The following is a 72,089-nucleotide window of genomic DNA, read 5'->3' on the forward strand; positions in this document are numbered from 1 at the left end:
GTCAAGTCCCGTGTTGTAAGGCTGATGGCATGAGTGTTATGCCATAGGTAATGGGTGCGGGTAACTGGAAGTTTCCTCCGAAAATCCTGGAAGCAAGACATGATCAGCTTTAACGTATGTAGAACAAAGGATAGGTAAAAGTAACTAAGATAATCCAGTGTCATAACTATCACATAAGTCGTGGAATTATTTACTATTTCCTCGACGTACCTTGAATGATGCGTCGGAGAGATTCAAGTATGATTCCTGTGTGTATATAAAAAACAAATAGCTTCATTCACTGTGTTAACATCTGGTTGGATTATATTAAGTAAACAACAGAAATGTTCCAACCTCAAGTAACCAATAATGCTCGGACTCCTAATGGCGAATGATGTTAGTTACCGAGAGTGAAGTGTCTTCAGGCTTCAGGCGGCTGAAAGAGAAGTAGTACCATTCTTATAATTTTAAACCTGCGAAGATATAAAAAAAAAACAGAAAGCAAATAGGGGTTCAAGCATATTGAAGGCAGCGCCATAAATATAGATCTTATGCCACATCAAAATAAGTCAATGACACAAAGATGCACGTTCCTAAAATGTAAGTAGCGTGAACACACAAATTACACTACCGGCTACAAAAGAAAAGAACTAAAAGAGGTGAAACAGCAAACATGGCCCACCCTTTCTTTCTCTCTTATATGGCAATCATGAGGTGAACTTGCAACTGTCATTTCTATTTACGCAACCCAACAAAGTAAAATCTGGTAAAGGAAATATGTCATTAGCCATTTCCTCAAATAAATAAACGTAGAGCTTAGCTTTGTGTTAGAACTATTTGCACCAATGTAGCATCTGCAACCACATGAATCTGTCCAACCCAAACCACCAAGCCAACATGGTAATGTCAAGATGATATTTCCAAGGTTCTGAATACACACGGATGAAGACCTGCTGATTTACATGTGCCGGAGAGTATTACCAAAGAATGGAACAAAGCCCGTACAAGCAAAGAATTAAAACAGTGATGCAACAGCCTTTAAATTTAAATTTGAGGTGATGACACACCAAGTTCTACAACGGAGCTTTAAATTTGAATATTGAGGGTGCGGAAAGGGCCAAGGTAGTAGTTTCTAGCCAACATATCTCTTATGAACAGAGGTTTCTCGAATTAATTGGGTGGAGGGGGCACGGCCCATGTTAGACTCTACGAATTTACGACGGAGAGCTTCAGAGCCTGGATAGGCCATGTTTAAGGTGATGACACACCAAGTTCTACAACAGAACTTTAAATTTGAATACTGAGGGTGCGGAAAGGGCCAAGGTAGTAGTTTCTAGCCAACATATATCTCTTATGAAACAGAGGTTTCTCGAATCAATTGGGTGGAGGGGGCACGGCCCATGTTAGATTCTACAAGTTTACGCCAGCACAAACAACATGTACTCTACTGCTATGAGATCAAAGAAACAAAGAAGACACTATGCAGGGTCAAAATTACCTCATGAGCAGAGTCATTGCGATCAATGTCCCATCTATGCATTCCCTCTTCAAAATAATGAGCACCTACCTAGTGACCATAGAAGTAGTTCTTACAATACGGATGTTAGTGTTATGGTGCTGCTAGAGGGATGGCGCGAGAGGGCCGGCCGGGGGCCTTGCCCACGGCCGGTGGCAAGAGGGAAGGGATTTCCTTCTTAATTCTTGCTTGATTAGATTGATACATCTCCTCTCCTTATATAGAGAGGTTTACTTGACCCCTAAGCAAGCTACCCTTATCTCTAATTAACCCTAATACTAATGGGCTATAGCGCCAGCCCAAGCCCATTACGTACTCTAACACTACACCCCACCTGGACACGCAGCTCGTCCTCGAGCTGCAACCTAAACAAACCATGACTCGACGCAATACAAACCTAACACCTAAAAACGAGCCTTTTACATCTCGGCTTGTTTTATTACTCTCAACCTGAAATGGACTAGGACGCTTTATTGTTGACCCCTGAACATAAAGTGGACACCATCCGCCCGTCGGACGTGCACCAGTACAGCCACCTGGATCCCATGGAAACCAGCGGGGCAAAAGGAGCCCGTGCGGCGGCCGGCGGCGGAATGCAGTGGTGCTACGCGGTGCGCTCCTGTCGGTGACACCATGCCTTCTCCCCGCCGGATGACTATCGATGGCGCAGACTTTGAGGTCGCTGCCCGCGGGAAAAACAGCATGTCCGCCGCCCGTGGGGGAAACCGCACGTCCAAGATCCCCGACGAAGCGGACGAGATCGAGGTCCGTTGCGCAACGAAGCGCAACTTGGAGGAGCTGCAGTTGCAGATCACGCATCTCCCGCACATGCCGACGCACTAGGAGGCCGCGCGCAGCAGCCTGCAGCCTCACCGCCGCCGACACGTGGCGGATAGCGATCCAAGCCGGAAGCGGTGACGGCGACGGATGGAAACGGACCTGGTGGAAGGGCATCCCGGGCGGTGTCGGTGTAGAGCCCGGGGCCAAGGTCGCTCCCACACCGCCGAAAGGCAGGGACGGCGTCGGTGGCGGCAGCAGCCGCTGCTGCGGTGTTGGTGGCGACGGCAGCTGCTGCTGCCGTTGCAGCTGCCCACCGAACAGCAGGGACCGCGTCGGTGAGGACAGTAGCTGCAGCGGCGGCGTTGGTGGCGGCGGCAGCTGCTGCTGTTGCTGCAGCGTCCCGGCGGGGAAGAAGGCGGCCGGCTCCGCGACGGGGCCCGCGAGGGGCTGGGACGGCCACGGGAACACGGGCGGCGGCAGCGCCGGCTGCTGCAGCGAGGCCACGGCCGCGACGGGGCCCGCGAGGGGCTGGGACGGCCACGGTAACCAGGGCGGAGTGGTGGCGGCGACCGCGGTGGAGATCGCCAGATGCGGTGGCTGCCACGGCAGGAGCATCGGCCCGGTGGTGGCGGCTGGTGGCGCGGCCGGCGGCGGCCCGTAGGGGCCGGCCAAGTAGAGGTGGATCTCCTGGACCGCGGTGGCGAGATCGCGGAGGGCTGCAGTGATCTCCGCCGAGGAGAGAACGGCGGGGACGTCGGAGTGCGGCGGCAGCGGGTGGGAAGAACTCGGTGGAGGGCTGGACATGATCGAACCCGGGAAAGCTGATACCAAGTGTTATGGTGCTGCTAGAGGGATGGCGCGAGAGGGCCGGCCGGGGGCCTTGCCCACGGCCGGTGGCAAGAGGGAAGGGATTTCCTTCTTAATTCTTGCTTGATTAGATTGATACATCTCCTCTCCTTATATAGAGAGGTTTACTTGACCCCTAAGCAAGCTACCCTTATCTCTAATTAACCCTAATACTAATGGGCTATAGCGCCAGCCCAAGCCCATTACGTACTCTAACAGTTAGTAACGTCCCTTACAGTAACATTAACTACCTGAACTTTCGGTACAAAAAAACACCTAAAACCCCAAAATTTACTCATCTTTCTTGCAGGCAAAAATGCAACAAATGCCTCAGAACTAAATCCATGAAAATTCGCTCTATAGTGAGATTTAAAAGAGTACCTTGCTAGTGGTTAAGATACATGTAGCATGTAGCAAAACCAGCTTCAGTATCTATATACTTATCATGTAGCAAAACTCGTGCTGGTGTAGCTGCCCAACAGAACTGTTGAACTTGTGCTGAACGCATGAACCTAACACTCGGTTCTATATAGCAGACGGACAGTGAAAGAATTCAAATGAAAGAATCCTATTGATGTACGTATATCATGATGTCGAAATGAACCTATCTAAAACTGAGTTATCTCATAAGCTATATCTGACACAACTAAACAGCAAAAAGACATTGCACAATCAAAGTGAAATGAAAACTTATCAGGATGTGCATGTTGAATCCCATTACTCAGTCCGGTATTTCTTTTCCACGGTGCGTGTGTATAAACTTTTGCTTTTCCACAGTCCATGAGCAGTGTGCCGGCAAACCAGGGGCAGGGATGACGGCAGTCCGGAGGTAGGTCTACCCACAGGCGTCCAGCCATCCACGGCAACATTAGCCAGCTCATCGATAGCATGTTTATGCCAGCATCCTCCTCTTGTACAACACCTGTCCTTCTTCACCTCCCTCAGGCGATCAGCCGCTCTGGTGTGCTCGCGTCTGGCCTTGCCCCTCTCGCTGCTGGTGGACATGCCAGCAGCAGCAAGGCAAACAAGGAGCACTGACCGGTGGTGGCACTAACAGACTGGGGCATCTGAGTTCGGATCCGCCCGTCCATGTGGTGGCGAGGAGGCTCGAGTGAGCCTGTGGCATCTTGCACAAATAATTATCGGAAACCAAGCTGGTTCTTCCAAGAAAATTCAGCAATGGGAATCATGTAACCAATGATTTGAATTGAAAAAAGAATCTAAACAATGAAAAAAATATAGGTTTGGACAGTAAAGGCAATATAGCTCTCAACAGCATGCCCACACGCGTATCTGGAGGCAGCGAGCTACCGGACGGGCCATGTGTGGCACCATTCTATCGCAAGACCATCAAATATTATGAACAAAACAACAAAAGTTAGATAAGAAAACAGTATTGATTATTTTCTTATGAGCAATAAGAGTAAGTGTAATATCTATTCTTGCATAGAAAATAAGCAGAAAATGCAAAATTTGCATTTTTTTTAAGGCGTGTCTTCATTATAATATCAATCATCATTGATCCACAATTAAAGCATCATTTGTCATGTACTTCAACTAAAGCTACAGTGGAAAAGTTTCATTCATTGCCAGAAAAGAGGATCAGATCTAATATGCTTTAAGGCAAAATCAAGAAAGGGGTGAGAAAGATTTCACCGGTGCATGTTGTAGACATGGAAGATGAAGTCAGGGGCTCCCAACTCCATGGGGGAAATCTCAGGATGAGAGCTCGGTCTGTACACATGGAAGATGAAGTGAGGGGCTCCCAAGTCCATGGGGCAAATCTCAGGATGAGAGCTCGGTTTGGAGGAGAAAGCGGTCGCTGGGCTCTGTACTCGACGACCAGCGAGTCAGCGACGACTTTGTCGGAAGCAAGAGCGCCTCCATCGTTGATTCGCTTGCGTAGGTAACAGCCCTCCGAGCAGGTCGACGAAGACGGGGCGGAGGTAGCAAGACCTGGAGAGGGCCGGTATGAGCAGGAGAGATCAGAGACAGAGAGGGACGGGGGGCTGAATTTACCTCCAAGGTGCAGGGACGGACGACTCCAGGGCGTCAGGATGGTCCGCCGTGGTGACAAAGGGGTTGCCGAAACCGCCACCGCCGAAGAAGACGAAGAGCGCCGCCGCCTTGCCATGAACACCTCCATTCTGCGGCGACCTCCACCGACCGGACCGCCAGCCACCACAGCTCGCGGGACCCCGACCTCCCTCTAAGCTCCGCCGCGAACCGTTCATCTCCGGTGGCAAAGAATCCTACAACCCCCATCCTAAGTATTTTTCTCGCTGGTGGCTCGTTGGCCGTCCTTTCTCCGCCACGGAGAGCCACGGCGTCGCCGGCTTCGGTGAGGTGGACGGCGATGCTCCGGCGACGGCCCTCTCTCTCTCTCTCAATTGTGGTGCGGGGCAAAGATGGATGGGATTAGGGTGAGATGACAGGGAACGCAAGGAGATGGTGGTCGGTGGCGGGCCCTACATGGCAATGCGCGCACCGTCCAAGCGCTAAGAATGCAGTGATTGCAACAGACGTACATGTTACTAGATGATATGGGCGCTTCGCCGCGCCGTTTGCTTGGCGTTGTCGGCATGTTTTGATTTGATAGTAAAATGTTGTTAGTTATTAGTTTTCCCGCGATTTGTGGTCTATTTTAACAGCTGCAAGATGGATGTTGAACCAATTTCATATGATCGGAGTTGCCAAAGTATAAAGCGCAGCTATGATATTTGCGTACTACACTATTGCCAAAGTATAAAGCGCAGCTATGATATTCACGTAATACACTATTCGAGGACAGCGATGATGCAAATACCTTCATCGCATTTAACCCAACTCAACCTAAAGAAACTTATTCAAGTTTTGGTCCCAAATCTTTGGTGCTTCTTTTTAATAATAAACGTTGGCCACATTTCTTTATGCTATTTGTATCCTTCACCGGATTATGAATGAGTGCTATTGACTTATAAATAAAGTTAATCATGACATTATTCAGAGCAATATACCACCTCAAACAGGATGAGCAAAATAGCGCAACAAAATCAGACCATAGTTTCTGCAAATTGTGCAAGAGAGATCGAGATCAAGCAACCAAGCTGCATTATGGACGAATTCGAATTATAAGTGACAATGTATGAGAATTTCCTAAGGATTCATGTACCAAACGTGCCTAATAACCGACGAAATTATGGCAGTGGCTAGCAATTTACATGCTAATTGGCACACATATGTTAAAGATACAACAGATAAATAGCAGGCTTGTTCTAAAGGGAGATATACATTTGGATATTAGAAATTCTTGCAGACCACTCTATGTTGACCTCAATGCCATATGGACTATATTTCCCGGAGCAGCGGTCACACTGCCCAACCTCCACGTGGGGCACCAATGTCTCCTCAGCCTCCTGCCTCTGAACGAAATTCCTAAGATAAATACCTATTTCCAATCCAAAAGATATTGGCTGATTCCATTACTTCAGCAAGACAACCAAAAGTCAGCGACAATGATTGCAATCCTTAACAGTTGTACCAGACTCCTAGTTAAATCAATCAAGTTACATTATGGCGTAAGAAAATTTGAACTCACAACACTCCAGGATAGAATATTCTACTATGATGTTTCCATAATTCCTAGACTTCTCCTGAATTGCTCAACCGAAGAAAGCCTTGTAGTTTGGGTCAGTTCTTGATTTCCCAATCCCTAAAGATATTGCAGGTAGTATACAATAAAAAAAAGCCTGGATGCAATTCTATTGCTCAACCGAAGAAAGCCTTAACCTCAAGGTATTTTCATACTGAAAATTTATTTTTGTTTTCTAACCTTTTCAATAACTGGCAATATTCTTATCATCCATATCGGTGATCATGGTAATGCCAATAACAGCTATGCAATATAAAAGGTAGTATAACACATATAAGGACATATGCACCAGTATCAAAGTTGGGGATGACAGTGCAGTAAGGAGATCGGTGTCATACGACAACCACCAAATGAGAGGATGAGGGCACACAAATTGATGTCTTCTAACAATACACAGGGAGCATCAAGTGTATTAGTAAACACAACATATGTTTTGTGAATGTTATGTCATTGTCAGCTGTAGGGATTCGTAGCATAGAAAACAAAAAAATTCCTACCGCGAGAACGCAATCCAAGCCAAGATGCAATCTAGAAGACGGTAGCAACGAGGGGATGAACAAGACTAACCCTTGAAGATTTCCAAAGCCTACAAGAGGAGGCTCTTGTTGCTGCGGTAGACGATCACTTGCCGCTTTCAAAAGCGCGTACAAGATCTTGACGGTGGCACAATCGGGCAGCACCTCCGTACTCGGTCACACGTTCGGTGTTGATGACGACGTCCTTCTCCCCGTTCCAGCGGGCAGCAAAAGTAGTAGATCCTCCTTGGAATCCCGACAGCACGACGGCGTGGTGGCGGTGTCGATGGAGATGTCCGGCGGAGCTTCGCTAAGCATATGCGGGAGAGGTGGTGGAGGAGAGGTAGCTAGGGTTTGGGGAGAGGGGGCTTGGACGCCGGCCCTCAAAGGGGTGCGGCCAAGGTTGAGCCAAGAGTGGCCGGCCAGCCCCTCCCCTCCCCTCTTTATATAGGTGGAAGCCCCAAGGATTAGGTCAAAAGTCTCCGAATAAGACCCCAACATAAACCTTCCATATGACCAAACCTAGGGGGAGTGGGACTCCCCCCTTTTCTTTGGTGGGGTGGCCGGCCACCATGGGGACGAGTCCACTTGGGACTCCTCCTCCCTTAGGCTGGCCGGCCAAGGTGACTGGAGTCCCACCTTCCATGCTGACTTCTTCCGGACTCTTCTAGAACCTTCCAGAAAAAATACCGGATCATTTTCAAACCTAGAAAATGACTTCCTATATATGAATCTTATTCTCCGGACCATTCCGGACCTCCTCGTGATGTCCTGGATCCCATCCGAGACTCTGAACAAAACTTCGAACTCCATTCCATATTCCATATCTACTTAAACGACATCAAACCTTAAGTGTGTCACCCTATGGTTCGCGAACTATGTAGACATGGTTGAGACCTCTCTCCGACCAATAACCAATAGCGGGATCTGGAGATCCATAATGGCTCCCACATATTCAACGATGACTTAGTGATCGAATGAACCATTCACATACGATACCGATTCCCTTTGTCACGCGATATTTTACTTGTCCGAGGTTTGATCATCGGTATCTCTATACCTCGTTCAACCTCGTCTCCTGACAAGTACTCTTTACTCGTACCGTGGTATGTGGTCTCTTATGAACCATTCATATGCTTGCAAGCTATTTAGATGACATTTCACCGAGAGGGCCCAGAGTATATCTATCCGTCATCGGGATGGACAAATCCCACTGTTGATCCATATGCCTCAACTCATACTTTCCGGATACTTAATCCCACCTTTATAACCATTTACGTAGTGGTGTTTGATGTAATCAAAGTACCTTTCCGGTATAAGTGATTTACATGATCTCATGGTCGAAAGGACTAGGTAACTATGTATCGAAAGCTTATAGCAAATGACTTAATGACGTGATCTTATGCTACGCTTAATTGGGTGTGTCCATTACATTATTCATTAATGACATAACCTTGTTATTAATAACATCCAATGTTCATGATCACGAAACCATGATCATCTATTAATCAACAAGTTAGTTATACAAGAGGCTTACTAGGGACTCCTTGTTGTTTACATAACACACATGTATCAATGTTTTGGTTAATACAATTATAGCATGGTATGTAAACATTATCATAAACACAAAGATATATAATAACCATTTATTATTGCCTCTTGGGCATATCTCCAACAGTCTCCCACTTGCACTAGAGTCAATAATCTAGTTTACATTTTTAAAGATATAACACCTTGGCCTTCCGGTGTTTTATCATGTTTTGCTCACGGGAGAGGTTTTAATCAACGGATCTGACACGCTCAGAAACGTATGTATTTTGTAATTCATTTGCGTCTCAACACATCACTCATTTCTAAATGAGTCGGCATTAAATATGTTTGGTCTTCTGGTGGAACCTTAATTCCGCGGTCTGAAATATGTCACTAATATTGTCACTCACAATATAGCTTCAAAGTTCTGACACTATCGGAACTACACCAAGTTCTCAAAGAAATTCTCGACTTAACATCCTTAATCATTGTCAAAACAATGACATACTCTACCTTCTTCTGTAGAATCCGTCACAATATTTAGAACACATCTAAATCTAGCATAGACTTATTCTAGCTCATTGTGCTACCTTTTAAACAACACTTAGCCTAATTGAGATTGAAATTTATATGCGACCAAACTAATATCGGTGCAACACATTACATCGATTTGTTTGTCATTATACCATACAAAATTATATATATATATCCTTGGTTCTTCTAAAGTACTCAAGGATATTCCTAATGTTTGTCCAATCATCACATGAATCATTCTGGTATATGCTCCTAACTCTTTAGAGCACAGGACATCTGATTTTGTACATATTCTTCGTGATCTAAAATCACTCATGTGTTTTTACTCATCGAGTGTCAAATACACTCAAGTCTTGTTAAACCTTCTCATGAAAAGAACACCTTCTTAATATTTCTATATTGAACTACTTCAATATCCATTCTATGTACTTTGACTTAAACTTATTATGTGTTTCAATCTATCTTCATAGATCTTGACACTAAATTTGTTTCAGTCCATATCCTTTCATTGAAGTTAATTTCTCAATGAAACCTTTTAATCAAGTATATAATTACATCATTTATAACCAACTATATGTCATCTACAAAAGTATTATAAATATGTCTTAGCGCTCCCACTTAATTTCTTGCAAATGCAAGTCTCTTTATCGTCTCTGATGAAATCAAAAAACTCTTTTGACTATTTCATCCGGTGAAGATTCCAACTCCGCGATACTCACTTCATCCAATTGAAGTTTGTATACCTATTTAGTATTCCACGGACCAGCAAAAACTCTTGGTTGTATCTTGTATACACTTTTAATACACACTTCTGATAAGTAATATATTTTGCCATCCTACTAACATATCTCATAAAAGAAATATGTATTGATTACTAGAATAATCCACATAGACTATAAGCATTGCTACGGAAGATCTAATCTTATCGTAGTCAACTCTTTGAACTTTGTCGTAAACAAATTTTCGACAAGTCAAGCTTCATCAATTTTATAGATCCATTTACTTTCAAAAAGTATTCATCTATCATGGATTTCTTGGCGTATAGCCATTTTAACGGAGTCAGGGCCCATCATAACTTCTTTGTATGTAGTTGATTTATCATTGTTCAAAAAATAATCCTTTGTCCACAAATCATTTATTTGATCACAAAGTAAATCATACCTACAAGGTTCAATAGGTACTTTGATCTCCATGGCTAAAATATTTTGTAGTCATGGGAGCCATGATCGTCGTGGCCGCTTCCAGAACCAATTCCGATGCTGCGCTACTCTGATCATTATGCTCATGTTCATAAACCTTATCAAATTCTATTGTCCTCCCACTCAAATACTTCGCTAGAAACAATTTCTCGGAAATAATAAACATTGACAAACACTTTTGTCTTTGTCTCGTGGGAAGAATTCCCAATCAAATCTCTAGGATAACCAACAAAGACATTCATCCGATTTGGTTGTAAACTTATTTACTTATGCTATGCATACCAAAATATAAGAAATGACTATCAGGGTTCATACCCATTCCATAATTCGTATGGTGTCATTTCAACGGATCATGATGATGCTCTATTCAGTGTAAAAGCGGTAGTCACTAAAGCATAATCCACAAAAATATAATAGCGTCGTAATATTTTATCTCATCATTAATCCAACAAGGTTTGGATACATCTCTCGGATACTATATCATCATTATGATACTCCAAGAAATGTGAGTTGTAGAACAATTTCATGACTCTCTTAGATGTTCGCTAAAATTCGTAATTCAAATATTTCCACCATGATCCAATCATAGATATTTGACTTTTCTATTACGATGATTTCCACTTCATGCTGAAATTTATTTGAATCTATTCAAATGTTTCAAACTTCTTCCTTATCGAATATATCCACATATATATACTCAATTCATTGTTGGAAGTTTTCATGAAGTAGAAGAATCTCCCGCACACAATTATGCCCAGTGAACCACATACATCATCATGTATATTTTCACTAAGTTAGTTGCCCGTTCAACTCTTGGCCTATGGACGGTATTTTACTCATTCTCTTTTAGAAAAGATTTGCAAGCGCCAAATGATTCAAAAATCAAATGACTCCAAAAATCCATTTTGCATGAAGTTCCTTCATGCGTCCTTCTCTAAAATGACCTAAATGGCGGTTCCACACATAAGTGGAATTCAAATCATTTGCATTATGGCATTTTAGCGTCAGTGTTATGTATGTGTGTTTCACCATTAAGATTTATAATAACTTATCCATAGTACATGGAGTAATGTCATAATATGAACAACTCATTGTTTTAATTTGACCAGAGCAAAATAACAATTATTAAGTTCTTTATTATAAATTCTAAGGGCTAGATAGAATGCCAACGACGAACGTAATAACACTTAACTTTTGTTCTAGACGTGCATTCCTATCATATTCCTTGTCAGTCACTTAGGCCATTGTATTCTTGTATTGCGTTGTTTTGTATGACACTTCATACCAACCAATATGGTACTAATACCCAAGAATTTCATTGTGTGACCTAACTAGGAATACAACCATAACATGTATATCATTTATATACACCTGAGCTAGACTTTCTAGTCTTTTATTTTCTTTCTGCCAAAATATCTTTTGTAGTTTCTCTTTTAGCTTTCCTCATTATTCAGAAAAACACTTCATCTTTAATAACTTCTAGGTTTGTTGGTCAAATACCAATAACCTTGAGGTTCTTACTTTGATGTTGATCATCATATGACAAGTGTTCTAGATTTCACTATTAGTAACTTTATAATATGATGAACAGTTTCACTCATAATTTTATCCATCAATTCATGACGACTTTCTGAGACCATGTCTGTACATGCTAGGCTCATAAATTTTAACCTTAGTATTCGCATGTGCAAATCTGGCTTGCACCCGTTGTATGCACACGTAGAATCTATAACACCCGATCATCATGAGATGCTTCGAAACGATGAGTCTTAGCAACGGTGCATACTAAAGACGATTACTTCATGGATATGCGAATATCGTTAGTGCCCCAATAGTTGGAGGATTGGGACGTCTTGCGTCTTCAACCTTCGTACATTCCCACAAAAGTTATGAGTTTATGTAGTCTCACCAAATTATATTCTATCATCTTGCAATAAGGTCTTAGATATCACATATATCTCATACCTTGATTATTTATGAAAACTAAATTTTCAGCTCCTTACTTTTCAAACAGATTTGAACTTCAAGTTTCACGGAGACAAGATGACTTTAGGTACTAATTAAAACCATAGCTCTTTGAATCAACAATGTGAGGTTTACTAAAAGTTTTGCAAATAGGACTTAATAATTTTTTGATTCTTTAACAATACGGTACTAGTCCGTAAAGTTTCTTGCCAGACTTAACAGTATTTCAATCTCAATTACAAGACTAGCGCATGGTAGAAAACGGATGCCAATACTACAAAATTAATTCAAAATACTACTCAGACTATGTTCATGATAATTAGTTCATGTTTTAATCTAATTACTAATGAACTCCCACTTAATACAACATCCCTCATAGTTGTTAAGTGGTACACGATCCATATCCACTACATCAAAACCGATCATCACGTGAGATGATGTAGCTTCAATGGTGAACATCAACATGTTGATCATATCATCCATATGACTCTTGTTCAACCTTTCGGTTTCCGTTGTCCCGAGGCCATGTCTGTACATGCTAGGCTCGTCAAGCAAACCCAAGTATTCCGTGTGTGCAACATGGCTTACACCCGTTGTATGTGAACGTTGAGTCTATCACATCCGATCATCACGAGATGCTTCGAAACGACGAACTATATCAACGGTGCATACGAGGGGAGAACACTTTATTATCTTGATATTAATGTGAGGGATCATCTTATAATGCTACCATCGCGATCTAAGCAAAATAAGATGCATAAAGGATTAACATCACATGCAATTCATATGTGATATCGTGACGCCCCAGAACCGGTACCATGAGGATCCCAGCGAATCCGCCGAAATCCGCACGATATCAATTCTAGGAGACGCACCACCAAGCGCCTCGTACACGCCGAAGCATGCACGCGATGCGGGTGGAATCAATCACGAGCGGTAACATTACAACAGGATTACAATAGAGCCCACAAGATACATATATATTACAACAATGACTCCAACGAGTCAAGATACAAATATACAATACAAAGATCTGAATCATACAGAAGATCAAATACGTCCGAGTACGGACAAAATACCAATTGGACTAAGAGTCCTGAAGATAACCAAATGGCGTCCATAACCCTGCCCAGGCCAAGCCGGAAGGGTAACCTTGCTAGCGTCGTTCTTCATCGTACCGATCTTCATACCTGCCCGGTTATATCCCGTAGAAGCAGCAATAAGTACGGGTTCGTACTTAACAAGACTTCAAGACGTATAAGCATTCGTCAACCAGTCATCCTTTGTACTTGAGGCATGCAGGGGACTTAGAGGACGCAAGAGAAACGTCATAGGCAGTATCTGTAGGATAACGTTGCATAGAAAACAAAAAATTTCCTACCGCGAACACGCAATCCAAGCCAAGATGCAATCTAGAAGATGGTAGCAACGAGGGGGTATCGAGTCTCACCCTTGAAGAGATTCCAAAGCCTACAAGAGGAGGCTCTTGTTGCTGCGGTAGACGTTCACTTGCCGCTTGCAAAAGCGCGTAGAAGATCTTGATCACGATCAGTTCCGGCGCCACGAACGGGCAGCACCTGCGTACTCGGTCACACGTTCGGTTGTTGATGAAGACGACGTCCACCTCCCATTCCAGTGGGCAGCGGAAGTAGTAGCTCCTCTTGAATCCGATAGCACGACGGCGTGGTGTCGGTGGCGGTGGAGAACTCCGGCGGAGCTTCGCTAAAGCTACGCGGAAGATATGGAGGAGAGGGGGGCGGCTAGGGTTTGGGAGGGGGTGGCCGGCCTCAAGGGGGTGCGGCCAACTTGTGGCTTTGGTGTGGCCGGCCCCCTCCCCTGTGCCCCTCATTATATAGGTGGAACCCCAAGTGTTGGTATCCAAGTCTTCGAATAAGACCCGAACCAAAATCCTTCCATATGGAGGGGAAACCTAGCCAAGCTAGGACTCCCACTTGAGGTGGGAGTTCCACCTCCCATATGGGGGGGTGGCCGGCCCCCTAAGGGGGAGTCCACTTGGGACTCCTCCCCCACTAGGGTTGGCCGGCCATGGAGGTGGAGTCCCATGTGGACTCCACCTTCCTTGGTGGTTTCTTCCGGACTTTTCTAGAACCTTCTAGAACCTTCCATAGAACCTTCCGCGACATTTTAATTCACATAAAATGACATCCTATATATGAATCTTATTCTCCGGACCATTCCGGAACTCACTTGTGATGTCCGGGATCTCATCCGGGACTCCGAACAAATATTCGAACTCCATTCCATATTCAAGTTCTACCATTTCAACATCCAACTTTAAGTGTGTCACCCTACGGTTCGTGAACTATGCGGACATGGTTGAGTACTCACTCCGACCAATAACCAATAGCGGGATCTGGAGATCCATAATGGCTCCCACATATTCAACGATGACTTTTAGTGATCGAATGAACTATTCACATACAATACCAATTCCCTTTGTCATGCGATATTTTACTTGTCCGAGGTTTGATCTTCGGTATCACTCTATACCTTGTTCAACCTCGTCTCCTGACAAGTACTCTTTACTCGTACCGTGGTATGTGGTCTCTTATGAACTCATTCATATGCTTGCAAGACATTAGACGACATTCCACCGAGAGGGCCCAGAGTATATCTATCTGTCATCGGGATGGACAAATCCCACTGTTGATCCATATGCCTCAACTCATACTTTCCGGATACTTAATCCCACCTTTATAGCCACCCATTTACGCAGTGGTGTTTGGTGTAATCAAAGTACCTTTCCGGTATATGTGATTTACATGATCTCATGGTCATAAGGACTAGGTAACTATGTATCGAAAGCTTATAGCAAATAACTTAATGACGAGATCTTATGCTACGCTTAATTGGGTGTGTCCATTACATCATTCATATAATGATATAACCTTGTTATTAATAACATCCAATGTTCATGATTATGAAACTAATCATCCATTAATCAACAAGCTAGTTTAAGAGGCATACTAGGGACTTCTTGTTGTCTACATATCACACATGTACTAATGTTTCGGTTAATACAATTATAGCATGATATATAAACATTTATCATAAACATAAATATATAAATAATAACCACTTTATTATTGCCTCTAGGGCATATCTCCTTCTGGGCCTCCCACTTGCACTAGAGTCAATAATCTAGATTACATTGTAATATACCTAACACCCATGGCATTCGGTGTTGGTCATGCTTTGCCCTAGGGAGAGCTTTTGTCAACGGATCTGCTACATTCGGATCGGTGTGTACTTTGCAAATCTTTACTTCTCCATCTTCGATGTATTCGCGAATCGAGTGGTAACGCAGCCTTGATATGCTTCACCTCTTGTGTGACCTTGGCTCTTGTGCATTGGCGATGGCACCCATGTTATCACAAGAAATGATTAATGGGTCCAATGCACTAGGAACCACACCGAGCTCTACAATGAACCTCTTCATCCATACCGCTTCCGATGAAGCCTCCGGCCGCTATGTACTCGATTCTCGTTGAAGACTTCGCCACCGTGCACCGCTCCGAGCTTGCCCACCATCGCAAAGACCATTCAATATAAACACGTACCCGCATTGTGACTTAGAGTCATCAGATCGTTGTTCCAACTTGCATCGGTGTAACCACTTACAACGAGCTCTTGGTCACCTCCATAACAAAGAAACATATCCTTAGTTCTTTTCAAGTACTTCAGATATTCTTGACCGCCGTCCAGTTGTTCCATTCTGGATCACTTTGATATCTGCTAGTCAAACTAACGGCATGTGCTATATCCAGGTCTAGTACATAGCATGGCATACATGATAGATCCTATCGACGAGGCATAGGGGATTTTACTCATCCTTTCTCTTTCTTCTCGTAGCCAGGTCCTTGAGTCTTACTCAAGACTTTGCTCAGTAACATAGGTAAGAACCCTTTCTTACTTTCGTCCATTCTAAACTTCTTTAGAATCTTGTCCAGATATGTACTCTCTGTGATAGCCCTATTAGGCGTCTTGATTTATCTCTATAAATCTTGATGCCTAATATATACGATGCTTCACCAAGGTCTTTCATTGAAAAACTATTATTCAAATAACCTTTAACATCGCTTAATAGTTCTATATCATTCCCGATCAATAATATGTCATCTACATATAATATCAGAATGCTACAGAGCTCCCACTCACTTTCTTGTAAATACAGCCTCTCCATGACACCGTATAAACCCGAAGTCTTTGATCACCTTATCAAAGCGTCGGTTCCAACTTCTTGATGCTTGCTTCACCCATAGATTGAACGTCGAAGTTTGCATACTTCGTCAGCATTTTTAGGATCGACAAAACCTTTGGGTTGTACCATATACAACTCTTCCTCAATGTCTCCATTAAGGAACGCCGTTTTGACATCCATCTCGCCAAATCTCATAATCGAAAAATGCAATATTGCTAACAAAATCCTCACAGCATTTTAGCTTCGCTACAGGTGAGAAAGTCTCATCGTAGTCAACTCCTTTGAATTTGTTAAACCCTTTGCGACAAGTCGAGCTTTATAGACAGAATATTACCATCAAGATCTGCTTTTCTCTTGAAGATCCATTTATTCTCGACAGACCTTTCGGCTATCAGTAAGTCTACCAAAGTCCATACTTTGTTATCATACATGGATCCCATTTCGGACTTCATGGCTTCTAGCCATTTGTTGGAATCTCAGGCTCATCATCGCTTCTTCATACGTCAGCAGGTCCTCATCATTGTTATCCACAATCATGACATTTAGACAAGGATCATACCAATTAGGAGTGGTACGTTCCCTTGTCGATCCGCGAGGTTCGTAGTTTCCTCGTTCGGTTTCATGATCATTATCATTAGCTTCCTCTCGTTCTTAGGTGTAGGCGATCTTGCACAACTTCCCGCATCGCGCTACTCGATCAACGAGTATAGATTCATCAATCTCATCGAAGTTCTACTTTTCTTCCAAATACTTCTTTAGTGAGAAATTCTTTCTCAAGAAAGGTTCCGTTCTTAGCAACAAAGATTTTGCCTTCGGATTTGTGATAGAAAGTATACCCTATAGTTTCCTTAGGGTATCCTATGAAGACGCATTTCTCCGCTTTGGGTTCTAGCTTGTCCGGTTGTAACTTTTTACATAGGCTTCACAACCCCAAACTTTCGTGAACGATGCAAACTTAGGTTTCTTATTAAACCATAATTCATAAGGTGTCGTTTCTACGGATTTTGATGGTGCTCTATTTAAAGTGAATGCGGCCGTCTCTAATGCATAACTCCAAAATGATAACGGCAAATCAAGAAGAGACATCATAGAACGAACCATATCTAAGAGAGTTCGATTCGACCTTCGGACACACCGTTTCGTTGAGTCGTTCCCGGTGGTGTCAATTGTGAAAGTATTCCGCATTTCTTTAAATGCATGCCAAACTCATAACTCAGATATTCACCTCCACGATCAGATCGTAGAAATTTGATCTTCTTGTTACGTTGATTTTCTACTTCACTTTGGAATTCCTTAAACTTCTCGAAAGTTTCGGATTTATGTTTCATGAAATAGATATACCCATATCTACTCGGATCATCTCGTGAAGGTTAGAACATAACGATAACCATCAGCGCGATGCTACGCTCATTGGTCCACATACATCGGTATGTATGATTTCCAATAAGTCGTAGCTCGCCTCCATCATACCGTAAAATGGAGTCTTTGTCATTTTTCCCATTAGACATGCTTCGCATCTATCAAGTGACTCAAAGTCAAGTGATTCAAGTAATCCATCAAGATAGAGTTTCTTCATGCTTTCACTCCAATATGACCAAGACGACAAGTACACATATAAGTAGAATTATCATTCAATTTAATCCGCTTAGCATCAATGTTATGTATATGTGTATCACTACTATCGAGATCTAACAAATAAGCCATTCTTTTGTGGTGCTCTCGACCATAAAAGATATTATTCATAAAAATAGAACAACCATTATTCTCGTACTTGAATGAATAACCGTCTTGCATTAAACAAGATCCAGATATAATGTTCATGCTCAACGCGGTACAAAATAACAATTATTTAGGCTTAAAACTAATCCCGAAGGTAGATGTAGAGGAAGTGTGCCGACAGCGATCACATCGACTTTGGATCCATTTCCAACGCGCATCGTCACTTCATCTTTCAAGTAGTCTTCGTTTATTCTTTAGTTCCTGTTTCGAGTTACGGATATGAGCAACCAAACCAAGATCAAATACCTGTGTACTAGAACGAGAACCGGTGAGATAAACATCTATAACATGTATATCGGATATACCTTCTTTCTTCTTCTTGACAAGGCCGCTCTTCGTATCAGCCGATACTTGGAGCAATTACGCTTCCAAAGGTCCCTTCTCCTTGCGATAATAGCACTCAAAGATCGTGCTTAGGGCCGTTCTTAGGTTTCATAGGAGGCGTGATGCCTTTCTTGCCACCCTTCTTGAATTTTCCCTTAGACTTGCCCTGTTTCTTGAAACCGGTGGTCTTGTTGACCATCAACACTTGGTGCTCTTTCTTGATCTCAATCTCAAGAAATTTTTAGCATGCCAAAGAGTTCACGTAACTCCTTGTTCATGTTACGCATATTGTAGTTCATCACAAAGTTCTTGTAACTTGGTGGCAGTGATTGAAGGACACGATTAATCCCCACCTGTTAGGAATCACTATTCCCAAGTCACCGAGTTTCTTCGCATGTCCAGGTCATGGCGAGCATGTGCTCACTAACGGAGCCGCTTCTTCCATCATGCAAATCGAAGAATTGTTTCGATGCTTCATAGCATTCCACGGCCGCATGAGTCTCAAAAATAGCTTTCAGCTCTTTCATCAACTCATGAGGATCGTGGTGCTCAAAACGTTTTTGAAGATCGGATTCCGCATCGCACAGATGGCACACCGAACTTGAGAGTACCGAATTTTCCGAGTCTCATAAACGACTTTTACTTCATCGGTTTCGGTTCTGCAGAGGGTCACCTAGCGGTGCATCAAGCACATATTGCAGATGTCCGCCCGAGAGGAAGATCCTCACATGACGGAACCAGTCGGTGAAGTTGCTACCGTTGCTCTTAAGTTTTTCTTTCTCTAGGAACTGGTTAAAATTGATTGGGGACGCCATCTCTACAACATATATTTGCAAAAGTTTAGACTAAGTTTATGACAAATTGAGTTCAAATTTTAATTCAACAAAATTAAAAATCTAGGTGAACTCCCACTCAAAACAATATCCCTCGCATTGTCTTAGTGATCACACGAACCAAATCCACCGCACCTATGTCCGATCATCACGAGACAAGGTGTGATTTCAATGGCGAACACTCAAAGTGTTCATCATATCAACCATATGATTCATGCTCTACCTTTCGGTATCACGTGTTCCGAGACCATGTCTGTACATGCTAGGCTCGTCAAGGCCACCTTAGTATCCGCATGTGAAAAACTGTCTTGCACCCGTTGTATGCACTTGTTGATTCTATCACACCCGATCATCACGAGATGCTTCGAAACGACAAGTCTTGGCAACGGTGCTACTAAGGATGAACACTTTATTATCTTGAGATTTTAGTGAGGGATCATCTTATAATGCTACCGTCGCGATCTAAGCAAAATAAGATGCATAAAAGGATTAACATCACATGCAGTTCATATGTGATATGATATGGCCCTTTTGTCTTTGCGCCTTTGATCTTCATCTCCAAAGCACGGACATGATCTCCATCATCGTCGGCGTAGCGTCAAGGTCAATGGCGCCGTCTTCATGATTGTCCTCCATGTAGCAACTATTACAACTACTTTGAAATACTACTCAACATGAAATTTAAAAACAACCATAAGGCTCCTGCTGGTTGCCACAATACAATAATGATCATCTCATACATATTCATCATCACATTATGGCCATATCACATCACCAAACCCTGCAAAAACAAGTTAGACGTCTCTAATTTGGTTTGCATATTTTACGTGGTTTAGGATTTTCGAGAGAGATCTAATCTACCTACGAACATGAACCACAACGTTGATACTAATGTTTTCAATAGAAGAGTAAATTGAATCTTCACTATAGTAGGAGAGACAGACATCCGCAAAGCCTCTTATGCAATACAAGTTGCATGTCGAACGAGGAACAAGTCTCATGAACGCGGTCATGTAAAGTTAGTCCGAGCCGCTTCATCCCACTATGCCACGAAGATGCAAAGTACTCAAACTAAAGATAACAAGAGCATCAACGCCCACAAAACCATTGTGTTCTACTCGTGCAACCATCTATGCATAGACACGGCTCTGATACCACTGTAGGATAACGTTGCATAGAAAACAAAAATTTTCCAACCGCGAACACGCAATCCAAGCCAAGATGCAATCTAGAAGACGGTAGCAACGAGGGGGTATCGAGTCTCACCCTTGAAGAGATTCCAAAGCCTACAAGAGTAGGCACTTGTTCTTTGCGGTAGACGTTCACTTGCCGCTTGCAAAAGCGTCGTAGAAGATCTTGATCACGATCGGTTCGGCGCCACGAACGGCAAAGACTGCGTGCTCGGTCACACGTTCGGTTGTTGATGAAGACGACGTCCACCTCCCGTTCCAGCGGCGGCGGAAGTAGTAGCTCCTCTTGAATCCGATAGCACGACGGCGTGGTGTCGGTGGCGGTGGAGAACTCCGGCGGAGCTGCGCTAAAGCTACGCGGAAGATATGGCGGAGAGGGGGGCGGCTAGGGTTTGGGAGGGGGTGGCCGGCCTCAAGGGTGTGCGGCCAACTTGTGGCTTTGGTGTGGCCGGCCCCCTCCCCTGTGCCCCTCATTATATAGGTGGAACCCCAAGTGTTGGTATCCAAGTCTTCGAATAAGACCCGAACCAAAATCCTTCCATATGGAGGGGAAACCTAGCCAAGCTAGGACTCCCACTTGAGGTGGGAGTTCCACCTCCCATATGGGGGTGGCCGGCCCTGGGGGAGTCCACTTGGGACTCCTCCCCCACTAGGGTTGGCCGGCCATGGAGGTGGAGTCCCATGTGGACTCCACCTTCCTTGGTGGTTTCTTCCGGACTTTTCTAGAACCTTCTAGAACCTTCCATAGAACCTTCCGCGACATTTTAATTCACATAAAATGACATCCTATATATGAATCTTATTCTCCTGACCATTCCTAACTCCTCGTGATGTCCGGATCTCATCCGGACTCCGAACAAATATTCGAACTCCATTCCATATTCAAGTTCTACCATTTCAACATCCAACTTTAAGTGTGTCACCCTACGGTTCGTGAACTATGCGGACATGGTTGAGTACTCACTCCGACCAATAACCAATAGCGGGATCTGGAGATCCATAATGGCTCCCACATATTCAACGATGACTTTTAGTGATCGAATGAACCATTCACATACAATACCAATTCCCTTTGTCATGCGATATTTTACTTGTCCGAGGTTTGATCTTCGGTATCACTCTATACCTTGTTCAACCTCGTCTCCTGACAAGTACTCTTTACTCGTACCGTGGTATGTGGTCTCTTATGAACTCATTCATATGCTTGCAAGACATTAGACGACATTCCACCGAGAGGGCCCAGAGTATATCTATCCGTCATCGGGATGGACAAATCCCACTGTTGATCCATATGCCTCAACTCATACTTTCCGGATACTTAATCCCACCTTTATAGCCACCCATTTACGCAGTGGTGTTTGGTGTAATCAAAGTACCTTTCCGGTATATGTGATTTACATGATCTCATGGTCACAAGGACTAGGTAACTATGTATCGAAAGCTTATAGCAAATAACTTAATGACGAGATCTTACGCTACGCTTAATTGGGTGTGTCCATTACATCATTCATATAATGATATAACCTTGTTATTAATAACATCCAATGTTCATGATTATGAAACTAATCATCCATTAATCAACAAGCTAGTTTAAGAGGCATACTAGGGACTTCTTGTTGTCTACATATCACACATGTACTAATGTTTCGGTTAATACAATTATAGCATGATATATAAACATTTATCATAAACATAAAGATATAAATAATAACCACTTTATTATTGCCTCTAGGGCATATCTCCTTCAGTATGGTGGGGTTAAGCGGCAGCGCGCAAGCACTAAAAACCTATAGAGACACTCTACAACAGTCGTCTATCAGAGAAGGTGAGAGAGCGCACAACTAACAGTTCTATACTCTGCAAACATAACACAGCCGATGTGTTCCCCCCTCGCAAGGAAGTACTTACAAGGGCACTCACACGGTTGACAATTTTTAACCATTATTATTGAAGTTATGCTACTTACTACACAAGTTATTAGTATTGAAACAACAGGTGTAAGTTGTCTATGGTCGAGTCATACAGCTCCAAGTCGTCCATAGCCGCGGACACGGCTTATCGATAAGATTTAACCCTGCAGGGGTGCCCAAATGTGCCCACACGCACGATCAACTCCAAAGGCAATGGCAAAAAGGTGGAGTGTCACGACTCGCACTCTCCTTCACCCGAATCGAAGTCCGGCCGAATCTCCGAGACGGACCTAGCTGTTTGCGAGAACGGCTTTCGAGGGTCAGAACACACACTGGGGCGAATGACCCGCTTTAGCATGCGATAAACGCGCAGGCCGCGAACCTATACGTGCATACCAGAAACAAGGGATACAAGGCACCCAGGGGCTTCCCAAAGTAAATAAGTAACATGCTGGCATGCACGCAACAACAAATGGTAAAACATATAAACTAGTTGTGGCCACTGGACAAAGTTGTAGATTCCGGCAGTGGTCGAGGGGAGACCCAGAAACATACCCACGTGTGGTTAGAGCGCTCAGTCTCGGAACAGATAACAAGAACTCGGGGGCCTAAGATATTTAGGAAACACAAGTGAGCCGTCACAAAACGATCAGCTGACCCACCGATGCTTCCGCTAACAACTATTAACAAGTAACCATGATTTCCTCAATAGATATAACCATGTAGCATGTGTTATGATTCCCAACAGATAACCGATAAGATAGCGGTAACAGTAACGAGATATAACAGCACTAGCATGCACTACGACTCGCAAGGCAGACCCGATAACCAAACAATAGTTGTAGGTAGTTAGTGGAGGCAATATAGGCTGCTTGAGGTAACAAGTGGAAGGGACACGTGACAAGAACGCAACTCAAGGATAGCATAAGGGAGAAGGCAAAATAAAATAGGTGAGCGACTTCTGCAGGGGCAGAAGTATAGGGGAAATGCTTGCCTGTTAAAGCTTGCCGAGGAACATGCGGAGAACTTGTCGTATCTCACCACACCACTTCCTGATCATATCCGGGAAGAAGCAAATGCTGGAACACACAACGTATGCAAGTATTACAACTACGGATAAAGAAGATCCAGCATGATCATGATGTTATGCATGACATGGCAAAGATGATGCGATGCAATTATCCAATTAAGCGGGATCGGAACCCCGGCCAACCAATTAGAGTTGAAGTTGCATTTCTAACGACAAAGTTAAGTGTTAGTTAGCATGGCATATCATGGCAGGGGTGCGCTACTTCAATATTAAACGGAGCGGGGAAAACCATAGGCGGTGTTCCAAAATACTCCGCATATATGATAGGTGAACATGCATAACTATCATCGTCCGATATGATGCGAGATGCAAACATGTGCATAGATGCCATATTCAGATTCTTCATATTTTTATGAGAAACTTTCATATGTATAACATGTTAATATTTAATATCAATTTTATTATTCCGAAACAGAGATTACAAAGTGGTTTTAAACCAGGGCTATACAAGGCACTAGCCTGGCTCGATGATTTAGAAACATACAGGGAAGATAGCAGGTATTGTAACAAGTGATGTTAACTGAAAGGGAAAAACAGTGAAGACTGATCGTCGATCAAGTTACTGAACCCAAAACAGAAATTTAAAAGAGGTGGAACCAGACGGCCAGTGTTCGTCTGTGATACAGATAGATCTTGGAGATTTTAGAAATAGACCCGACGGAGTGACACATTTTTATTAAACTGAAACTTGACAATGCTCTCTGAAATTGAAACAGGGCATATGATTTGATGTGGACGTTTGTGGCTTGCCACGGAAAACTTGGGCTTCAGGTGTTGGACAAAGGACTGAATACAAAAAATAAAGAGTAAGCAACGGAGGGCATCAGTTAGTAGAAAAGAACCATACAAGCAGGTTGCCAGATCGTTCATGTTGTGCATAACTAGCTAGCTTAAGCAAGCAAGCTAGCAGGTGGATCGACTGGGTTGTGTGTGCTAGCTGAAAACAAAAATGTAGAAGTGGTGCAGCTAGTTGTATGTGTGGAGCCACACCGAGCAAACAACCCATGACCAAAATGATTTACTGCCAGCAGAGCTAGCTGTGTTAGCTGCAGCCTGCAGCTGTTCTGAAAACTGAAACAGACACGAAGACAGTGTTAAAATAATAGAAAGATATTGCGTGTGAACACCTAGAATTGGAACTTTTCCTGGGCATGGATCGAGTGGCTAGCCAGTGGAATTGATCTGTTTAACTGACAGAAAAGATCAGGTGTTAACTGAAACTGAACAGGTACCACGAAAAGAAAAAAGGGTGTGCGTCTCCACTGGGATTTGATACTGGAATCCTGGAACTTCAGAGATTAGATCAAGAGCATGACCAACCAGACTACCAGCGAATTGTGATAGGAACCATGTATATGGCAAAGTGAATTAACGATGGCGCGAGGATGGTGTAGATACAGATTAACCACAAGGTCATGTTCATGGCAGGCACATCAGCTGCAGCAAGCAGAACGACAACTACCGTAGACAAAGAGCAAGATGACATGGAGGGATGGTCGTGGCGCTCACCCTGGGCTTAATGGCGAAGTGGGCGAGCTCAGGGACGACGGAGGAGCACCGGAGTGACCGCAGATGGTTGAAGACGCCGGCGGTCAGAGCGGAGGTCGAGGACGGCCTTGTCCGTCTAGAGCAGCTCCGACTCCTTGCAGGCGACGAGGATGCAGCGGATATCAAGGCGGTTCCATCCCCGTCGTCGGCACGACGGAAGGCAGCGAGAGACGGCATCACGGTTGAGGATTTTGTCCAGCGATGATTAACTGAATTTTTTCTGCCTGTTGTTGGCATGGAGAAAGAGAAGGAGAATGGCGGCAGGCAAGAGGAGGAAAACAGAGCTAGGGTTAGCCTTGATCTGATGGGAATTAGATGGGGAAAGGATGGAGAGGAAGGCGTGCTCCATGTGGCTGTGCTTGCTCTTAGAGATAAAGCAGATTGAGGGGAGTGGTTGATGCGTGACTCATCCCAGGAATACAAGGAAGATATTACGATGTTAGACTGTAGGAAGTTGAGCTGCTTCAACCTTCTTTGTGGTTCCCCTTCTTCAGATTTGATTCTCGGCCAAAGAAAAAAACAGAGGAAGAGTTTGAAAAAGTTTTGAAAGCTTTATTTTATTGTAAACAATTTTGCAACATTTATAAAATAATTTGTATATGGTTTTCTTTAAAAATAAGAAGAAAGATGGGAGGTTTTATTAAACCATATGAGAAGAAAACACAAATAATTAGGGTTTATAAAATAGTTTTATTTTGTAAAAAAAATATGGATGATATGATGCATGATGCCATGTTGATGCATAAAGGAAAACAACAAGCAAATCTATTAGGGGTATTTTCGTGGGCCGTTACAATTGACACCACTAACAAGGGATCGCGCCCCGAGATCCCACGCCATGGTACGGGGGGAGGGGGAAGAGGTGAACTATCGAATATTCAGGCGACGTGTCGATCTCCTCGACACCACTAACAAGAGTTCTTGCTTCATGTTGTTCAGGTCGACACCACTAACAATGGTTGTTGCTCCGTCGATGATGAGATGCTTCCAACATAAATCTTCAAAGATCGGACCTATTAGGTTAAGGCAAAGATCGTCCAACCCGCGTCGGAACCTAGGACTCAGAAAACTCAGATAAGGGAGGAGACTCAAAACTCGCAAAGGTAAGAAGAGAAAGAATATAGGTAAGAAGAAAATCAGAGCTAGTCAGAACTATCCAACGAATTTTGGAAAATAGTTTGAACGCTCTAAACTCAACGACCGTTGGCAAGGTTATCCTAAAGGCTAGACTAGTGGGGTACCGTCAACCTGAGGCTCTGATACCAACTTGTGATGCCCCAGAACCGGTACCATGAGGATCCCAGCGAATCCGCCGAAATCCGCACGATATCAATTCTAGGAGACGCACCACCAAGCGCCTCGTACACGCCGAAGCATGCACGCGATGCGGGTGGAATCAATCACGAGCGGTAACATTACAACAGGATTACAATAGAGCCCACAAGATACATATATATTACAACAATGACTCCAACGAGTCAAGATATAAATATACAATACAAAGATCTGAATCATACAGAAGATCAAATACGTCCGAGTACGGACAAAATACCAATTGGACTAAGAGTCCTGAAGATAACCAAATGGCGTCCATAACCCTGCCCAGGCCAAGCCGGAAGGGTAACCTTGCTAGCGTCGTTCTTCATCGTACCGATCTTCATACCTGCCCGGTTATATCCCGTAGAAGCAGCAATAAGTACGGGTTCGTACTTAACAAGACTTCAAGACGTATAAGCATTCGTCAACCAGTCGTCCTTTGTACTTGAGGCACGCAGGGGACTTAGAGGACGCAAGAGGAACGTCATAGGCAGTATGGTGGGGTTAAGCGGTAGCGCGCAAGCACTAAAAACCTATAGAGACACTCTACAACAGTCGTCTATCAGAGAAGGTGAGAGAGCGCACAACTAACAGTTCTATACTCTGCAAACATAACACAACCGATGTGTTCCCCCCTCGCAAGGAAATACTTACAAGGGCACTCACACGGTTGACAATTTTTAACCATTATTATTGAAGTTATGCTACTTACTACACAAGTTATTAGTATTGAAACAACAGGTGTAAGTTGTCTATGGTCGAGTCATACAGCTCCAAGTCGTCCATAACCGCGGACACGGCTTATCGATAAGATTTAACCCTGCAGGGGTGCCCAAATGTGCCCACACGCACGATCAACTCCAAAGGCAATGGCAAAAAGGTGGAGTGTCACGACTCGCACTCTCCTTCACGACAACAATGTCCAGGAAGCCACCTAACTAAGTTGAACCCGAATCGAAGTCCCGTAGAGATCTCCGAGACGGACCTAGGCTGTTCAGAACGGCTTAGGGTCGGGAACACACACTTGAGGCGAATGACCCGCTTCGATATGCGATAAACGCCGCGGGCGCGAACCTATACGTGCATACCAGAAACAAGGGATACAAGGCACCCAGGGGCTTCCCAAAGTAAATAAGTAACAAGCTGGCATGCACGCAACAACAAATGGTAAGACATATAAACTAGTTGTGGCCACTGGACAAAGTTGTAGATTGCAGCAGTGGTCGAGGGGAGACCCAGAAACATACCCACGTGTGGTTAGAGCGCTCAGTCTCGGAACAGATAAGAAGAACTCGGGGCCCTAAGATATTTAGGAAACACAAGTGAGCCGTCACAAAACGATCAGCTGACCCACCGATGCTTCCGCTAACAACTATTAACAAGTAACCATGATTTCCTCAATAGATATAACCATGTAGCATGTGTTATGATTCCCAACAGATAACCGATAAGATAGCGGTAACAGTAACGAGATATAACAGCACTAGCATGCACTACGACTCGCAAGGCAGACCCGATAACCAAACAATAGTTGTAGGTAGTTAGTGGAGGCAATATAGGCTGCTTGAGGTAACAAGTGGAAGGGACACGTGACAAGAACGCAACTCAAGGATAGCATAAGGGAGAAGGCAAAATAAAATAGGTGAGCGACTTCTGCAGGGGCAGAAGTATAGGGGAAATGCTTGCCTGTTAAAGCTTGCCGAGGAACATGCGGAGAACTTGTCGTATCTCACCACACCACTTCCTGATCATATCCGGGAAGAAGCAAATGCTGGAACACACAACGTATGCAAGTATTACAACTACGGATAAAGAAGATCCAGCATGATCATGATGTTATGCATGACATGGCAAAGATGATGCGATGCAATTATCCAATTAAGCGGGATCGGAACCCCGGCCAACCAATTAGAGTTGAAGTTGCATTTCTAACGACAAAGTTAAGTGTTAGTTAGCATGGCATATCATGGCAGGGGTGCGCTACTTCAATATTAAACGGAGCGGGGAAAACCATAGGCGGTGTTCCAAAATACTCCGCATATATGATAGGTGAACATGCATAACTATCATCGTCCGATATGATGCGAGATGCAAACATGTGCATAGATGCCATATTCAGATTCTTCATATTTTTATGAGAAACTTTCATATGTATAACATGTTAATATTTAATATCAATTTTATTATTCCGAAACAGAGATTACAAAGTGGTTTTAAACCAGGGCTATACAAGGCACTAGCCTGGCTCGATGATTTAGAAACATACAGGGAAGATAGCAGGTATTGTAACAAGTGATGTTAACTGAAAGGGAAAAACAGTGAAGACTGACTGTCGACTGGGTTACTGAACCCAAAACAGAAATTTAAAAGAGGTGGAACCAGACGGCCAGTGTTCGTCTGTGATACAGATAGATCTTGGAGATTTTAGAAATAGACCCGACGGAGTGACACATTTTTATTAAACTGAAACTTGACAATGCTCTCTGAAATTGAAACAGGGCATATGATTTGATGTGGACGTTTGTGGCTTGCCACGGAAAACTTGGGCTTCAGGTGTTGGACAAAGGACTGAATACAAGAAATAAAGAGTAAGCAACGGAGGGCATCAGTTAGTAGAAAAGAACCATACAAGCAGGTTGCCGGATCGTTCATGTTGTGCATAACTAGCTAGCTTAAGCAAGCAAGCTAGCAGGTGGACCGACTGGGTTGTGTGTGCTAGCTGAAAACAAAAATGTAGAAGTGGTGCAGCTAGTTGTATGTGTGGAGCCACACCGAGCAAACAACCCATGACCAAAATGATTTACTGCCAGCAGAGCTAGCTGTGTTAGCTGCAGCCTGCAGCTGTTCTGAAAACTGAAACAGACACGAAGACAGTGTTAAAATAATAGAAAGATGTTGCGTGTGAACACCTAGAATTGGAACTTTTCCTGGGCATGGATCGAGTGGCTAGCCAGTGGAATTGATCTGTTTAACTGACAGAAAAGATCAGGTGTTAACTGAAACTGAACAGGTACCACGAAAAGAAAAAAGGGTGTGCGTCTCTGGGATTTGATACTGGAATCCTGGAACTTCAGAGATTAGATCAAGAGCATGACCAACCAGACTACCAGCGAATTGTGATAGGAACCATGTATATGGCAAAGTGAATTAACGATGGCGCGAGGATGGTGTAGATACAGATTAACCACAAGGTCATGTTCATGGCAGGCACATCAGCTGCAGCAAGCAGAACGACAACTACCGTAGACAAAGAGCAAGATGACATGGAGGGATGGTCGTGGCGCTCACCCTGGGCTTAACGGCGAAGTGGGCGAGCTCAGGGACGACGGAGGAGCACCGGAGTGACCGCAGATGGTTGAAGACGCCGGCGGTCAGAGCGGAGGTCGAGGATGGCCTTGTCCGTCTAGAGCAGCTCCGACTCCTTGCAGGCGACGAGGATGCAGCGGATATCAAGGCGGTTCCATCCCCGTCGTCGGCACGACGGAAGGCAGCGAGAGACGGCATCGCGGTTGAGGATTTTGTCCAGCGATGATTAACTGAATTTTTTCTGCCTGTTGTTGGCATGGAGAAAGAGTAGGAGAATGGCGGCAGGCAAGAGGAGGAAAACAGAGCTAGGGTTAGCCTTGATCTGATGGGAATTAGATGGGGAAAGGATGGAGAGGAAGGCGTGCTCCATGTGGCTGTGCTTGCTCTTAGAGATAAAGCAGATTGAGGGGAGTGGTTGATGCGTGACTCGTCCCAGGAATACAAGGAAGATATTACGATGTTAGACTGTAGGAAGTTGAGCTGCTTCAACCTTCTTTGTGGTTCCCCTTCTTCAGATTTGATTCTCGGCCAAAGAAAAAAACAGAGGAAGAGTTTGAAAAAGTTTTGAAAGCTTTATTTTATTGTAAACAATTTTGCAACATTTATAAAATAATTTGTATATGGTTTTCTTTAAAAATAAGAAGAAAGATGGGAGGTTTTATTAAACCATATGAGAAGAAAACACAAATAATTAGGGTTTATAAAATAGTTTTATTTTGTAAAAAAATATGGATGATATGATGCATGATGCCATGTTGATGCATAAAGGAAAACAACAAGCAAATCTATTAGGGGTATTTTCGTGGGCCGTTACAGATATGATATGGCCCTTTAGTCTTTGCTCCTTCGATCTTCATCTCCAAAGCACGGACATGATCTTCATCATCAACGGGCATGATCTCCATCATCGTCGGCGTAGCGTCAAGGTCCATGGCGCCGTCTTCATGGTTGTTCACCTCATGTAGCAACTATTACAACTACTTTTAAATACTACTCAACATGAAATTTAAAGACAACCATAAGGCTCCTGCCAGTTGCCACAATACAATAATGATCATCTCATACATATTCATCATCACATCATGGCCATATCACATCACCAAACCCTGCAAAAACAAGTTAGACGTCTGATGTCTACTCACGCTTCTTTTTCTGTAGACAGTGTTGGGCCTCCAAGAGCAGAGGTTTGTAGAACAGCAGCAAGTTTTCCCTTAAGTGGATCACCCAAGGTTTATCGAACTCAGGGAGGAAGAGGTCAAAGATATCCCTCTCATGCAACCCTGCAACCACAAAGCAAGAAGTCTCTTGTGTCCCCAACACACCTAATACACTTGCCGGATGTATAGGTGCACTAGTTCGGCGAAGAGATAGTGAAATACAAGTGGTATGAATGTATATGAGCAGTAGTAACGGCACCAGAAAATAGCTTGCTGCTACAACTGGCGTGTGGTTGATGGTGATAATATTGCAGGAAGTACAGATGCAGTAGAACAGTAAACAAGCGATGATTGCAGTATTTGGGAATAAGGCCTAGGGATTATACTTTCACTAGTGGACACTCTCAACATTGATCACATAATGAAACTACTCTACACTCTCTTGTTGGATGATGAACACCACTAATTGTGTAGGGCTACGAGAGCACCTCAATGCCGGAGTTAACAAGCTCCACAATATTCGATATTCATATTTAAGTAACCTTAGAGTGCATGATAGATCAACACAACTATACCAAGTACTAACATAGCATCCACACTGTCACCTTCATACTATGAAAGGTGGAATAGATCACATCAATACCATCATAGTAATTGTTAACTTCATAATCTACAAGAGATCATAATCATAAACTACGCCAAGTACTACATGATGCACACACTGTCACCATTACATCATGAAGGAGGAATAGAGTACTTTAATAACATCACTAGAGTAGCACATAGAGTAATAGTGATACAAAGCACATTGCAATCATAAAGGGATATAAATAAGCACTTCACTATGCTATTCATAACAGTGAATAAGTATTATGTGAAATATAGCCTAAGAGACCCACACGGTGCACACACTGTCACCTTTACACACGTGGGACAAGGAGTCTCCGGAGATCACATAAGTAAAATCCACTTGAATAGCATAACGACATCTAGATTACAAGCATCATCATATGGATCTCAATCATGTAAGGCAGCTCATGAGATCATTGTATTGAAGTACATAGAGAGAGAGATTAACCACATAGCTACCGGTACAGCCCTTAGCCTCGATGGAGAACTACTCCCTCCTCATGGGAGACAACAGCGTTGATGAAGATGGCGGTGGTTTCGATGGAGATGCCTTCCGGGGGCACTTCCCCGTCCCGGCGGCGTGCCGGAACAGAGACTCCTGTCCCCCAGATCTTGGCTTCGCGATGGCGGTGGCTCTGGAAGGTTTCTTGTACCGTGGCTTTTCCGTATCGAAGATTTAGGTCAGGGACCTTTAATTAGGCGAAGAGGCGGAGTCGGAGGGCTGCCGAGGCGGTGACACAACAGGGGGGCGCGCCCCCCCTCTGGCCGCGCCAGGCTGGTGTGTGGGGCCCCCCAGGGCTCCCCTCTGGTGGCTCTCGGGTGTTCTAGAAGCTTCGTGGGATTTTAAGATTCTGGGCGTTGATTTCGTCCAATTCCGAGAATATTTCCTTACTAGGATTTCTGAAACCAAAAACAGCAGAAAACAGGAACTGGCACTTCGGCATCTCGTCAATAGGTTAGTTCCGGAAAACGCATCAAAACGATATAAAGTGTGAACAAAACATGTAGGTATTGTCATAAAACAAGCATGGAACATCAGAAATTATAGATACGTTGGAGACGTATCAGCATCCCCAAGCTTAGTTCCTACTCGTCCCGAGTAGGTAAACAATAACAAAGATAATTTCTGAAGTGGCATGCCATCATAATCTTGATCAATACTATTGTAAGCACATGTAATGAATGCAGCGATCCAAAGCAATGTAAATGCAATGAGTAAACAATTGAATCATATAGCAAAGACTTTTCATGAATAGTACTTTCAAGACAAGCATCAATAAGTCTTGCATAAGAGTTAACTCATAAAGCAATAGATTCAAAGTAAAGGTATTGAAGCAACACAAAGGAAGATTAAGTTTCAGCGGTTGCTTTCAACTTGTAACATGTATATCTCATGGATAGTTGTCAATGCAAAGCAATATAACAAGTGCAATAAGAAAGCATGTAAGAATCAATGCACAGTTAACACAAGTGTTTGCTTCTAAGATAGAGAGAAATGGGTAAACTGACTCAACATAAAAGTAGAAGAATGGCCCTTCGCAGAGGGAAGCATTGATTGCTATATTTGTGCTAGAGCTTTTATTTTGGAAAACAAGAAACAATTTTGTCAACGGTAGTTATAAAGCATATGCATTATGTAAATTATATCCTACAAGTTGCAAGCCTCATGCATAGATTACCAATAGTGCCCGCACCTTGTCCTAATTAGCTCGGATTACCTGGATTATCATTGCAATACATATGTTTTAACCAAGTATCACAAAGGGGTACCTCTATGCCGCATGTACAAAGGTCTAAGGAGAAAGCTCGCATTGGATTTCTCGCTTTTTATTATTCTCAACTTAGACATCCATACCGGGACAACATAGACAACAGATAATGGACTCCCTTTAATGCATAAGCATTCATCAACAAATAATATTCTCATAAGAGATTGAGGATTGTTGTCCAAAACTGAAACTTCCACCATGGATCATGGCTTTAGTTAGCGGCCCAATGTTCTTCTCTAACAATATGCATGCTCAAACCATTCAACTCATGGTAAATCGCCCTTACTTCAGACAAGACGAACATGCATAGCAACTCACATGATATTCAACAAAGTGTTGATGGCGTCCCCAGGATCATGGTTATCGCACAACAAGCAACTTAATAAGAAATAAGATGCATAAGTACATATTCAATACCACAATAGTTTTTAGGCTATTTGTCCCATGAGCTATATATTGCAAAGATAAAGAATAGAAATTTTAAAGGTGGCACTCAAGCAATTTACTTTGGAATGGCGGAGAAATACCATGTAGTAGGTAGGTATGGTGGACACAAATGGCATAGTGTTTGACTCAAGGATTTGGATGCACGAGAAGTAATCCCTCTCGGTACAAGGCTTAGGCTAGCAAGGTTATTTGAAGCAAACACAAGTATGAACTAGTACAGCAAAACTTACATAAGAACATATTGCAAGCATTATAAGACTCTACACTGTCTTTCTTGTTGTTCAAACACCTTTACCAGAAAATATCTAGACCTTTAGAGAGACCAATCATGCAAACCAAATTTTAACCAGCTCTATGTATTTCTTCACTAATAGGGTCAAAGTATATGATGCAAGAGCTTAAACATGAGCACAACAATTGCCAAGTATCACATTATTCAAGACATCATACCAATTACTACATGTAGCATTTCCCATTTCCAACCATACAGCAATTAACGAAGCAGTTTCAACCTTCGCCATGAAAATTAAAAGCTAAGAACACATGTGTTCATATGAACCAGTGGAGCGTGTCTCTCTCCCACACAAGCATGAATTTATTCAAACAAAAACAAAAATAGAAACACACAGACGCTCCAAGTAAAGTACATATGGTGTGACCGAATAAAAATATAGTTTCAAGAGAAGGAACCTGATAATTTGTCGATGAAGAAGGGGATGCCTTGGGCATCCCCAAGCTTAGATGCTTGAGTCTTCTTGAAATATGCAGGGATGAACCACCGGGGCATCCTGATACGCGTACAGCACGCGACCGTTGGGAACCCCAAGAGGAAGGTGTGATGCGTACAGCGGCAAGTTTTCCCTCAGTAAGAAACCAAGGTTTATCGAACCAGTAGGAGCCAAGAAGCACGTTGAAGGTTGATGGCGGCGAAGTATAGTGCGGCACAACACCAGGGATTCCGGCGCCAACGTGGAACCTTCACAACACAACCAAATTACTTTGCCCCAACGTGACAGTGAGGTTGTCAATCTCACCGGCTTGCTGTAACAAAGGATTAGATGTATAGTGTGGATGATGATTGTTTGCAGAAAACAGTAGAACAAGTATTGCAGTAGATTGTATTCGATTAAAAGAATGGACCGGGGTCCACAGTTCACTAGAGGTGTCTCTCCCATAAGAATAAGTATGTTGGGTGAACAAATTACAGTTGGGCAATTGACAAATAGAGAGGGCATGACCATGCACATACATGATATGATGAGTATAGTGAGATTTAATTGGGGATTACGACAAAGTACATAGACCGCTATCCAGCATGCATCCATGCCTAAAAAGTCCACCTTAAGGTTATCATCCGAACCCCTTCCAGTATTAAGTTGCAAACAACAGACAATTGCATTAAGTATGGTGCGTAATGTAATCAACAACTACATCCTCGGACATAACATCGATGTTTTATCCCTAGTGGCAACAGCACATCCACAACCTTAGAACTTTCTCACATCGTCCTGCATTTAATGGAGGCATGAACCCACTATCAAGCATAAATACTCCCTCTTGGAGTTACTAGCAAAAACTTGGCCAGAGCCTCTACTAACAACGGAGAGCATGCAAGATCATAAACAACACATAGGTAATAGATTGATAATCAACATAATATAGTATTCTCTATCCATCGGATCCCAACAAACACAACATGTAGCATTACAGATAGATGATCTTGATCATGTTAGGCAGCTCACAAGACCCGACAATGAAGCATAATTAGGAGCAGACGACCATCTAGCTACTGTTATGGACCCATAGTCCAGGGGTGAACTACTCACTCATCACTCCGGAGGCGACCATGGCGGTGAAGAGTCCTCCGGGAGATGATTCCCCTCTCCGGCAGGGTGCCGGAGGCGATCTCCTGAATCCCCCGAGATGGGATTGGCGGCGGCGGCGTCTCTGGAAGGTTTTCCGTATCGTGGCTCTCGGTACTGGGGGTTTCGCGACGAAGGCTATAAGTAGGCGGAGGAGATAGGTCAGGGGGGCACACGAGGGACCCACACGCTAGGTCGGCGCGGCCAGGGCTTGGGCCGCGCCGCCCTGCTGTGTCGCCACCTCGTGGCCCCACTTCGTGACTCCTTCGGTCTTCTGGAAGCTTCATGACAAAATAGGCCCCTGGGCGTTGATTTCGTCCAATTCCGAGAATATTTCCTTACTAGGATTTCTGAAACCAAAAACAGCAGAAAACAACAACTGGCTCTTCGGCATCTCGTTAGTAGGTTAGTGCCGGAAAATGCATAAATATGACATAAAGTATGCATAAAACATGTAGGTATCATCAATAATGTGGCATGGAACATAAGAAATTATCGATACGTCGGAGACGTATCAGCATCCCCAAGCTTAGTTCATGCTCGTCCCGAGTAGGTAAACGATAACAAAGATAATTTTATGAGTGACATGCCATCATAACCTCAATCATACTATTGTAAGTATATGTAATGAATGCAGCGATCAAAGCAATGGTAAATGACATGAGTAAACAAATGAATCATAAAGCAAAGAATTTCATGAATAGTACTTTCAAGACAAGCATCAATAAGTCTTGCATAAGAGTTAACTCATAAAGCAATAAATCAAAGTAGAGGTATTGAAGCAACACAAAGGAAGATTAAGTTTCAGCGGTTGCTTTCAACTTATAACATGTATATCTCATGGATATTGTCAATGCAAAGTAATATAACAAGTGCAATATGCAAGTATGTAGGAATCAATGCACAGTTCACACAAGTGTTTGCTTCTTGAGGTGGAGAGAAATAGGTGAACTGACTCAACATAAAAGTAAAAGAAAGGCCCTTCGCAGAGGGAAGCATTGATTGCTATATTTGTGCTAGATCTTTGGTTTTGAAAACAAGAAACAATTTTGTCAACGGTAGTAATAAAGCATATGTATCATGTAGATTATATCTTACAAGTTGCAAGCCTCATGCATAGTATACTAATAGTGCCCGCACCTTGTCCTAATTAGCTCGGATTACCTGGATTATCATCACAATACATATGTTTTAACCAAGTGTCACAAAGGGGTACCTCTATGCCGCCTGTACAAAGGTCTAAGGAGAAAGCTCGCATTGGATTTCCCGCTTTTGATTATTCTCAACTTAGACATCCATACCGGGACAACATAGACAACAGATAATGGACTCCTCTTTAATGCATAAGCATGTAGCAACAATTAATGTTCTCATATGAGATTGAGGATATTTGTCCAAAACTGAAACTTCCACCATGGATCATGGCTTTAGTTAGCGGCCCAATGTTCTTCTCTAACATTATGCATGCTCTAACCATTAAATAAGTGGTAAATCTCCCTTACTTCAGACAAGACGGACATGCATAGCAACTCACATGATATTCAACAAAGAGTAGTTGATGGCGTCCCCAGGAACATGGTTATCACACAACAAGCAACTTAATAAGAGATAAAGTGCATAAGTACATATTCAATACCACAATAGTTTTTAGGCTATTTGTCCCATGAGCTATATATTGTAAAGGTAGAGAATAGAAATTTTAAAGGTGGCACTCAAGCAATTTACTTTGGAATGGCGGAGAAATACCATGTAGTAGGTAGGTATGGTGGACACAAATGGCATAGTGGTTGGCTCAAGGATTTTGGATGCATGAGAAGTATTCCCTCTCGATACAAGGTTTAGGCTAGCAAGGTTATTTGAAACAAACACAAGGATGAACCGGTGCAGCAAAACTCACATAAAAGACATATTGTAAACATTATAGGACTCTACACGGTCTTCCTTGTTGTTCAATCCTTACTAGAAATTATCTAGACTTTAGAGAGACCAATTATGCAAACCAAATTTTAGCAAGCTCTATGTATTTCTTCATTAATAGGTGCAAAGTATATGATGCAAGAGCTTAAACATGAGCACAACAATTGCCAAGTATCAAATTATCCAAGACATTTTACCAATTACTACATGTACCATTTCCCATTTCCAACCATATAACAAATTAACGAAGAAGATTCAACCTTCGCCATGAATATTATGAGTAAAGCCTAAGGACATATTTGTCCATATGCAACAGCGGAGCGTGTCTCTCTCCCACACAAAGAATGCTAGGATCCATTTTATTCAAACAAAACAAAAAATAAAAACAAACCGACGCTCCAAGCAAAGTGCATAAGATGTGATGGAATAAAAATATAGTTTCACTAGAGGAACCTGATAATGTTGTCGATGAAGAAGGGGATGCCCAAGGCATCCCCAAACTTAGATGCTTGAGTCTTCTTGAAATATGCAGGGGTGAACCACCGGGGCATCCCCAAGCTTAGATCTTTCACTCTCCTTGATCATATTGTATCATCCTCCTCTCTTGATCCTTGAAAACTTCCTCCACACCAAACTCAAAACAACTCATTAGAGGGTTAGTGCACAATCAAAATTTACATGTTCAGAGGTGACATAATCATTCTTAACACTTCTGGAAATTGCACAAAGCTACTGAAAGTTAATGGAATCGAAAAATCCATCAAGCATATCAAAACAGGCAATGCGAAATAAAAGGCAGAATCTGTCAAAACAGAACAGTTCGTAAAGACGAATTTTATTGAGGTACCAGACTTGCTCAAATGAAAATGCTCAAATTGAATGAAATTTGCGCACATATCTGAGGATCACTCACGTAAATTGGCGTAATTTTCTGAGTTACCTACAGAGAATTAGGCCCAGATTCGTGACAGCAAAGAAATCTGTTTCTGCGCAGTAATCCAAATCTAGTATGAACCTTACTATCAACGACTTTACTTGGCACAACAATACAACAAAATAAGATAAGAAGAGGTTTCTACAGTAGTAACAACTTCCAAGACTCAAATATAAAATAAAAATACTGTAGTAAAAACATGGGTTGTCTCCCATAAGCGCTTTTCTTTAACGCCTTTCAGCTAGGCGCAGAAAGTGTATATCAAGTGTTATCAAGAGATGATGAATTGACAGCGGGGTTTGGAGTTTTCTCAACCATGCATTGTATTTTGGATACATAAGTTTCAGAAGCTCCCTTTTCATTAGTCTTGGGTTTGCTACTCTCATCAAACAAATTTTGAGGGACAAGCCAAGCATAATTATCATCTAGAGCTTCATGCATCGCTAGGAGCTTACATGGTATTGGTGCTTTAATATCCCCACCATTATTAACATTATTAGTGTACTTAATTCTATCCATATCCATCTTTTCAAGTGTTCTTTTAAAATCGGTGATCATACCAAGCCTCCCATGCTTACTAAAAACTTTTCTAGCTTCTTTGGCTATATCCTCAAATTCTCGCACTAGGACTTTTAGAACAAAATCTCTCTTCTCTCCCCTCTCCATATCAGAAAGTGTAAGGAACATGTGTTGTATCATGGGGCTGAGACTAATAAATCTAGCTTCCATCATGCGTACCAAACAAACAGAGGCATCTTCATAAGTAGGGACAGCTTTCGCCAGTGGTATATCTTTGAGATCTTCATGCATACTAACATGGATGAAAAATTCTCCTATATTATCTCTTCCAATTATAGACTCTTGTCCCACAGGTATATCTTTTACAGTAAAATTCGAAGGAAACATGTTGAAATAAGTAAATGCAAGTAACTAATTTTTTTGTGTTTTTAATATAGAGTGCAAACAAGACAGTAAATAAAGTGAAGCTAGCAACTAATTTTTTTGTGTTTTGATATAATGCAGCAAACAAGAAAGTAAATAAAATAAAAGCAAGACAAAAACAAAGTAAAGAGATTGGATGTGGAGACTCCCCTTGCAGCGTGTCTTGATCTCCCCGGCAACGACGCCAGAAAATCTGCTTGATACGCGTACAACACACGACCGTTGGGAACCCCAAGAGGAAGGTGTGATGCGTACAGCGGCAAGTTTTCCCTCAGTAAGAAACCAAGATTTATCGAACCAGTAGGAGTCAAGCAGCACGTTGAAGGTTGATGGCGGCGAAGTATAGTGCGACGCAACACCAGGGATTCCGGCGCCAACGTGGAACCTGCACAACACAACCAAATTACTTTGCCCAACGTGACAGTGAGGTTGTCAATCTCACCGGCTTGTTGTAACAAAGGATTAGATGTATAGTGTGGATGATGATTGTTTGCAGAAAACAGTAGAACAAGTATTGCAGTAGATTGTATTCGATTAAAAGAATGGACCGGGGTCCACAGTTCACTAGAGGTGTCTCTCCCATAAGAATAAGTATGTTGGATGAACAAATTACAGTTGGGCAATTGACAAATAGAGAGGGCATGACCATGCACATACATGATATGATGAGTATAGTGAGATTTAATTGGGCATTACGACAAAGTACATAGACCGCTATCCAGCATGCATCTATGCCTAAAAAGTCCCCCTTCAGGTTATCATCCGAACCCCTTCCAGTATTAAGTTGCAAACAACAGACAATTGCATTAAGTATGGTGCGTAATGTAATCAACAACTACATCCTCGGACATAGCATCGATGTTTTATCCCTAGTGGCAACAGCACATCCACAACCTTAGAACTTTCACACCGTCCTGCATTTAATGGAGGCATGAACCCACTAACGAGCATAAATACTCCCTCTTGGAGTTACTAGCAAAAACTTGGCCAGAGCCTCTACTAACAACGGAGAGCATGCAAGATTATAAACAACACATAGGTAATAGATTGATAATCAACATGACATAGTATTCTCTATCCATCGGATCCTAACAAACACAACATGTAGCATTACAGATAGATGATCTTGATCATGTTAGGCAGCTCACAAGACCCGACAATGAAGCATAATTAGGAGAAGACGACCATCTAGCTACTGCTATGGACCCATAGTCCATGGGTGAACTACTCACTCATCAATCCGGAGGCGACCATGGCGGTGAAGAGTCCTCCGGGAGATGATTCCCATTTCCGGCAGGGTGCCGGAGGCGATCTCCTGAATCCCCTGAGATGGGATTGGCGGCGGCGGCGTCTCTGGAAGGTTTTCCGTATCGTGGCTCTCGGTACTGGGGGTTTCGCGACGAAGGCTATAAGTAGGCGGAGGAGATAGGTCAGGGGGCCACACGAGGGACCCACACGCTAGGTCGGCGCGGCCAGGGCTTGGGCCGCGCCGCCCTGCTGTGTCGCCACCTCGTGGCCCCACTTCGTGACTCCTTTGGTCTTCTGGAAGCTTCGTGGCAAAATAGGCCCCTGGGCGTTGATTTCGTCCAATTCCGAGAAAATTTCCTTACTAGGATTTCTGAAACCGAAAACAGCAGAAAACAGCAACTGGCTCTTCGGCATCTCGTTAATAGGTTAGTGCCGGAAAATGCATAAATATTACATAAAGTATGCATAAAACATGTAGGTATCATCAATAATGTGGCATGGAACATAAGAAATTATCGATACGTCGGAGACGTATCACATCCCCAAGCTTAGAGCTTTCACTCTCCTTGATCATATTGTATCATCCTCCTCTCTTGACCCTTGAAAACTTCCTCCACACCAAACTCAAAACAACTCATTAGAGGGTTAGTGCATCATCAAAATTCAAATGTTCAGAGGTGACATAATCATTCTTAACACTTCTGGATATTGCAAAAAGCTAATGAAAGTTAATGGAATAGAAAAATCCATCAAGCATAGCAAAACAGGCAATGCGAAATAAAAGGCAGAATCTGTCAAAACAGAACAGTCCGTAAAGACGAATTTCTAAGAGGCACCAGACTTGCTCAAATGAAAATGCTCAAATTGAATGAAAGTTGCGTACATATCTGAGGATCACGCACGTAAAGTTTCAGATTTTTCTGAGTTACCTACAGAGAACCCAGCCCAAATTCGTGACAGACAGAAATCTGTTTCTGCGCAGTAATCCAAATCTAGTATCAACCTTGCTATCAAAGAATTTACTTGGCACAACAATGCAATAAAATAAAGATAAGGAGAGGTTGCTACAGTAGTAACAACTTCCAAGACACAAATATAAACCAAAATTACTGTAGCAAAATAAACACGTGGGTTATCTCCCAAGAAGTGCTTTCTTTATAGCCATTAAGATGGGCTCAGCAATTTCAATGATGCACTCCCAAGAAATAAGAGTTGAAGCAAAAGAGAGCATCAAGAAGCAAATTCAAAACAAATTTAAGCCTAACATGCTTCCTATGAAAAGGAATCTTGCAAATAAACAAGTTATGTAGGCATAATGCAATAAGCATAGGAAAACTAGACAAGCTCAACTTCAAGATTTTTAGCATATAGAGAGGTGTTTTAGCAACATGAAAATTTCCACAATCATATTTTTCTCTCTCATAATAATGTCCAGTAGCATCATGAGCAAACTCAACAATATAACTATCACATAAAGCATTCTTATCATGAGTCTCATGCATAAAATTATTACTCTCCACATAAGCATAATCAATTTTATTAGTTGTAGTGGGAGCAAATTCAACAAAGTAGCTATCATTATTATTCTCATCATCAAATATAGGAGGAATATTGTAATCATAATGAAATTTATCCTCCATAACAGGCGGCACCAAAAGACTACTATCATTATAGTCATCATAAATAGGAGGCAAAGTATCATCAAAGAAAATTTTCTCCTCAATGCTTGGGGGAGTAAAAATATCATGCTCATCAAAGCCAGCTTCCCCAAGCTTAGAATTTTCCATATCATTAGCAACAATGGTATTCAAAGTATTCATACGAATAACATTGCCATTAGCATGCAAATAAGGTTCCATAGGTTTTTCAATTTTTGCAACACACCATTTATGTCTTAACTCAGGAAATAGATTAAAAAGCTCATAGTTGCTTTCCATTATGCCAAACTAGTGATAAACAAGAAACAAAAAGATGCAATTGCAGGATCTAAAGGAAATAGCTTTGAGCACTTACAACGGTGCCGGAAAATAGCTTAGTAGCCGAGATCCGGAGTGTGAGTACCTTTTACCTTTCCTCCTCGGCAACGGCGCCAGAAAATACTTGACTGCCCAGGACTGGCGCGTGGTTGACGAGGGAGGAAATGGTGTAGCTTTCCTTCGTTCCCCGGCAACGGCGCCAGAAAATAGCTTGATGTCTACTCACGCTTCTTTTTCTGTAGACAGTGTTGGGCCTCCAAGAGCAGAGGTTTGTAGAACAGCAGCAAGTTTTCCCTTAAGTGGATCACCCAAGGTTTATCGAACTCAGGGAGGAAGAGGTCAAAGATATCCCTCTCATGCAACCCTGCAACCACAAAGCAAGAAGTCTCTTGTGTCCCCAACACACCTAATACACTTGTCAGATGTATAGGTGCACTAGTTCGGCGAAGAGATAGTGAAATACAAGTGGTATGAATGTATATGAGCAGTAGTAACGGCACCAGAAAATAGCTTGCTGCTACAACTGGCGTGTGGTTGATGGTGATAATATTGCAGGAAGTACAGATGCAGTAGAACAGTAAACAAGCGATGATTGCAGTATTTGGGAACAAGGTCTAGGGATTATACTTTCACTAGTGGACACTCTCAACATTGATCACATAATAAAACTACTCTACACTCTCTTGTTGGATGATGAACACCACTAATTGTGTAGGGCTTCGAGAGCACCTCAATGCCGGAGTTAACAAGCTCCACAATATTCGATATTCATATTTAAATAACCTTAGAGTGCATGATAGATCAACACAACTATACCAAGTACTAACATAGCATGCACACTGTCACCTTCATACTATGAAAGGTGGAATAGATCACATCAATACCATCATAGTAATTGTTAACTTCATAATCTACAAGAGATCATAATCATAAACTACGCCAAGTACTACATGATGCACACACTGTCACCATTACATCATGAAGGAGGAATAGAGTACTTTAATAACATCACTAGAGTAGCACATAGAGTAATAGTGATACAAAGCACATTGCAATCATAAAGGGATATAAATAAGCACTTCACTATGCTAGCTATTCATAACAGTGAATAAGCATTCTGTGAAATATAGCCTAAGAGACCCACGCGATGCACACACTGTCACCTTTACACACGTGGGACAAGGAGTCTCCGGAGATCACATAAGTAAAATCCACTTGAATAGCATAACGATATCTAGATTACAAGCATCATCATATGGATCTCAATCATGTAAGGCAGCTCATGAGATCATTGTATTGAAGTACATAGAGAGAGAGATTAACCACATAGCTACCGGTATAGCCCTTAGCCTCGATGGAGAACTACTCCCTCCTCATGGGAGACAGCAGCGTTGATGAAGATGGCGGTGGTACGGTGTCGATGGAGATGCCTTCAGGGGGCACTTCCCCGTCCCGGCGGCATGCCGGAACAGAGACTCCTGTCCCCCAGATCTTGGCTTCGCGATGGCGGCGGCTCTGGAAGGTTTCTCGTACCGTGGCTTTTCCGTATCGAAGATTTAGGTCAGGGACCTTTAAATAGGCGAAGAGGCGGAGTCGGAGGGCTGACGAGGCGGTGACACAACAGGGGGGCGCGGCCCCCCTCTGGCCATGCCAGGCTGGTGTGTGGGGCCCCCAGGGCTCCCCTCTGGTGGCTCTCGGGTGTTCTGGAAGCTTCGTGGGATTTTAAGATTCTGGGCGTTGATTTCGTCCAATTCCGAGAATATTTCCTTACTAGGATTTCTGAAACCAAAAATAGCAGAAAACAGGAACTGGCACTTCGGCATCTCGTCAATAGGTTAGTTCCGGAAAACGCATCAAAACGATATAAAGTGTGAACAAAACATGTAGGTATTGTCATAAAATAAGCTTGGAACATCAGAAATTATAGATGTGTTCCACATGCCACAAAGATGCAAAGTACTCGAACTAAAGACAACAAAGCATCAACGCCGACAAAACAATTGTGTTCTACTCGTGCAACCATCTATGCATAGACACGGCTCTGATACCACTGTAGGGATTCGTAGCATATAAAACAAAAAATTTCCTACCGCGAGAACGCAATTCAAGCCAAGATGCAATCTAGAAGACGGTAGAAACGAGGGGATGAACAAGACTAACCCTTGAAGATTTCCAAAGCCTAAAAGAGGAGGCTCTTGTTGCTGTGGTAGACGATCACTTGCCGCTTTCAAAAGCGCGTAGAAGATCTTGACGGTGCCACAATCGGGCAGCACCTCCGTACTCGGTCACACGTTCGGTGTTGATGACGACGTCCTTCTCCCCGTTCCAGCGGGCAGCAGAAGTAGTAGATCCTCCTTGGAATCCCGATAGCACGACGGCGTGGTGGCGGTGTCGATGGAGATCTCCGGCGGAGCTTCGCTAAGCATATGCGGGAGAGGTGGTGGAGGAGAGGTAGCTAGGGTTTGGGGAGAGGGGGCTTGGGCGCCGGCCCTCAAAGGGGTGCGGCCAAGGTTGAGCCAAGAGTGGCCGGCCAGCCCCTCCCCTCCCCTCTTTATATAGGTGGAAGCCCCAAGGATTAGGTCAAAAGTCTCCGAATAAGACCCCAACATAAACCTTCCGTATGACCAAACCTAGGGGGAGTGGGACTCCCCCCTTTCCTTTGGTGGGGTGGCCGACCACCATGGGGAGGAGTCCACTTGGGACTCCTCCTCCCTTAGGCTGGCCGGCCAAGGTGAGTGGAGTCCCTCCTTCCATGCTGACTTCTTCCGGACTCTTCTAGAACCTTCTAGAACCTTCCAGAAAAAAATACCGGATCATTTTCAAACCTAGAAAATGACTTCCTATATATGAATCTTATTCTCCGGACCATTCCGGACCTCCTCGTGATGTCCTGGATCCCATCCGAGACTCTGAACAAAACTTCGAACTCCATTCCATATTCCATATCTACTTAAACGACATCAAACCTTAAGTGTGTCACCCTACGGTTCGCGAACTATGTAGACATGGTTGAGACCTCTCTCCGACCAATAACCAATAGCGGGATCTGGAGATCCATAATGGCTCCCACATATTCAACGATGACTTAGTGATCGAATGAACCATTCACATACGATACCGATTCCCTTTGTCACGTGATATTTTACTTGTCCGAGGTTTGATCATCGGTATCTCTATACCTCGTTCAACCTCGTCTCCTGACAAGTACTCTTTACTCGTACCGTGGTATGTGTTCCCTTATGAACCATTCATATGCTTGCAAACTATTTAGACGACATTTCACCGAGAGGGTCCAGAGTATATCTATCCGTCATCGGGATGGACAAATCCCACTGTTGATCCATATGCCTCAACTCATACTTTCCGGATACTTAATCCCACCTTTATAACCACCCATTTACGCAGTGGTGTTTGATGTAATCAAAGTACCTTTCTGGTATAAGTGATTTACATGATCTCATGGTCGAAAGGACTAGGTAACTATGTATCGAAAGCTTATAGCAAATAACTTAATGACGTGATCTTATGCTACGCTTAATTGGGTGTGTCCATTACATTATTCATTAATGACATAACCTTGTTATTAATAACATCCAATGTTCATGATCACGAAACCATGATCATCTATTAATCAACAAGCTAGTTATACAAGAGGCTTACTAGGGACTCCTTGTTGTTTACATAACACACATGTATCAATGTTTTGGTTAATACAATTATAGCATGGTATGTAAATATTATCATAAACACAAAGATATATAATAACCATTTATTATTGCCTCTTGGCCATATCTCCAACATCAGCACCACACGAATAATAAAATACTTCCCTCCGTCCCATAGTATAAGATGTTATTACATCCAATATAGCTTATAATTGGTTTTAATAACATCTTATATTACGGCACATGGGGGAGTACATCTTTGCACTAAAACAGATAGAGGAGAAGCCAAATCATAAGCAATTATTCAGTCTAATTATTCGTTGCATAATGAGGAAGGCCTAAAAGCAGATTATATATGAATCACCTGAGCCACATGGATACGATGCCTACATATTTTCTAATGCTCCTTGTATATCATAAAAAAGGGAAAAGGTATACAACGGAGACAAAGAAACAATGCAAAACTTGATGAAGGTACCAAATTACATAATACTATTGCTTTGAAAAACAATAGAAAACGGTAAATCTTAAGAAAAAAACGGAAACACTATTAGCTATCTGAAATGTCTATTAGGAGGTTATAAACAAAGGATCTTGTAACAAATAGGCAAAGGAGATAAAGATCAAATATCAGAGTTGGACCTACTGCTATAGTTATTTCTTTCCTGAGCTTCTTAAATCCCTTGAAGCAATATGGAATGTAACACTTTTCGCCATTTTCTTTTGAGCAAATAATACCTTAAAACAAATTTATAAGTGAGAAGAGATAAAAAAAAAATCTATATTGCGAAGCAACAATGCAATAGGTACAACACAATTTTCTGTAATATCAGCTAAGCAATTATTAAAAAGTAATTTGATCCGATTCCAGTACATTAATTTGTTTCTAGATTTGATTGTGAAACACCTACTAAATACTATAATATAGTAGCTGCATCTGATTTATCAGACTGCACAAAATCTAAACCAAAAGTAATTATACATGATAGTTGAAAACAAAGTGCATATAAATGAAAACAAAACAGGATATTTAGGATCCTAGTTACTGTCATCGAACAATCACATTCTAGTTACTGTCAAATATCAGTGCGCATAAACAAAACAGGATATTTAGGATCCTGCAACGACATGATTAAACAACAACTAATAAAATTCTAGATGATGTTATGTGCTAGCTGCTAAATTCTGGGCTACACAGTTTCTCAAGAAAAAAAAGTGGTAGCACGCAGCAGGCAGCTTAGCTGTTTCAGATTTTTTGGTTCATGGATCTGCTGCTGGGTAGCCTCGATGACAGAAGAAAATAACGTCAGCAGCTTGCCGCTTATGCCTAAGCATTTCTTGAACAAACACACCCTTCCATGGGAGTATATGATCTCTTCCAACATTGCTTGGAGCTAGATACGACCAGTCATCCTTAGCATTCAGCTTGGTCAGTCCTATGTTCAGTCTGCTGCACTCGCCCTGAAAAATTTTTTTTTTGTATGTCAGTGCAAAAAATGATCTGCCGATAAATTAAACTTGAACCGACGGTGAAGACCAAAGATACAGATAGTCTTGATATAACATCATCAACCTCTTGTTTCTTAGGATAAGAAAAGGCAGAATATATCGGGCGCGATAATACTAAAATCAGAAATATACAAAAAAAGGAGAATTCTCAAAAGCATTCCCGACAAAAAAAATTAAGATAAGCTAACATCCTTTTCAAGGAAATGCAAAGGTGAGCAGTTGTTGCACTACCTACCTGCTCTATATAGTATTCGTTCAAAAAAAAAAAAATCAAAGCATGCAAAATGTGTGTCATTACTGGAACATGTGGGTTCTAAGAACATATCTCATATAGCTGGCTTGTACATCCAGAAAAAGAAAAGAAGATTTATCCTAACTGCGCTCTTACTTGGCGGATAAGTGCTTGGAGAAGCCGAAGCTCTTGTCCACACCTAGCACCGGCTTGCCACCCTCGGGGAGGCCTTCGCTGACCGAGGCGTGAGGAGAGCGCAGACGTGCTTTGCCGGCGACGACAACGGGAATAGACGCTTGAACATACCATGGTCGAGCTCGCTGGTTTGCGACACTTGTGTCTTCCCATAGCTAGCAAACCTGCATATACTCCAATCAAGCAAACTTGACGAAGCATGTGTTCAACATACATCCAAGCATTTTTTTTTTGAAACAAGGCAAAAGACTTGCCATTTTCATTGATAAAGAAGAAGTTTTAGAGTTTTACAATCCCATACTTGGCCAAAAGGCCAAGCCAAAAAAACGTAACACCTACTCTCGCGGTATTACATTACTCAATGCTTTCGCTCCCGCCATACTCCACGTAGCAACCTCATCTTTGATCTTTGTTATTACCATGTCCGTGGTGGAAGCTTTGTTTCGGAAAACACGTGCATTTTGCTCCTTCCAAATTTCCCATGATATCAACATAGCAAGAGAAGCCATGGCCTTTCTACCTTGCCTTGGCTTATGGATCTCCTCCATCCACCATTCTTTGACATTTCCTCTAGAATGCCAAGCACTTGGGTCAACATCATGTAGCCCTAGCCAACTTCTCACACTTGACCAAACTCCAATGGTGAAACGACACTTGAAGAGCAAGTGGGAGGCGGATTCATGAACTTGGTTGCAAAGCTTGCACCTTCCACAATTTGGCCATCCCCTCTTTTGGAGCCTATCCGCCGTCCAAACTCTATTTTGGATAATCAACCACGCGAATGTTTTGCATTTAGGTGGAGCCCAAGGTTTCCAAACAAGGGAAGGAAAAGATGATTTTGTGTGACCCAAGAATTGCATATTGTATGCCGATTTGGAGGAGTAGCATCCACTATTGGTGAGCTTCCAAGAGATGGAATCCGAGGTGTTGGAGTTCAATTGCACCGGTTGAATCATTTCCCAAAGGGTTGCAAATTGCGTGATGTGCTCAAGTGTTAGACCATCATTGGTGTTGATCTTAGAGATCCAAAAATTGGCATCCAAAGCCTTGCTAACGGAACACCTTTTTCCTTGTGATATTTTGTAGACGAGGGGTGCGATGTCTTTCGGTCTTTTCCCATCAAGCCAAGGGTCCTCCCAAAAAATTGCCTTCTTTCCATTTCCAATGGAGATCTTTGTCGCCGCGGCGAATAGCTCTTTATCTTGGTTGTTGCATGGGTTTCCAAGGCCAACCCACGGTCTTGCCTCATCACTCCATTCATGCCAAAGCCATCTCATGCGAAGAGCCAAAGCGAATTTAGCAAGGTTTAGAATCCCAAGACCTCCATATTCCTTGGGCTTACACACCATATCCCAACTAACTTTGCATTTTCCTCCGGTGACTTTATCACTTGCCACCCAAAGAAAGGCTCTTCGAATGCTATCAATTTTCATGAGCACCTCAACCGGCACATTGAGGACGGTAATGTAGTAGATGGCAATGCTAGTGAGGACGGACTTAACAAGGGTGGACCGGCCAGCCATGGTGACATGTTTCCCAATCCATGGCAAGAGCTTGGCGGCCACTTTATCTTCTAACGGTTGGAAGTGTATCCTTTTTAGCCTAGTGACCGAAAGAGGAAGTCCGAGGTACTTCATTGGGAAGCTTGTACGGGAAGCCGGAAAGGCTTGAAGGATGTCATTAAGATCAAGCTCCGTACATCTAATCGCCACCACTTGACTTTTTGTGCAATTAGTGACAAGACCGGTTACATCCCCAAAGTGTTGCAAGGTGGTAGAAAGGTAGTTGATGTCATCCTTGTTGGGAACCATGAAAATAGCGGCGTCATCGGCATAAAGAGAGGTGCGGACCGTGGGAGCCCTCCCCCTCAACTTATGGAGATGCCCTTGTTTGGTGGCCTTCCGGAGAATGTGATGAAGTGGATCAATGGCCAACACAAAGAGGAGAGGAGACAACGGGTCCCCTTGTCGGAGCCCCCTTCCATGCTTGATGGGGTCTCCGGCGATGCCATTGAGAAGCACTCTTGAAGATGAGGTTGATAGGAGGGCAGCGATCCAATCCCGAAATTTGCTAGGGAAGCCCAAGTGTTGGAGCAAATCCATCAAGTAGTCCCATCTAACCGAGTCAAACGCTTTTTTGATGTCAAGCTTGAATAGAAGCGTTGGCGTCTTGGACCTATGTAGTTTCCTTGCCAAGTTCCGAACATACAAGAAGTTGTCATGGATACTCCTTTTCTTAATGAAGGCACTTTGGGCATTTGAGACAAAGCATATTCATGTAGGGTGCAAGACGAGTGGCCAACATCCAAGCATTGATTTGCACCATCCATCATCTAATCATCGCTGTGACCAAACCACTCTAATTCATCGAACAATCACATATTCAATTGAAAAAAAAGAGGGAAAATGAGAAACGAAACATACTGCACCGTCCTCGAGATTATCGTGCCCTTGCCAACATTGGCGGTCACCTCTCAAAGATGTTCTCCATATGTACAGCGTGCCGGACGGCCGGCGTGCGTTGTCCTGCGAGACGAATGTCTTGAACCTTCCGATACATCCGCAAAAGAGAGAAAGAGAGCAGTTGCAAAGCTGCAACACGCACGCGTGAGAAACAAAAAGCTGTAGCAGCATGGCGTAGGACTCCAACGTGCCCAGGGAACATACAGATCGAGATCGGCAGCCCAGGAAACATACAGATCGAGATCGGCAGCCCAGGAAACATACATATGTTGTGGACGCGGCAACAGGCGGCAACTGCCGGCCATGTACGTGGAGGTAAAGAACAGGCCGCGGCGAAGGAAGCCGGACCAGCCGTGGTACGAACACCTATAGAGCCTGGTGCAAAACTCAGCTCTCGTCCTAACGTCGCAGTCTTCGCCGCGTCTTAGGGATAGTGCCATAGAGGAAAGAGGACTCACCACGAGCACTGGCCGCGCCGGCTCGTCCCATAGCTGCGCTACCTCAGGAGGAAGAGGAGGGCGCCAAAGTCCTCTTCCTCGCCATTCGCCACCTCGGGAAGGAGAGGTAGGGGCTGAAATCAGTTTCCGCGCCGCCATATGCCTCGGAAGGATCTTGGGAAGGAGAATAATGCCCCGATGGCTGCCTCGGTACACGGCACGACGGCTAGGGAGTGGGGAGGGCGGCGGAGTCGGCGTCTGATGTGTGGGTTGTGAGGGCGGCGACGGGTGTGGGGGCGGCGGCGGTGAACCCTAAACTCTAGGACAGAGGAGAAAGAAAGAATGAGTGAGCTGCGGCCTGCGGGATTGGGTCTGGGGGTGCACAGTGCGCGTGTGTGAGTGAATGGGTGAAAACCTTTTGCCTCTTTACTGTGAATTGTAGCCATGGGACCCAATGTCAGCCGGAAGAGAGACACATAGCAAAGTGCTTAAACTCTCACCGACCAGATCAAACGGACTACCTAGATCATCTAAGATGGAGATCCAACGACTGTAAATGCACCAATCGGAGGTAGCCTCACCAGACTGGGTATTCAACAGGATTAAAGGTTGTAGTAATATTATATATATTATATATCTAACGTCCCAAATTACATAATTCTATATTATCCATCTTGATAGCCAAATTGATGAATAGAAATACATATGAGCCCTGATATGCCAGTTTTGATATGCGTTTTTCTACATTTAATTGTGTGTTAGTTGTGTTGGCTGTATATGTTGAGTTTCGAAGCGGTCTCTTGCGGTTGTCTGCGACCGAGGCTAGGAATATTGTTGTGTCCTTCAACAATGAGACTAGGTTTAAATTATTATTAAGTTTAATGTAACTAGCAAAAGTGCCCGTGCGTTGCTACGGGTTATTTTATTAAACATTTCTAAGTTTGTGGAGAGCTGCATGTGTTGAAGTCAGCCACCAAATTGATTTCGATTCTTGCCTCCTTCTCCACGCCGGCCCCTCTATGAGACGTGAAACACTCTCGAGGCAAGACCCGTGCTCAGGAAGGTTCCTGGAAGGAATTCGGTGATGCATGGGTAACCTAGAGGTGAGACACCGTGCTTATCAGGTGCGAAAAGTATATAAGATAATATTGTGATTAGTACTTGGAAACAAAAGTGTAATCATAAGTGGTTCGTTAGTTGGATTTGGCATAATCTTGGCACTAATAAATATATCTTTTCACTAACAAAAAGATAACATAACTACGGTATTCCTGATTTAATAAGTTTGATCTTAATTCTACTCGTTTCAATAAAAAACTTGACTACTAATTTGGTTAGCAAACTATTTTATATATATCACAAAAAATGTATCATTGGTATGTTTTTTAATGTGAATCTAATGCCATAATTTTTGTGACATATATCCCATATTTTGATGACCAAATTAATGGTTAAAAAGCTTCTCGGAGTGTGTAATACCTGAATAATCAATATGAAGGTAGTGGTTATTTTTATTAGATTGAGCAGAAAGTGCAACAACAGTATGTCAGCATGGTATCAGGATTTTGAGCATATGAAGCCTCAATAACGGTACCGTTCCTCTACAATTTAGGCAACACTACACTGAAGCTCACCCGATGGAATCATGCATCTTGCACTTCACTAATACCTTGGACTCGATGACTTGTGCAGCGTCCTGGGTATCTGAACAATGGTGCACAAATTCCTCCACGCAACGATCGATCAAAAACAATCAGAGAAGAGCAACCAAAACGATAGTGTGATAGTGTGCTCCATTAAACTCTCACGGCTGGACTTTGGTAGTATGTTCAGGCAATCAGACTTTGATATGCTCCCTGTGATAACCGTTGCCGCCCGCGGCGGCATGAGGCTGGCAAAATCGAACGCTGAAATCAGCTCCACGAGATGCGCTGAATAGCATTGGCAAATCAGGTGGTGGACAGAGAAGATGAAGTAGAGTTAGTCCTAGGCTGAGGCTGCGCTAGATCCGCCGATGCTGTCGTCCCTGATTTTGATGAGCGACCAGTTGGGCGCCGATGGACTGACCCAGGCTAGTCACGAGTGCCTGTCAAGGGGCTAATCGAACACAAAGACGGAGAAGGGGCTGAGGAAAGCAAGGAACCGACCCAGGGCAACCTAGAGATAATCTCGCCGATTCAGAGACGACACAACCAGTCTGTGAAGTCCACGGCCGGTGGCGCTTCAGTGTCCTCGCCGGTACCGCTGGACCTGCAGATATATCTTGGCTGCGGGGGCTCTGGGGAGAATCTGCCGTGGAGGATCCCACGGCGGCGAGGAATCAGAGGAGTGCGGAGGTGGGAGATAATCTCGGGATCCCGGGGCGAAAGTCTGGAGGCGACGTTGATGCTTCGATCTGGTAGTTGTGCCGGTGCAGCAGCAGCATAGAACTCGGGGGATCGCAGGCTTGGAGTTCGTCGGGGGAGGGGGGCTGCCCGCTCGAGGGGTCAACGGGAGGGTGGCCGCTAGCAGCAGCTTCACGCTGACCGGAGCCGTCGATGGACGGGAACGCGTCAGCTTCGATTGCCGGAGATCGAGCGGATGGCGGAGAACGAATCAGAGAAGGGGCTAATCGGGTTTGGTTTGGGTGACCGTGGGCTGCGTGTCGTTCTAATCTAATCGGTACCGATGGCAGACATAGTATTATGCGATTTGGTGGGAGGGCAAAACGGTCTAAAAAAAGCGTTGACGAAAATTTTGGCAGAAATTGTACGGACGAAACCACGGAAACCTTAGCTCCTTTATTATTAGGTAAGATAGTAAGTATGCCCGTGCGTTGCAACGGGAGAAAATAATCCAAGATATCTCACTTGATGTCACATCGCCCACACTAATGTTGGTATTGTCGGGCGCACATAATGGGTGTCATACAATTAATTAGAAAGCACTTTGGTCAAGATTTCAAACTATACCCGAGCATTATGAAGAAGATTTTTTTTTTCGAAGCAATTTCAAAAATAAAAAATTGATCCAACTATGATAACGATTTATTATGAGGTGTCTTTCGAATCTAAATTTAATGTATTGTAAAACTCACTCTTTTTACCCCACTCACATATATTGTAGTTTCTATAACTACCCAGTATCTCCCTTTCTTCAAACATAAATTTTAAAACAAGCTTGATATAACATAAATACTAAGATAGTGTTTCTCAACAATTAAAAAGAAAGCATGTGGATCAAAGGTTTCGAAGCACAAACGAAATTTTCTTCCTAGGGAAATTTCAAGAATAAGAAATTTGATCCAACAATGAAAACGTTAAATTGTGAGTTGTGTTTCAGATCTAAAATTCAAGTTCTTTGAAAGAAATTTCATTCATGATTTGCAAAACACACAAAAAATTGAACCAAGAACAATTGGTGGATCAAAGTTTAAAAAATATAGACATTCATATATAGAATCCGACATGTGCTCACATCTGGTGCACGAACAAAAAACCGATAGTTACCCTGATATGTTTCTTAACAATTATTTGTCCATAACCATATGATCATTACATTAGCATGAATAACGTGAGCATCTTGAACATGAATATGAGTACATAGTGAGAAAACACATCAACCATTAAAGCTTGTTCATGAAAATATTTCACATGAAAATCTTGAGAAAACAAATCCGAGCTCGGAATATTCATTCAGTGGGAGGCGACGTTCCCGTCGACAGCGAGGCGCCTGTGGTGACTTCGTCAATTTCAAGATCCAATCCGCCGGCTCAGTCTTCCGGAGATGCTCATAGGGGTAGGGTGTGCGTGTGTGCGTTCATAGGGGTGAGTGTATGCGCGTGTATGTGAGCGTCTGCGTTTGTACTGTGTTTCTCAAAAAAAAAAAAAAAAAAAAACTTATCTGGAAAGATATCAAGAAAAAACTGAATCAGGCACCATGCTTTTTTTTTTATGGATCCAGCCACCATGGCCATGCCCCGATCACCAACGCCTTGGAGGTAGGGGATTGTTCCTAATTCCTGAATTCATTGTAAGGTAACTAATCAATAGAACCGATAGGGTCATTGACTCCTAGGTCAGCTATGTCGCGTGTAGCTTTCCAAATCTGCTGCAACCATAGGGAGTGACATGCATGTTCTATAATCAAATAGGCCTTGTGTAGCTGCCGATGAGAGATCAAGCTTTCTGCTAGAGGCCTAAACAACGCATGTCGTGGAGTTCACCCAGCCGGCGCTCCTAATTCTCACGGTCTCACGAAAAATGATGGAAAGCAGTCCATCTTGGGTGACGGTCCCCATGGTGCTCAGCTGCTCGAACGCCTCGAGGAACATCAGTACCCGCCCCTCCTAATTGTACTCGCTGTTGAAGAAAGGCATAGCAATGGAACTTGCGGTGGACCATCAAGCTCACTGATGACCGCTTGAAGAGCTCCTTCATGGTATGCATGGCGAGCCATCGCTGCACATGCCCCACATGATGACTCCAAGACTGTCGAAACATTGCGGCTGCCAAAGCATGTTGTGAGAAGGCGGGGCCTATCTTCGAGCTTGGTGTTGTATGTGAAGTGAGCACATGCTGCGACATCCTATCTTCGAACTTGGCATGTCCACCATCAACCAGTGATGTCGCCGTTCACAACTTGTTGTTCATCATGTCCACGCCAGAGAATAAGAAGCAACCCAGGTGGCCACGAGCAGTACATGTCCCGCACGTCGGCGCCTACCTGGCTAGATGTACTGCCGCGCTCCACCTTGGCTGGTGCCTCGCGCGTCCGCACACACCCACCTAGACCTGCCTCGCCGGGCGTACTATCACACAGCATGCAGCTGCACTGCGCCGTCTACCTAGTCTGTTGTGCTGCGTGGCACGCACAAGCGGCATACCACACCATCCACGCGACCCTCTCATCTCCGACCTCGAGACGATCAAAGCAGACCGCCCGTACCAGCAGCAGGATGATAAACCGTCATCACGTGTATCGTTAGTTCGCCGGATTGATTGGTTGGCGATCAATATTTTCTTTTCTATCGCATCGCATCGCAGCGTCCCGTTTCTCGCCAGATTGATTGACTGACAATATATTTCCTTTTTATCGCATTGTAGCCGCCCGAGTTCCTCACCAGTATATACGGGCCTGCACCTGCCGGATTCCTGACGATGCACAATGGAAAGATGATTGCTTTCCAGGCCGTGCACGATAAAAAAAAATTAAGAGTTGGAAGGAAAAGAAACAACAGACCAAATCATACGGACCTCGGCAGATTCCGCATCTCCTCCTCGTACTGTGTTAGAACTCTAGATGCGCCGCTTCTCCATATACTCCAACGGTGCAGGGCATCAGCCAACTCTTCACATACTAGATTTAGATGTGCGCCTTGGCGCACGACCCCGTAGATCTCGTGCGAATATTTATTTTGTATAACAACGATAAAATTAACCGCTAATATAATACTCTCCCAAAATCGTTAATTTAACCAACATGATATAAAATTTAGACTATAAAAATTATATCATTAGAAAGCATAACATCTAAAGTTTGTAATGATATATTTTTTATAGTGTATATCATGTGTAACATTGGTTAATACATTTCTTAGATTTTATAAAAATATTGTAGGTAGAAGGGTTGCCAATTTGTGTCAGGTTGCCTGCTGACTACAGTCAAGTAGATGCCACACTTGCAAACATCTCATGTCCTCCAGTAGACAGTGCCAAGCCCCTACCAGACTCTGATGTTGTGGTGTTGATGGAAGAAGAAACATTCACGACATGGAGAGATGACACCCTCACGTAAAGTATACGTAAAGTATCAGGAGATGCAAGCAATCTGCATTCCAGTGTTGAGATCTACTCCCTCTGATCAGATTAAGTCGACAAAGTAGTAACGATGGCATCAACTATTCTGGGGCGCGCGCGCCCTCGTTTTCCGTGACAATGACACCCAAGCAACAAATAAAGTATAAACAACTACCCACTCATTTTACTGGATACACATAAGAATTATCAGAAAATAAGAATGGAAACTGTAGATCGATTAAAACTACAACAAATATTTAACTCCCGCAAACAAACCATTTGGTGGTGATGGTCCATTTGCTATAAGAGGTCACACCAATTGGCTATTTGGGATAGCCAATTCTAAACCCCGTAATCAAAACTCACCATAACAGAATAAAGAGCACTCTTAAAGATAAAAGTATGAGCATCCCTCCTCTTTCGAGCAACCATAGGACATAAAAAGCAATTATGAATGTGTAAACATCCTTCGGCTCAAATAGAGTAACAACCTTGCCCGCCATCTGTGGGGGAGGGGGGCGACAGAACCTCTACAATAAAATCGAAAACACTCCTTCAATTAAGGACACATATTTACTGAACGAATGCCATATATAGTCAGCTTTTATAGTAACATATTCAGTTGATATAATGTATGGCCAAACTTTGTGAGAAAATTAAATGTTACATCTTCTGAAATCTCCAAAAACGGCGATCTCCATCATGTCTATCAGAATCACGTGCCAGATCTTCCTTGAGGACATCATAAGTTGTCGAAACAATATCAGCCCTGTGTATCTCTGTCAGATCATTTCTTTGGTTAGAAGCTGATTCCAAGTTCCTTGCATATTCATAAATGGTAATGTTCATAGATCCTTGCCTAGTTTGTCCAAGTGAAAAGGAACTTATAGTTACCACTATCATAGCATGCAGATACAGAAGAGAACAGTAAACATTAAAATTTACTTAGACTGGATAATTTGCATTTTTTACTATACTGGAACCAACTGGCGAAATCAGTTGGAACTTCTTACAAAAAAAATTGCTCAATTTATTCAAAAAGCCTTTTTGTAATGAGCATTTTAATTCCTAGAAACACACGAGAAGGATTTCAAAACGTCACCAATGGTCCCATTACAAGCAGCTAAGAGGATGTTATTACGTGACGGTTAAAGCAAAATGACCGTTCTACATTAATATCGAAGAGATGTGCATCTGAAAACAGGAAGAAATAACATCACATAGAATGGTCAATTGGTCATGCACATGCTCTAAGTTTTCTGATAAGTGGTCTATGTATCTACAAACATCACATAGAATGGTCAATTGGTCATACACAAACTTAATTTACTCACCAATAGGTGAAATGCTGTGCACCGATTTGACGGTGTAAAGATGTGTATCTGCAAGTTCTTGCAATATTCCCACTACAATTTAAGTACAGAAACACACACAAAAAATACAACCGAATGTATAGTTGATCATTGTTTATTGTTGGCAAAATGTTAATTAGCAACATATAGCTCTCAGAGGTGATAACCATGATTGATAAAGTTATGTCAATGATATAATGTAGCATTAGTAGAGACAACACTTCTGTAATAAGGAGCTCATATTTTTCTCTCTCAGCAGAGCATGAGAATATTCATTAGGGAAGGTTTTAACATCCTGGATTACTTAATTACCAGGTCTTCCAAAGTTTCGCAGGTACGCTACAATAGCAGAGCATGCCAACACGATAGGCTCATTTCTAAATTGAGTACACCATCTATAGTACTCCCGGTCAACAGTTTTGGCCATGCGGTGATACATCCATACACACTGATGTAGGGATGCTGCAAAAGACTGAAGAAAGAAGGACTACATGGGACAACAGGCAGGTTGAGAACAACACAACCATGACACTAAGGGCTGTAGGAGATGATAACAGCTGGTAAAAAACAAACAACTCACTGAAAGTTCATTTTTCAGTCCAGCACAGTAAACATCAAGAAACATATTCATGGTAGATAGGCTTAAGTTCTGAGTACCACGTAGACCAACCAAATGATAAAGTGAACTCAAATGTCTAGAGAAATAAGCAGTGAACATATCCACTTTCTAGTCAACGGTTCTAAAAAGAAATAAGAAAATATATAGGCATATGTAATATATACTTTCTCTTATTCTCTGTAACCATTTTAACAGAAATAACCCTAGTAGATATTTCCTTTTCTAATGTACTCGCCAAGTTTGAAAAAGCACATCAAAGCTTAGATAGAGAAGGACCATTCGGTTACATTATATACTAATACCACCCAATAAAAAGTGTTACCTTTCTAAGCATAAATTTGGGCATCATAAAAAGGTAAGTGCAACTCTGCGAATGGTCTTTCTCTATCTCTATCTAAGAGTAGATGGGAGATAAAGGCCTAATTTTCAGGCCGATGCTCTGCGTAAAAAAAAATAGCAACAGCAATATAAGTATGAAGTTGTAAACACTACTGAAAATAAAATAAGCAAATAATTTTCTAATTAATTCTTTAAAAGAAAATCATTGCAAAAAAATATATATCTGAACTTGCAATAAAAAAACTGAAATCATCTCAAGGTCAACGGCCCGTCCTTTGGAAGACATGAGTTTAACATCACTATGACCGTAGTGTAAATTAAAATGTATAATGGCCTCGTTATTTGATGAACTTAAGTTCAGCTACAAAGTAAATCCCTGGCTTTGGCTAGGGAAAAAGCACCGAAGTAGCAAATAGGAACGAAGCAGCAAAATAGAAGATGCAACAGCTCACTAAGAGAAAAATGGCGTGAGGCCCGAACACATATTTTCATAGCACATAGCAGGGGAATGAAAATAGGATCGACATGGCCTAAGAGCAAAAAAAACACAACAAATAGCGCCCCAAGGGTCTGATGACCTCTGAAGGAACATTTCGTTGACCATATGCATAAGGAAGTGTCCTAAGTGAAGATAACATAAATTGCAGGAATAAAATATGAAATAGAAATTATGATGACAATACAGAGGAAAAAGGTCATGTTAAATCATTAGAAAATATATAAAGAAACAACGCGAGTAAAACAAAACCATTTCAATTGCTAGAGGGTAATGACAATTATCTTGTGGTGCTACTTAAGGCTCAATATACTACTTGGACAACCAAACAGAAATATGTAGTACAAACTATGTAGCATAAAATGAGTGCATTGCTTTCTTAAAAAGTTTAGCTCCAGATAGGAGACAGAGCACAAAAACATGGCAGACCTGGCGAAAAGCGCATCCCGACACCCTCTCCTACGATTATAATCTCAATGTAAAAAACTGTGGAAGAAGGCTAATCCAAACTTTCGATTGTAAAACTCTGAAATCAGGAATAAATGTATAAAATACATGATACCAAAATTGTAGGTCAGGCTAACAAATTCATCGCACCAACCCTTAATTACAAAATAGAATATTCTAAAAAAAGGAAGTATTAATAAGCATGCAGGTTTTAAGAGGCAGGTTGTTCAAACCATAGAAATAACATATCATACAATCCTAGCTTGTAATTATATAATCCAAACTTGTAAAATTGGTGGTGGTGGGGGGGGGGGGGGGGGGAATGATAATCCAAATACTAACCTGAACAAAATCCGTTTGAATTGCAGTGCAATAACCTCATGTTCAGGTCTTAAAACAAAGCATTCAAAATATTAGAAATTGATATGCTTCGAGGAGAAAGAGAGGAAGGGCATCAGTAACCATGCATGAGGCATATGACCAGAATCACAAAATTGAATTATCTTTGCATGACTCACCTGCATAGGCTATAGTTGCGTACGTGCATAGGTTGCGTGCGAGTCGAGCCACATAACCAACATTCGTACCTGCCTAACAGGCTGCCAACATCATGAGATAGGTGCACAGCATGGATTTTCTGGACTCAATACTGCACAATAAACCACACCAAGTAAGCATAAGCATGTATACACAATTTCTGGCCCGGACATAAGACACATATCAACAAAGCAATATTTAGTGATATGTAACATTTAACAATACCAACGGAAGGAGCTTGTATGAAGAAAAAAAAGTAACATCAATTAGCCTTCCTGTGAACAGACAGGAGAAGAAAAGGCATGAGAGCCGATTATCACCAACATGAAAAATTGTGAAGAAAAATACAGAGATACCATTTTTTTTATTAGAACCTGATTTCCCATAATAAGGATGCATGGCAAAGCCTACTCTCAGGCTCAGACATGTCATTGATAATGGAACACCAAGTTCACAATCTCATTCATAGAATCCAAGAATCTAAAAAAAGCAATGCTAATTTTGTAAAATAGCTTGCTTATGACATACAGTTAAGTTACCATCATAGCAGATTATCTCTCTTGCTATATTGATTTGAGAAATAGCCTCCTTATGAGCGAATAGAAAACCATCTAACCTAATTTAATCAGAGAATGCAGTCCAATGCAATCCGTAAAACTTATGAATCCAAGGTTGTGGGCATTGGTCCTAAGCCATATAAGAAAAATTGAAGTCAAATTACCAACAGAGGTTACAGTATGTGGGTGTATCTTTACACCACAAGTACAAAACAGAAAACGTGTAGCTGGGGAGAGATTTTTGGTTAGGAGGCACGTTAAGGATTTTGTATACCTGGAGCTGCACGAGAGCCTCCTTATCAGCGCCGGAGAGTGGAGAGTAGCAGAACGAGTGCCTCTGAAGATCCTCCCTGCAGCCCGCACTCCACCTGCTGTGAGGACGATGGCAATGGTCCGCTCCTCCTCCGCCTCCATACCCTATGTATGCCGCCTCCTTCTCTAGTGCATGATGAAGACAATGAATGTAAAATTAAATCACATAGTAATTCTAAAACGCCATTGCTGGCCAAGTAAAGTGCATGACTGAGTTCCCTCTTTCTTATGTGCATTGGGAGAGTAGTGATTATTTTGAAACTCTAAGTAAATTTTTCCTTTAAAAAAGGCAAACTGCTTAAACTATTGTTTATTAGTAAGGCAACATGTAGCAACAAAGAACTACATATACATCATATAGAAAGATACCAAGAGGTAGAAATCAAACTCAACTTTTTCTTGCCAATCTTTAATTAATGAAATGGGTAGATGAGCACAAAGGAAAACGAAAGACAGACGTGGTAGGCGGAGAATCTGGAGCATCAAGCACATGAAAACCAACCTAACATAGAAGACGAATAAGTCGTAAAAAACTCAAGCGCGGCTCCCAACCCATGTCCAGGCGATGATTCGGCGAACAGGGTCCTCTTGGCCTGTGAACGAACCAGTCTCACTCTTGCCATCGCTGCACAACCTACGAGAGGATGTTAAACAATGAATCTAAGCAACCATGCATGTAAATAAACTAACACATGAAGTTCCTGCTTGTACCTAGGTGGATGGAGAAGAATTGAGATTTATATTGTCAAAATACATGTACAGTATGCTATTGCCATGTTTTTTGGGAAAATAATGCGACCAAATATTGAACATAATTAAATTGCAGGTTGCCTAATTTCAATTGGAAAACAAACAATTGCTACCCTGCTCTCAAAGATTTGAAAACGCAGCCCAAGAAGACATAACAGCTGTTGTCTAAAAATATATTTTGAAATTGATAAAGTAGCCCGAAAACAGTTCAATCTATCAATGACATCTTCCCTAGAAATGAAAGTATTAATGGCTCATTGAGTTGGAATATCTGTTCTCTAACAACGGTTTAAGAATATTTCAAAAATAAATTAACCATGATGTACAATATACATGATCACATTTATAGTATTGTACATCAAAATAGGCAGCTATACCCCAAACAAAGAGAGCGAAGATTTGTAGAACTTACTGATTGTTGAGTTAACTACAATGTTAAATAGTAAGTGGATCAAGTCTGGCTCTCAAATATATTTGTTACTTGGAAGACAAAAAGAATACATTGTAATATTGTTGTAATGTTCCATGTGAACGATCAGGTATGATTTTCTCTTCTCAGGAAACAAATTTCCATATGCCAAATAATGGATGGAACTATGTATGTAGCTTTCTTTTGAAAGAATAATGAGATTCCATCTTCCGGTTTACCGGCTTCGTGGAGCACTTGCAAGGGCAGGAGCACGCCTCATGTGCCGCTTCCATTTCCGCTTCCAAAGAGAAGTCTGTCTTATGACCATAAAGGAACAATACCCTCTCCAATGAATAGCCGCTTCCAAAGACAGACGGTTCATCTGTTGAATAAAGAATATGATCTAATGAGAAATTTATAGTGAGGTTTTCTCATGAGTTTCCCTTCTCTTTTCTTAAGGTTAACTGTAGCAAAGATTGAAACGGAAAATACAAAAAAAATGAAAGATCCTGAACAATGAAAGCTAAGGTTATCTTTCTAATGAAAACTGATCTAGAGAAGCTGCAAGGTTATTTATATAGACGCTTGGCAACGCAAACTGAACATTGAATCGTACAACATAAAAAAGGATAATTCTAAAAGCTTTCCTCACAAAAAGAGATCTGCTAACCAGTTCTAAGTGAAAGTAGAGGAGCAAGTGAGCATTGAAATGAATCAAAACGTGCCCATGGAAGCTGGTTCATAGTAAAGTAATTAGACGAGTTGTGTCTGTTCCTTGTGGGGTAATCCGTCTGAATTCACATGTCCAATTGAGCGGTAGTAAACTACATTGATAAAAATACAAATAATTTTTCCACCATATTTCAAAAACTCCAGCTGCATTATGCATGACCACAAGAATTCAGTCACTCACACTAATCAAAATTTTAGCACAATGCTTTCAAACATAGGACCAAGAATTAAGAGGCTTTGTAACCAAGCTAGATTGCACACCATTAATAATCCATGTTCTGCTGCTGCAGCATTAATAATCCATGGTCTGCTATTGCAGTTAATTAAGCGCCCTGAGCACCGGTGGCACGTACCTCCAAAATCCTCTTCATCAAGAATTTAAGAACTCCAAAACTTCAAACGTAGGCAAGACATAAGAGGTGGTTCCGGAAAAAAATATCACCATATAAGGCCGGAAGGCTTGACAAAATACAGAGAAGTCCTTCTAAGAGGGAGAGTAAAATGACAGTTGCTGTAGGTACAACATTGTATAAAGATGGGAAAGTGAGTATTACATGCAGCATCTCCACTCACCCATGTATTAACATAATTTTTTGGTGCTTTTGAAGCTGAACCATCTGAGTATCAATAAAAAGAGAGGGTATTAAAGGTACAAAATATAGATAGCATGTACAGTAAAAGAAGCATATCATGTTCTATGTCACTCTAGAAGACAAACAAAATTGCAGTGCCAGCCAAAAGACTATAAGAAAGTGCAACATACTTTCTTTACCCAATTTAAAAAAAGAAAAAATATATTAAATCATTTAATTGGTTATTTAGCTAAACAGAAAAGTGAAGAAAAATATTTAACGATGTCTGCAAGATAACTTCACATAGGATAAGATGCTGCATGTGAAGTATATTTTGTCTTTTTTTAGTTTCCTGTGATCAAAAGCAGGCACCGGAAGAAAGTAAATCTCCAGATAATTATGTAGCAGACCTAAAGAAATAAGAGATCCCTTAACTGGCATAATATACCATGAAAAATATGTATCCCAGGCATCAAATTTTCTATATTTATAACTAACTACAGAATCATTTCAAAGTAAGAATGGTTGAAACTTGAAAACCTGACCAACTAAAAAATATATGTATAACTAAAAGCATAAGAGCATAGTGCCGATTCATGTAAAGAAATATATCAGAGCCTAGGCAAGCAATTCTATTAAAAATGAATAAAGGTTTAGAAACTAAACATATTCATTTGATTTCTCTTGTATAACTAACACTCAATGCGACTACGCATTAAGCAAGCAACTTCCGCTTAGTTTTTGGACGTCCACTCACCCTACACCATGTCGAGCATGTGATGTACCTCGCAGCAACTTCTCCCGAGGTTAACCCCCACTGGCACCCTGTCTAGAAAATAAATATACATATCAACGACATGCCGGAATTCCTTTTTTTTGTACATCACTATAATCAAGGCCATGAGCATTAATAGAGTGTACCGTTCTCAATGTTGGCTGCTGCCCTTAAAGGTGTCGCTGGCCCTCTTCTTTCTGGGGCAAAATAAAAAAGAGCACCTACCATGACTACATGATATAACCTACTCCAACCTGCAGTAGACCAGCTGGTTAGAGCAGCCGCTACCTGTAGGATTTGGAGGATTTAGTGAAGAACACATAGCAGACCAGAAAGTCTGCAGCACGTTGTCGTTTGGTTCCGGCGACTCGAAGAAGAAAGCCCCTCTCAGTTTCTTGGCCTAGAAGCAATACAAACCCTCGATCTTCAACATGACCAGGAGTATACATACCTACGTGGGTATACCAACAAATATGTGAAAATGCAGCTTGCACGGGCATAACAACAAACAGTTAGCAGACAACAAACTGAAAGGGAGGTGACCACGAAAGTACATCAAAATAAAAAGGGAAAGCTCAAGAGGGTGCAGAGAGAGGAGGGAGGAGGCCGGTGAGGGTTGGCAGCAGCAAGTCCATGGCTTGGCAGAGAGCTCGTCCATCCATGACAGGACCCACTGCCGTCCGACCGCCGCCACCGTCCGACCGCTGCCACCGTCCGAGCTCCCGCTGCTTCGCTCCGCACATCGCTACCTCGTCCAGCCATGAGAGGCCCGGCTGTCGTCCGACCGCCGCCGCCATTGGACCTCCAGCTGCTCCGCCCCTCCCTCCTCGTCCTCCTCACAGTTCTCCTGCACCTTCTCCTTTCGCTGCTGGTGGTAGTACGAGGCGAGCGACCGTGGCGGCGGTACGGGTAGGAAGGGGATTGGGGAGGAGCTCGCATGCTGGGATTGGGTGGCGGCTGACGGCGGCTCGCCTGAGAGGAGACCAGCGGTGGGGAGCGGGAGTTGGGGAGGAGGCGGCGGCGGCCAGGAGCGGGAGCTAGGGAGGTAGAGGCTGTGGGGATTGGGATAGGGATAGGGTTTGGGATTGGGGGAGAATGTCGGGAGGGGATTGGGGAAGATGGCCTTTTTGTCTCACCCGCAGGCTGCCCAACCACGCTTGACCGAAACCAATCCCAGCCACAGTCACCGACAGGCGGGCCCGAACGATGGTGGGGCCCACCAGCAGCCTCAGGCGGGTAGGACACGGCCATTGCATGGCTTTATCTAGTGGGAGGAGAGGCAAGAACGAACGGACACGATGCACCGATGAAAAGATCCAACGGTCCACGTGCGAGGATCGCTGTGAAGCCCCCTATGGGGGGCATCGTTTATACCTTTAGATGCATCAGAGCATCAGACCTGTTTGGTTCAGATTTTATCTTGCACAGGACGGGAGGACAATTCAAAAAGAGTCCTGCATGATCGAGATCCTCTTACCGTACCGTTGCGGCTGTTCCAGCACGTCCATGCCCCCTCTCCAGCATCCTCAGCACCACCGGCTGGTGGGGCGGCATCTGCAAGACACGAATGTACCGCTTTGAAGAGGAAGGGTTAAGTAGTCCGGAGACGCCAGCCCTGGACGTTTTTCGACGAGCCACCTCCTGCCGCTTTGATCCAGCAAGCCGCCGGCCATAAAAAAACGCCGATCCCCCATCTCAAACCGTACATTGATTCCACGACGCTCCTCCAACCCGCAGTTGGGCGGCACGCGGGAATTATTCGCGAAAGCCGCCGAGGGCGCCGCGACGGGAGGCCAACTGAATCCGCGAAAGCCGCCGAGGGCGCCGCGACGGGAGGCCAACTGAATCTGCGGCGTTGGTGACTGCATGCCAGTTCAGCGCTGTGGATCTAGCTGCTGCTGCTGCCCACGTCACAGCCACTGAAGGACTTGAGAAGCGTGCCCTAGCTGTGTTGTGGAGTTCGCGCTCGCCGGGACATTGGTGTTGCGGAGGCACACGTGGAGCCGGTTGCCGTCGTCCACGGCCGCCATATACCGCAATAGAGATCGTGGGGAGCTACGCCTGGAAGCTCTAGCCGGTGTCTTACGTGGTGCTTGCAATATACTCCGTATACAGGAAATAAGATCGATCGGTTTCTTTTACAACTCCGTACAAACAGGAAGAGATAGCAAACAAACGTTTCCTATACGAACACGAAACTGCGAGCGAAAGTGGGACGAGCGACGGACGAAGAAAATCAAACGAACCAAAACGGACCAAACCACGGAAACGCTTCTTCCTTTATTATTAGGTATAGACTAAGAAACATGCCCGTGCGTTGCAACGGGTGGGGAAATATTGTGCGACTGAGGCGCACAAAGTATGTTATTGTTGGTACAACCATAAAGAAATCCTCTTTGTTGTATTTTTTCAGCATGTGCCGGAAGGATCAGTTTCAGTATTTAAGAATGCTACAACAGTATGTAGTATCCACAATACCATCTATCTAATGTTGCATCAACAGTTTAAAGTCAAGATAGAGGGCAATATATTTCTTCTTAAAAATCGGAAGAAAATGGAATTGCCTTTTTTTTCGAAATGGGGATGAAACCCCGGCTTCTGCATCATGATGATGCACACGGCCCTTTATTAAAAAATAGTCCAAGACACAATTCGTTTACAAAGCACACATCAACGATGATCGATACAATAACCAAACATCGAGAGAACCAGCATACTAAGACTATAAATCAACATAGCCTCCTAGTATGACGCCAACCAGCCTGGCACAAGATATCCTGAGCAACCGTCAGGAGCCGTATGCAGCCAGAAGCCATGGCATCCCGCAGCCCCTCCGGGGAAAGTAGCGCCCAGAGATGGACCCAATGGGAGACCATATGAATAACCTGCAAAAAGTTAAAAGTCGATTTTTGATTAAAAATTATATCATTTCTAATCCTCCAAATAGACCAACATAAAGCCGATACCCCAATCCGGATAAACGCCTTAGATTGTCTATCTACTCCATTTAACCAATTACCAAACATATTAGTAATATTGGTTGGAGGTGGAAGATCATAAGTGAAAGAAACCGTACGCCATACAAGTTTAGCTAGCGGGCATTCAATAAACAAGTGTTGAATAGTCTCCTGCTCCCCGCAGAAAACACATTTTGTACACCCATTCCAATGACGTTTCGCTAAATTATCCTTAGTTAACAACACATTATTACTCATGAACCACATAAAAATCTTAATCTTAAGCGGTATTTTCACCTTCCACAAATACTTTCTCAAGTAAGGAGTATAGTCACACATAATATCTTCATACATCGACTTGACAGAAAACAACCCATTAGTTGTTAATTTCCAAACAAAACGATCATTTTCATTGTTCAAATTAACCATCATTAGCCTTCTACATAATTGTACCCACGAGGTCCACTTATTATCATTTAATAACCTCCGAAAAGTAATATGCAAAGGTGAATGGGCAAGCACCTGTGCAACCGTAACATTCTTATGATGAACAATATTATACAAGGACGGGTATTGATGAGCTAAAGAGGTATTTCCTAGCCAGGTATCTTCCCAAAATCGGATGGACCTACCATTCCCAACTTTGAAAGCACCCCTAGAAAAAAACTCCTGTTTGACCTCCATCAATCCTTTCCAGAAGGGGGAATCAGTAGGCTTAGCCTGAACCTCTGATAACGTCTTATGTGTTAGGTATTTGTTATGTAGCAACTCTTGCCACACCCCGTCCTTATTTAAAAGTTTAAAAAGCCATTTACTTAATAAACATTTATTCTTGATTTCAAGTACCTCAATACCTAACCCCCCTTGATCTTTGGGTCTACAAACAATATTCCACTTTGTAAGTCGGTATTTCTTTTTGTTTTCGTCAGACTGCCAAAAGAAACGAGATCTATAGAAGTCTAAACGTTTCCTTACCCCAACAGGTATTTGTAGGAAAGACAACATAAACATTGGTAAACTAGTCAGCACTGAATTAATAAGCACTAACCTATCACCATAGGATAATAGCTTCCCTTTCCAGCATCCTAATTTACCTTCAAAACGGGTCTCCACTGGATACCAGTCCGAATTTCTTAGTTTTTTGTAATGGATCGGAATACCCAAGTATCTAAAGGGGAGTTGCCCAATATCACATCCAAAAATCTGTTTATACTGAAGCTCCTCCTCCTTTGCCTTTCCAAAACAAAAAATCTCACTTTTGTGGAAATTAATCTTAAGACCAGATAGCTCTTCGAATAGGCACAAGATTAGTTTCATATTAACGGCTTTGCTAAGGTCGTGTTCCAAGAATAAGATTGTATCATCAGCATATTGTAGTATAGAGAGTCCTCCATCAACTAAATGAGGAATTAACCCTCCTACCTGCCCATCTTCTTTTGCACGCTCAATCAAGATAGCAAGCATGTCCACTACAATATTAAAAAGCATTGGAGATAAAGGATCCCCTTGCCTTAAACCTTTCCTTGTCTGGAAATAATGACCAATATCATCATTTACCTTGACCCCAACACTACCTCCTTGAACAAACTGTTGTACTATTCTACCCCATTCTGGAGCAAAACCTTTCATTCTCAAAGTTTGTTGTAAAAAAGGCCATTTCACCTTATCATATGCCTTTTCAAAATCAATTTTAAAAAGGACCCCATCCTTTTTCTTAGTATGCAGCTCATGAATTGTTTCATGAAGTATAACTACCCCTTCCAAAATATTCCTTCCTGGCATAAAAGCAGATTGAGTCGGTTTAATCACTCTTGGGGCAATCCCCGAGATACGATTAGTTCCAACTTTAGTAAAAAATTTAAAACAAACATTTAGCAAACAAATAGGTCTATATTGTTGGATTTGAACCGCATTTTCCTTTTTGGGTAACAAAGTGATAACCCCAAAGTTTAGTTTATAGAGAGGCAAATCCCCATCAGTAAACTGGGAAAATAATGCCATCAAATCGACCTTTAAGACTTCCCAAAAATGTTGATAAAACTCTGCTGGAAAGCCATCCGGTCCAGGAGCTTTATTTAATTCCATTTGAGAAATAGCCTCGAACACCTCCTTTTCAGTAAAAGGAGCCGTCAAGATCTCATTCTCCAATGCAGAGATCTGAGTGATATCCTGAAATTCCTCCTCAACAAGAGAAATATTATTTGGCATCGGTGCTCCAAACAATTTCTTATAGAATTCAGTAATATAGACTTTTAAGTTATCTTCCCCAACAATAGTCCCTTCTTCCTGCTCTAACTGGAATATTTTCTTCCTTCTATGTTTACCATTTGCTATTAGGTGAAAATACCTCGTATTATTCCCCCCTTCTTGAATATGCTTGACTTTCGCTCTTTGCGCCCATTTAGATTCTTCCTCTCTTCTTAACTTGTTCAAATTATCATTTGCTTTATTTAACTCCTCCCTTTCAAAAGTATTCAAGCTCATTGTTTCTGCTTTCAAGTCAAGTCTCTCAATAATGGATAACAATCTCTCTTTCTCTTTTTTATACTTACCGCTTTGATTTTTTGCCCACCCTTTAAGAAAACGACGAATATGCCGTAACTTATTTAACCATTTCTCCATTGGGTTATCACCCCGCACCACGGATTTCCACTCCTTTACTACCATATCGAAAAATCCCTCTTGACGCAACCAGTGTAGCTCAAAGGAAAATTTCGCTTGGTTCCCCAGGTGTGCTTTCACTCCCGAATCAATAAGTATTGGAGTATGATCAGAACCCGCTCTTGTTAACGCTTTTACCGTCACCAAAGGAAATTTTTGTTCCCAGGAAATTGAAGCTAGAACCCTATCCAGTTTTTCATAAGTTGGTTCCGCTCTCCTACTTGCCCATGTATACTGTCTTCCAGTTAGAACGATCTCTCTCAAATTTAAGTGCTCAATTATAGCATTAAAAACAAAGGGCCAACGCGCTTTGAAATTATTATTATTTTTTTCCTCTTTCTTGCGAATTATATTGAAATCACCCCCTACCAACATAGGTAATGATTCAGATTCACAAGTTCGCACTAATTCGGCCAAAAATTCAGCTTTGTGCGCGTCTTGGGCAGCCCCATAGACTGGCACTAAAATCCATTCAAAACCATCACGTTTACATTTAATACTCAACTTAACACAAAAATCTCCTGTACTTACCTTAACTACCTGAAGCGTATCAGAGTTTATTCCCACTAGAATACCCCCCGAACGCCCATGTGGTGGCAAGCAAAACCAAGAGAAATTGTACCCCGCAGCTAATTGATTTAAAAAAGGAATAGAGAAATTAGATCTCCCAGTCTCCAATAAGGCTATAAAATCTAATTTATGTTCCCTAATTGCCTCTTTAACAAACAGATGCTTAGCAATATCACCAAAACCACCAGAATTCCAATATATTCCTTTTATATTCTGCATTCTCAGTATTGCTTTTTAATTCTCTTTCTAGTACTTTTACGAATATTAGTAGTATCATACACTTTCCTCTGTCTAATTTTCTTAACTTTGACAACCGGTTTAAGATGTTCTATATGGTCATCAAAATCCAAAGGGATATCCTCCTCCTCACATAGATCCTCACAAAGGTTGGATACTTTTGACAATACAAGAGTTTCCAGCCCTTCGTCTCCCTTATCAATGTGACATTCATTTTTCTGTAACATAGTCAGAATTCTCTCTTCTTCCACCAATTTTAATCCCCGGATCGACTTTTCTATCTCAACCTTAGATTTACCTAAAGACACCCCTAATCTATCCGCTCTTTTAGCAATTTCCGTATCCGAAATATTAGTAATTGAGTACTTGGGGGTCAATAACTGACCTGAAGTGAGTGCATCATCCTTTATCATGGTTTGCTTCATTGCTTTCTCCATAACAGACATATCAGCATTAGGCTGGGAACCCAACCTGGTACTCGACCGTACTCCAGCATTGGGCTTCTGGATACCCCCAAACGCAATAACCTCTTCTAAAGAAGGATAATGTGTTTGATCATTAGTTTCAATTGAAGACAAAGAACATGAATTATTA

At 42.6% G+C, this 72,089-nt stretch overlaps 1 protein-coding gene and 2 long non-coding RNA genes across 33 annotated transcripts in view; all 3 read right to left on the reverse strand.

Annotated features, from left to right (window-relative positions):
- Window positions 1-1,384, reverse strand: part of LOC127334038 (uncharacterized) — a 1,801-nt gene extending 417 nt beyond the window's left edge. The window contains exons 1-3 of the long non-coding RNA XR_007871844.2: window positions 334-1,384; window positions 211-246; window positions 1-86 (exon numbers count right to left, since the gene is read on the reverse strand). The exon at window positions 1-86 is cut by the window's left edge and continues 49 nt beyond it. This is a non-coding gene — a long non-coding RNA (uncharacterized lncRNA). The remainder of the gene's footprint in view (window positions 87-210; window positions 247-333) is intronic.
- Window positions 1,385-3,460: 2,076 nt separating this feature from the next.
- On the reverse strand, window positions 3,461-30,787 carry LOC127334037 (uncharacterized). Of its 2 annotated transcripts, XR_011752172.1 has the most exons (5): window positions 29,997-30,787; window positions 28,395-28,479; window positions 25,353-27,054; window positions 23,748-23,832; window positions 3,461-13,685 (listed from the first exon to the last, which is right to left on the reverse strand). It is a non-coding gene; the product is annotated as an uncharacterized lncRNA (long non-coding RNA). The 2 variants fall into 2 exon arrangements; XR_007871843.2 differs by lacking the exons at window positions 28,395-28,479; window positions 29,997-30,787 and having other exon boundaries at window positions 25,353-27,665.
- Window positions 30,788-57,388: 26,601 nt separating this feature from the next.
- LOC127334040 (uncharacterized) lies at window positions 57,389-66,148 on the reverse strand. Of its 30 annotated transcripts, none has more exons than XM_071826368.1 (13): window positions 65,359-66,148; window positions 65,217-65,267; window positions 65,053-65,120; window positions 64,297-64,340; window positions 64,077-64,116; window positions 63,231-63,373; window positions 62,335-62,466; window positions 61,795-61,958; window positions 60,945-61,650; window positions 60,769-60,816; window positions 60,409-60,505; window positions 59,467-59,583; window positions 57,389-57,952 (listed from the first exon to the last, which is right to left on the reverse strand). In XM_071826368.1, the coding sequence occupies exons 1-7, from the start codon at window positions 65,390-65,392 to the stop codon at window positions 62,367-62,369; spliced, it is 480 nt and encodes a 159-aa protein (XP_071682469.1). In that variant the 5' UTR covers window positions 65,393-66,148; the 3' UTR covers window positions 57,389-57,952; window positions 59,467-59,583; window positions 60,409-60,505; window positions 60,769-60,816; window positions 60,945-61,650; window positions 61,795-61,958; window positions 62,335-62,366. The 30 variants fall into 30 exon arrangements, 18 of the variants coding, with proteins under 18 accessions (XP_071682469.1, XP_071682467.1, XP_071682473.1 ...); XM_071826366.1 differs by having other exon boundaries at window positions 60,769-60,854; XM_071826372.1 differs by lacking the exon at window positions 60,409-60,505 and having other exon boundaries at window positions 60,769-61,075; window positions 61,189-61,238.
- Between the last annotated feature and the right edge of the window lie 5,941 nt (window positions 66,149-72,089).

Source organism: Lolium perenne, chromosome 2 (assembly GCF_019359855.2).
Source record: "Lolium perenne isolate Kyuss_39 chromosome 2, Kyuss_2.0, whole genome shotgun sequence".
NCBI classification, from domain to species: domain Eukaryota; kingdom Viridiplantae; phylum Streptophyta; class Magnoliopsida; order Poales; family Poaceae; genus Lolium; species Lolium perenne.

Coding starts and splice junctions, on each gene's coding strand:
- LOC127334040 (XM_071826376.1), bottom strand. CDS start 65,392: ATGTGTTCTTCACTAAATCCTCCAAATCCTACAG. Junction 65,268..65,358: donor AAATCCTCCAAATCCTACAG/GTAGCGGCTGCT, acceptor ATTTTGCCCCAG/AAAGAAGAGGGCCAGCGACA. Junction 63,374..64,076: donor TGATGAAGAGGATTTTGGAG/GTACGTGCCACC, acceptor TTTATTCAACAG/ATGAACCGTCTGTCTTTGGA.